General features: G+C 49.4%; 4 protein-coding genes across 9 annotated transcripts in view; 3 read left to right on the top strand and 1 right to left on the bottom strand.

Annotated features, from left to right (window-relative positions):
- Nucleotides 1-22780: 22780 nt before the first annotated feature.
- LOC142017519 (C->U-editing enzyme APOBEC-1-like) lies at nucleotides 22781-31155 on the top strand. 5 transcript variants are annotated; one of them, XM_075002492.1, is made up of 6 exons: nucleotides 22781-22817; nucleotides 22929-23020; nucleotides 25146-25173; nucleotides 25468-25868; nucleotides 27400-27521; nucleotides 30392-31155. In XM_075002492.1, exons 2-6 carry the CDS (start codon nucleotides 22999-23001, stop codon nucleotides 30497-30499), a joined length of 681 nt encoding a protein of 226 aa, XP_074858593.1. In that variant the 5' UTR covers nucleotides 22781-22817; nucleotides 22929-22998; the 3' UTR covers nucleotides 30500-31155. The 5 variants fall into 5 exon arrangements, with proteins under 5 accessions (XP_074858593.1, XP_074858584.1, XP_074858557.1 ...); XM_075002483.1 differs by having other exon boundaries at nucleotides 22799-22817; nucleotides 25146-25264; XM_075002456.1 differs by lacking the exon at nucleotides 22781-22817 and having other exon boundaries at nucleotides 22824-23020.
- Nucleotides 31156-34215: 3060 nt separating this feature from the next.
- On the top strand, nucleotides 34216-45851 carry LOC142014340 (C->U-editing enzyme APOBEC-1-like). Its single transcript, XM_074996811.1, has 7 exons — nucleotides 34216-34219; nucleotides 35072-35367; nucleotides 39873-39966; nucleotides 40628-40655; nucleotides 40934-41334; nucleotides 42341-42462; nucleotides 45372-45851. Exons 1-7 carry the CDS (start codon nucleotides 34216-34218, stop codon nucleotides 45480-45482), a joined length of 1056 nt encoding a protein of 351 aa, XP_074852912.1. The 3' UTR covers nucleotides 45483-45851.
- A 224-nt stretch (nucleotides 45852-46075) lies between these two features.
- On the bottom strand, nucleotides 46076-48948 carry LOC142017511 (uncharacterized). Its single transcript, XM_075002443.1, has 2 exons — nucleotides 47636-48948; nucleotides 46076-47267 (listed from the first exon to the last, which is right to left on the bottom strand). The coding sequence occupies exon 1, from the start codon at nucleotides 48925-48927 to the stop codon at nucleotides 47728-47730; it is 1200 nt and encodes a 399-aa protein (XP_074858544.1). The 5' UTR covers nucleotides 48928-48948; the 3' UTR covers nucleotides 46076-47267; nucleotides 47636-47727.
- An 11026-nt stretch (nucleotides 48949-59974) lies between these two features.
- LOC142017540 (C->U-editing enzyme APOBEC-1-like) overlaps nucleotides 59975-66912 on the top strand; it is a 9980-nt gene continuing 3042 nt past the window's right edge. The window contains exons 1-4 of one of the 2 annotated variants that reach the window (XM_075002515.1): nucleotides 59975-60044; nucleotides 61724-61751; nucleotides 62252-62652; nucleotides 63835-63956. In XM_075002515.1, coding sequence (XP_074858616.1) covers nucleotides 60023-60044; nucleotides 61724-61751; nucleotides 62252-62652; nucleotides 63835-63956 — 573 coding nt within the window. In that variant the 5' untranslated portion in view covers nucleotides 59975-60022. Of the gene's footprint in view, nucleotides 60045-61610; nucleotides 61752-62251; nucleotides 62653-63834; nucleotides 63957-66912 lie in introns of those variants that run through there. The other variant, XM_075002506.1, reaches the window with a different exon arrangement.

The following is a 66912-nucleotide window of genomic DNA, read 5'->3' as shown; positions in this document are numbered from 1 at the left end:
GGGCAGAGCGGCTTCTCCCCAGCTGTGGGAGCTGGGGGCTGGAGCAGGGAGCTGTGCTCCTTTCGATTTTCACTTACCGTGCATTAATGAGACTTAAGTGCAAATCAAAATCGTGCTTATTACTGTATTATAATTCTGTCCAAGTCAGAGGCCTGAGCTATGGTTAGAGACTGTGTAAATGAGACCTAACCCTGCCCAGGTTTCCATATGCCTTGAGTCTGTGTCCTGGCTTTAGCTCAGTCAGCTTGTCTACATGAGGAAGTGGAAGTCCCCCTCCTCTATGGCTACATCTACACTTTTGTCCACAAACAAAATGCCTTTTGTCAATGAGGCAGAATGCTTTTGTCCACAGACACTGTCAATGAAAAACAAGTGGGGATGCCCAGGGGGTGGGGGCGGGGGTGGGGTGAGGAGGGTTTTTTGTCTATGGAACGGCCCTCCATGGCACCGGCCGGCTGGCCGGGGGGACACGCTGTCTACAGCACTCACAGCTCTATGCTTTCTGCCTCCAGCTGCCCTGAGAGCTGAAGGGAGCTCTGGAAGCCCCGTGGCAGGAAGCTGAGAGCATGCACGTAGCAGTGCGCTGCCTGGCTGCCCAGCACACCTCAGACTCACCAACAAGGACCCATGGCCAATAGCCAGAGACCCTGAGACTCCCTCCCGCAGGGCCATCAAGAGAACAGCCCGAGGGGGTCCCAGGACCCACCCTGGAGCACCAAATGCAGGGCCCCATCATGGACTGGCCTGGAGCTGGAAGACCTGCTCAGCCTATGGGCCGAGGAGGCCAACCTTTTAGACCCCAGCCCCAAGAAGAGCAACGAAACAGGTGCGGGCAAAGGTCAAGGAGCTGCAGCAGGGGTACATGTGGGCCCACGATGCACGATGCAGGTCAGGGGCAAGGACGGCCCACTGCCTCTACTACTCCCAACTGCACTAGCTCCTGGGGAGTGAGGTCGGTGCCCCCAGCACAGTGACCGAGGACACCCGTGGAGGAGGTCCCCCCACCGCCACCAGAGCAGCTAGGGATACCGCCAGGGGCACAGCCTGAGCCAGACGTGGACCCTCGAGTCCAGTGAGGGGACCCTCATCATCACCCTGGACTCAGGTCCCTCCAGCAAGGTAATGCTCAGGGCATCTCTGGACCTCTTCAGGGGACCGTCTGGTGAGCACACCACGGGTCGCACAACCCAGGGCATGGGGGTATGGGTGTGGCTGGGGTGTGCCACATGCCTCCTCAGGCCGGCTCAGGCAAGACCGCACCCATCACCAATGGAGGGACCCTTCTGTGGCCCACCTCCACAGGCCCCCCCGGGCCGCTAGCCAATTGGGCTGGGTGGTTGGAGGGGTGCAGTGGTCAGTCTGGTCCCTGAGACACCATGGGGTCCCTGTGCGGCAGGGCCTGCTGGGCAGAGGGCACAGGCATGCCCTCCTGGGCAGCCCCAACCCATGGCCCAGGTGTGGAGGCTGCTGTTCATGGTGGGGGGCACGGGGCCTTGGGGGCTGTGCTGTGGGCAGGACTCACCATCTCTCCCCTTCTTCTTACAGCTGCACAGTCCAAGGGTGGGGCCAGCCCCACCATGCTGCCAGGGCCAGCCTACCCCGTCCTGGGTCTGGAGCCAGCCAGCCAGCCAGGGAGCAGTGCACAAGAGGGCCAGCACCCCGCCACTGCCAGGGCAGGACTGTGGCTGGAGGGACCATACAGGGTAAAGGACGATGCCCTGTGGGCATACATGGCTGCATTTCACTGGCCGATGGACCTCCTGGAGTGGCGGCTGTGGGAGGACCAGGGGCCGGGGGCAAAGACTGGGCATGGTGGGTACAGTCGTGGGCATGGGATCAATTGATGTCCTGCATGGATACCACCACTGGTGTTTGGCAGGACCAGGTGGCCCAGCCACCTGCGCCTGCTCTACCTGCCACCACTGCTCCCCCTGCCCCTGCCCCAGTCCCCCTGGCTTCGCTGACCTGCCCCTGCCAGGCATCCCCCCCGAGTGGTCCTGAACCTGGCACAATGGCTGCTGGCCAGAGCTGGCCCCCGGGTCCCCAGGCTCCCCCTACTCCCACCACTGATCCTAACCCTGCCACTGCGCCCACACCCCATCATACCTCCCTGTGCTCCTGGCCACATCCCAGCCCCAGTGGGACCTCAAACCCACAGCGGGAGGGGAGCCCATGGCTGGCGACACTCAGGGTGCCTCTCCCCGCCTGGAGTCACACCTCCCCACCCCAGCCCTAGAATGAGGACCCCCACCCCCTGTCCCTAGTCCCCTTCAAATTCAGATGTCCCCATCCTGTCCCAAGCCCCTCCCATGTATACATGTTGAAAGTTTCATGATGTAAATAGTTTCCTTTAACAACTTTTATTTTGCACAAGATTTTCCAGTTTTGTAGTAAACCGTTTTGTTTTTCACCACCCCTGTGTCCCTTGTTGCTGGGGAGGGGTCAGGGAGGGAGGAGTTGGGCTGCAGGACTGAGGCTCCTGTCAGGAATGCCCCAGGAAGGGTCATTGGGGGGCCATGGGAGAAGCTGTCCCTCAGGGCTTCCTGGATCTTCAGCCTGTCCCTGTGGGCTTAGCGGTTGGGAGCTGTGCCCAGCTGTTCATAGCCATGGTTGGTGTCAGTCCCCCACTCAGGGAGAAGGGCCTCCCCCTTCCCCTCCGAAAGGCTGTGGAGGTCACAGCAGGTGGCCACCACTTGAGGAACATTGTGCTCCCCCAGGTACAGCTGGGTCAGGAGGCACCTAAGCTGTGCCTTCAGATGGCCAAAGGCACTCAACCTGATTCTGTGCTCTGTTGAGGTGGATGTCGAATAGGTCCTGGGTGGGGTGCACGATGCAGAGTGGCATGTTCACATCCCCGACCACCAGGTCATGGGGGATGGGAGGAAGAGTGCCTCCATCCTCTGGCACAGGCCAGAGTTGTGGAACAGCTGCATGTCATGTGCCCTGCCCAACCACCCAATGTACACATCCAGGAACTGTCCCCGTTGGTCAACCAGGCCCTGCAGCATGACGGTGTAGAACCCCTTGTGGTTGATGTACTGGGCTGCACTGTGGTCCAGGGCACAGATGAGGATATGGGTCCCGTTGATGGTGCCAAAACAGTTGGAGAATCCCAGGGCAGTGAAGCTGGCCATGGCCACATCCAGATCTAGGCAATGAGCCTCCGGAGCAGGATGGTGTTGATGGCCATCACTGCCTGCATGGGGAGGAGACCAAGTGTACATGTGAGGGCATGTCCTTGGGCCCCAGTGGGCTCCCCTGCCCCGTCCACTTCCCCTCCCCCACTGTGTTCTCGGCTCACCCTCGCTGGGTGGCCATCCCTATAGCAGTAGGTCTGTGTGGAGGGTGGGATGGCATGGTCCCCTGGGGAGAGGACTTCCCCGTCCCCAACCTGACCCCTCTTACCCCGACCCCATTCCCCAAGGGTTCCTCTTGGTCAAGATCCCCCTCCCCCCTCCTCTCTCCCCCACCCCATGCAGGGCCTGCAGCTCTAGAGTCCCTTACTTGCATGAGGACAGTCATGATGGTGGACCTCCCCATGCTGAACTGGTGCCCGATGGAGTGGAAGCTGTCAGGGGTGGCGAGCTTCCAGAGTGCGATGACACCTCTCTTCTCCGGGGGATGGCAGGCTGCATCCAGATGTCTTGTCTCCAGAGGCTGGGGGTGAGCCAGGCACAGAGCTCCATGAAGGTGTCCTTCCTTATGCAGAAGTTCTGGGGCCACTGCTGGTCATCCCACTGCCCTATAACCAGGCAGTCCCACCAATCGGCACTGGTGGTGTACCCCACACCCACCTGGTCACCTGGGAGGGGTGGGGCTGGGACCTGGGACCCCAAGGGCATGCTCCTTGAGCCCGGTAGCAGGTCTGTCCCACCAGCGGAGGAGGAGGAAGATGGCCGCAATCCTAAAACCAAATAGGAAGAAGAGGCTTTCGAAGTCCAGGGGGTCCTTTCAAAAGGCCCCCATCTACACGGGCAGCGCACAATTCGAAAGCGACACTTCTGAATCGCGTGTAGCCGCTATCATGCTAAGGAGGCACTGCATAGTCATGGCAGCACCTCATTAGCATTTTCCCAACTCACTCATTACCATGCCCCGTCCGAAAGGAAGGGGCTAGCGCAGACGTAGCCAGTGCGTGCTGGCGCTGCACAGCAGCGGTTGCTCGCTGGGCCTGCTGCTGTGCCTGGCAGGGGAGAGTGCGAAGCGGAGACCCTTCCCCCGGGAATGCCTGCAGGACATGCACGCAGAGCATCACTGTCAGCGCATAAGGCAATGCATGCGGTGTTGTCTTGTTTTATAGAACAGTGCATCTCAATGACCAGTCGATGGACCGATATCGATCTCTGACACAATTTAAGAAGGCAGCAAGCCAGTCCCTCGTGTCAAAAGGGCTGAGAGAGGAGAACAGGCCATATGGTTATGCAGCCATAACCCTGCCACCAAACGGCTCTTAATGATTTGAAACAGCTCCAGGAAAGAAGTTCTGCTGGCTAACTGCATCGTTTACTGTTTGGGAAACCCTCTTTGCTACCTCTCATTACTCGAGGAGTACGCATGGCTATAGACACAGTTATGTGTACAGCCCTAATTCTACAAATGTCTTTAAAACATGGTTTCTCAAGCTGGGGGGAGTGCGTCCCTGGGGGAGCGTGAAGAAATTCCAGGGGGGCTCAAGGCAACCCAGCGCCCCCGTCATTCCCTCCACCCAAAGAAAAAGCCGGCCTTTGCTTCTGGCTCTCAGCCCCTGCCATTATACGTGGGTAATCCAGTGCAGCTGCTATAAAAAGCAGGCAGCTGGCAAAGACCCATATGGAGCTGGCTGCCTCCTGCAAAGGGAAGTGATTGTGGGTTGGGACGGGAGGAGCAGGAGGAGGTTGGGGTTAGATGGGGGCTGGGAGATGGAGCTAATGCGGGGCTGGGGGTGCCTGGGTTTGGGGGAAGGGACGGGAGGTGCTTGGGCAGGGGGACTTGTGGGGTTCAGGCGGACGGCCTGTGGGGCTCGTGGGGCTTGGGTGGCTGGCCTCAGCATTGCAGGGCTTGGGCAGTTCAGGCTGGCGGGTGGACAGTTGGCCCTGGCAGTGCAAGGCTCGGCCAGCTTGGATGAGCAGCTCTGGCAGCACAGAGCTCAGGCAGGCAGGCAGCTGGCAGGGGCAGCTCTGGCAGTTGGCATAGGGCTCAGGAAGCTGGGACTGCACCAGGCTTGTGCAAGGGACCAAGAAAAACTATTTGAACTTATTTTTAAATTCCAGTAACATTTTTATATCAAGTTTTTGTGTTTAAATTACAAATTGAATGTTTTGTTAAAGCAGGGTTGGATGTGGTAAAGAAGAGGGGAGGGGGTGTGAGGGTTTCTCAAAAATCAAAAAGGAGGCATAATGCTGAAAAGTTTGGGCATCACTGTTTAAAAAGAATGTGGAGTAGATGGGACCTAGTTCCTCTTTGCAACTATTCCAGTGTCATTCGGAAAGACTTTCTCCTAAAATGAGTGTAAAACTTTGACCCTATTTATTAAGGACCATATCCTATTTACATGCATTGCGGCTCTTGAAGTATTGATTTTGTAACAAATTTGAAAAAAATGACTCTTCTTGCTATTTTGGTTGCAGAGCCTGAGCTACGAGCTGCTACTATTGCTGTTGGTCCTTGGACTTTGCCTAGCCAGAAGCTGAAAATGGCTGAATAAGGAGTGTCTCACATGCCCCCTTCCCCAACACTGGTTCATGCATGTGCTGATTGTGCACCAGGGCAAGCATAAAAAATTAATTGGGGCTCAAAAGGTTGTCACATTAAACACACATGGGCTACGTCTACACGTGTAGCAACATCGAAATAGGCTATTTCGATGAGTAACGTCTACACGTCCTCTAGGGCTGGCAACGTCGATGTTCAACTTCGACGTTGCGCGGCACCACATCGAAATAGGTGCTGCGAGGGAACGTCTACATGCCAAAGTAGCACACATCGAAATAAGGGTGCCAGGCACAGCTGCAGACAGGGTCACAGGGCGGACTCAACAGCAAGCCGCTCCCTTAAAGGGCCCCTCCCAGACACAGTTGCACTAAACAACACAAGATACACAGAGCCTACAACTGGTTGCAGACCTTGTGCCTGCAGCATGGATCCCCAGCTGCCGCAGCAGCAGCCAGAAGCCCTGGGCTAAGGGCTGCTGCCCACGGTGACCATAGAGCCCCGCAGGGGCTGGAGAGAGAGCATCTCTCAACCCCTCAGCTGATGGCCACCATGGCGGACCCCGCTATTTCGGACCCCTCATGGGGTTAGCAACTTCGACGTCTCGCCGCCTAACGTTGAAGTTAACTTCGAAATAGCGCCTGGCGCGTGTAGCCGTGACGGGCGCTATTTCGAAGTTAGTGCCGCTACTTCGAAGTAGCGTGCATGTGTAGACACGGCTATGGAAAGAAAAAAACAAAGCATCTAATCTGCTGTGGAGAACAAAAAAAAATCAATCAATAAAGGTTTAACCTTCTTAAATTTTAAAAAATCTCAGTCCTACTCTGCAGCATGACCTCGCTACTAGTCCAGTCCTAAGCTCCTGACACAGCTCTGCCAGTGCCCCTCAGCCTTGCCCTGCAGCCCCTCTGCTATTCCAGCCCTGGGCTCCCCTCACAGCTCTGCCAGTGCCCCTCAGTCCTGCCCCACAGCCTCCTGGTATTCCAACCCTGGGCTCCCCAAACAACTGTATTCAGTGCTAACCCAAGACTCCCCACTGTCAGGGTGAATTTAGAAAGGCTCTAGAACTCAACTAGGCCACTTAGCCAAAGGCTTTATATGTACGAGATAGGCTGCAGGCTTCAGAAACCCACGTAAGAAGCTAGGCTGCAGGCAAACAGGAAGCATGCTAAACCACATATGTAACTGCAAGCTACGGAAGTTATATTGTGTTAAGATTTTATTGGTTAAGCTAATGCTCTTATATTTGTCATGTTGTAGTTTTACAGAATATGCATCCAGTTTCGGAATAATTATCTCGTATTATGTAATAAGTTAAGCAAATAAGCAGAGGCCAGCAAATAGGAATCAGGCCGCCTGATCGGGTGATCATGCCAACCTTTAAACTACCAACTGGCAACTGCCATTATAGCCAAAATCGCATAATGAGGGAAAAAACAGAACATAATTATAAGCCTCGGGTATAAAAGGCCTCATTGGCCAGGCACTCGTTGTGAGCTTGAGGATAAGGTACCTTAAGGGTGTTAAGCTTGCCATTCGGGAACGCTTGATAGGACAGCCGAGCACTGCTGTTGCCAGTCCAAACAACAAGATACGGGGACCGTCCACAACGTCCGTAACTGGATTGCCTAAGTGCCTCTACACTCCGTGAGGACTTGGCTTAGGTAAGACCTCGCCTGGCTAAGGGGAGCAGCCCCATAAGTCATTAGTAACGGGTCTAAGGAGCAGTAAAATAGGCCTAAAATAAGTGTAACCTGGAACCAAGATTATCCTCGGGAACAAAGGAAATAGGACAAAGGAACAAAGGAAATAGGGGACCCTCTTACATGGCTGGGATTGCCCAACGTAAAAGCTTGTAACGATCACCAAGTGGTGGGCCTCGTTAGTCAACCTTGGTTCTGGAAACTGCATCATTAACAGTAATGTTAGCTGTAGCATGGTTAGAAAAGAATAAATCTTCAATGTAGCCAGGGATGACCTGGAACTCATTCTCTCTGCTTGTATTGTAAACACCTGTATGTCTTTAACGGCTCTTATTCTGTTTTTATCTTTAATATTAATAAATTTTGTGAAAAATAAATAAAAGGTCTTAAGGTGTTAATAGTGATCACAATAATTACTAATTAATAAATATTGATTCATAAATATTGATGATAAATAATACTAATAAAATAGGTAAAGTCCACCCTTGGCCACATTGCCAATAAGACCCCTGACTTCACCTCTCACACCCACCATTCCAGTGTTTGACTCCCCTTAATCCACCTCCCACTGTCTGGCTAGAACATACCAATATTGTGGATGGAAGGCATTTTTGAAAGAATAACAGAAATTAGCCTGTCATTCATATTATAATCTCATTTTTCTTTCTCTGGACTCCTTGGGGAAGCAGGTCAGAGAAAGGACAAAGCTCTCCCGTCCCATTAACATCTCAGGCTGCTGATCACCTGAGAATTACAGGATAATTGTAGCCCTTTGTTAAAAGTCTCAGGCCAAAGCAGTCACTGGCAGATACTGCTTCCCTGGACATAAGAGTGGAGTGTGAAAATATGCAGGCAGGAAGGCTAATGGACGAACCCTCAAGGTCAAGAGTTTGAGGGGTCTGTGGTTTCATTACCACCCACTCTGACACAGGCTTATAATTCCACATGTTTATTTCAGGAACCATTTTCTACTGAAAACAACAAGCAGTCCTGTGGCACCTTATAGACTAACAGATATTTTGGAGCATGAGCTTTTGTAGGGAAAGACCCGCTTCGTCAAAGCTCATGCTCCAAAATATCCCTTAGTCTATGAGGTGCCACAGGACTCCTTGTTGTTTTTGAAGATACAGACTAACTCGGCTATCCCTCTGATATCTAACAACACCATGTCCCTTACCTTTTCCCTAGCACCCATGCAGCTTCATCAGACTTCCAACAGTGGGACCAGGTCTCAAGCCCAGTACTAGGGCTAGCCTGTGAGGACATCAAGTTGACCTAGTCATCGGCTCAGCCTAGGTCAGTACTTGGATGAGAGCTGGAGCGAAAATTTGGGTTCTTCAGTGTGGATGACTCTTTAGGGAACAGGTTCCCACCGGAACACCAAGCTCCGCTTCAGGGAGCGTGAGGGCTACTCAGCAGGGGGCACGCTGCCTCTCAGTAGCCACTAGCCCAAATTTTCCCTCCATCTCTCATCTAAGCACTGACCTAGGCTAAGCGAATTTAGGCTCTAGTGCCTGATGCAGATCAGAAAAGCACTAATGAGGAGTACGTGCTCAGTGAATGGGTCGGGCTGCTGTTGCAGTAAGCATAAACGGGCACGGAGTCTGCAGGTAATGGTGCACCTCCGTCTGTGCACAGAACAGAGCCAAACCCATGCACTTAGCATAAGCTTTTCGGGTGAGTCACTTTGTCCCTCCTGTGCCACTCTGGTATTGGAAACTCCAACAGACACATACATCCCCCTGCTGGCTTTTCTGAGCTGATCCCTGGTGAGGTAGTTGTCTGATTCTGGGGGGGCGCTTTTCTCAGCTGGAGCAGAGCTCCCCCTATATCCCAGCCCTCAGCCTCACACTGCCTTCCCTTGGGGCTGGCTCCCAGCCCGGCATTTATGGGTGATTAGCAAGTGCTAGAGCCTGGGGCTTCTTGGTTCTCACCTGCTCTCCATCTGAATGGAGACTGGGAGGATGGTAAAGCCCAGGGGCTGTGGAGTGGAATCAGCAGGTGGATGTCTGGGACTGAAGGAAGAAGGAGATTTACCTGCCTTTGTTTACCATGTTTAGATGGTTGACTGGGGAGAGACAGAAGAATGAGGGGAAAGGAAAAAAAACCCAAAAAAACAGAGCAAGAGCAAGGATGGAGTTTGGTACTTGATGTACCTAGTAGAGGTCAGCTCCAGACATTGGTATAATATTGACCTTGACCAGCGACATCAAATTAACAGCTATGTGGGCCTTGTTTCCGCTAGGAATTTATAGTCTTAGAGGGGTAGCCATGTCAGTCTGTAGCTTCACAAATAACAAGCAGTCCTGGGGCACCTTAAAAATGAACAAATTATTAGGCCCTGAGCTTTTGTGGGTAAAACCCTATGCTAAGTCCTGTGTAAACACAGAACAAAAGATGGTCACTGTCCCAAAGGTTAACAATCTTGCAACCTTGACAGCCAGAGCAAGAGAGATTAGACATGACTGCAAAGATCAAGATTAGAATGTTGTCAAACGTGCCTTTTCCTTGGCTGTACAGATGGAACTTCTACAAAATGGCTCAGTTAAGGCACTAGAAACCCCAAGGATGGATGCAGTTATACCAGCGTAGAAGTGCTTACACCAGGGTTGATTAGTGCAGGAAGAAAAAATCTCATTCTGCCCTAAAGCACCTTTATACTGGTATAACCTTCCACAGGAGTGACTCTACCAGGCTGGCTCTTTCAATAAAAACCACCAGCACTAATGAACATAATAATTATCAAAACAAAATCTGCATGGAGACCAGGCTCCAGGGAGTCATCTTCATTCCATTTGCAACTAGTGGTGCTACCATGGTTCTTTGACATGATTGCAACCGATCCACAGAGGTAAAACAATGTTTTGGGCACAAATGTGTGTAACTAGCATTATTTATGTAGCATAGACAGGATCAGAGAGAATGAGAAACAGGCATGACAAGATTCTCCTGTCAGCATCAGCAGTGTAAATCCAGAATAACTCTACTGACCGCAATGAGGTTACTTCAGATTCACAGCAGCATGTTTATGTTTACACTCTCCTTAAATTTCCCTCTGTTCCCCAGTCACCACTGTAGCGCCACCTGCAGTAGCAAAGATGGCAGCAGTATTGTAGATCATGGGTACTTTGTTCACTGTGATGTTTAACCCTGATTAGAGGAGATCTACATGACTCAGGCCACATCTACACTAGAGAAAGTCAGCCTAAGATATGAACCTCTGCTACGAGAATAACATAGCTGGAGTTGATGGACCTTAGGTCAAATTTCTCCATCATCCCCACAGCGGGATCTTGATGGGAGAAACTCTCCTGTTGACTTCCCTCACTTTTCGTGGCTGTGACGAGTACGGGGTCGATGGGGGTGCCCTCAGCATTTCCTTTCCAAACACACTAAATGAAACTCTGGAAGATCGACCACTGGTGCTTCAAGCCAGTGGCAAGTGAAGACAAGCCCTCAGTGGTTAAAAACCCAAGTGGTTGGCAGCCTGTCTATACTAGCGTCTCCACTGTTGCTACTATAGCAGAATAAGTCAAAGGTGGGAGAGTTGAAAAATGCTGGTGTAAACAAACCTGCAAAATCATGTATAAAATACAACTCCTATTTGAAAATCCTATCAGAGGCCCAAATTAATCCCTATGGAAACATCCCTGAAACTAATGGAGTTACACCAAAGATGAATTTGCATCATTCCTGGGTATAAATTGGGAGGTGCGCCTCAGTGGAAATAAGGCCAAGTTGTAGATAAAGCGAGTTTTCCATCATCTTCAGTGATATCCGTATTTGGGCTTTGTGCTCACAGTGGTATGACTGAGTGCACCATCTGCCCTCAGATATTTGATGCGCAGGTTGAACCTCTCTAGTCTGGCACCCTAGGGACCTGGCTGGAGCAGAATGCGAGAATTTGCAAAACCATGGGAGGTCCAATATTGTCTAGCAGCATTACTTACACTTCCACTGCTTATTGGGCTCTTAGCAGACATTTAGGTGTAACTTCCAACTAAATAACAGCACAGAACACTGAGAGCCAGGACTGGTGGCTGTTAACAAACTTTATGGGACCATGCAAAACTTGGCCACAATAAGTGGACATCTAGCTAACTAAAATGATGCCAGACCACAGATGTTGCCAGACAAGAGAGTATCAGACTAGAGAGGTTCAACCTGTATCCAAGCATTGCTAAAATGAACATCCAGGCACACAGTCACTCAGAGAATGATAGAGGCCCGGAAAAGTAAACCCTGCCATACAGAAGGAAAAGGAGAGGATGAAAGATACAGAAAGAGTAAAGACTTCTATTTTAAAGTTCTTAAACCAGCTTCATCATCATAGTAGGTAATTGTGGGATGTTTGCTTGAAACATATCAGAGGAAATGGGCATGCCAGGAGAGATGAGATGGACTGCCATGAGAAGCGTGGTGATAAAATTTGATGAAGTGGGTTTTACCCATGAAAGATCTTTACCTAAAAAATAAACATGTTAGTGTTTAAAGTGCTACAGGACTGCTTGTTTTTTGTGAAGCTGCACACTAACACGGCTACCCCTCTGAGTCTCAGTTGTGTTAATCTGTATCTGCAAAAAAGAATGATTCCTGTGGCACCTTCAAAACTAAGATTTATTTGGGCATCAGCTTCCCTGGACAAAAACCACTTTGTCAGAGGCATGGAGTGGAACTCACAGATAGGGATATATATGTATCTGTTATAACGTGCAAAGAAGGGAGTTACTTATTGAGCGTAAGACCGGTGTGAATGAGGCCACATGACTAATATCTGCCATGAATCATTCCTTCCTTGTCATCCTCTCTGCAGGAAAAGAGCAACAAGAAGTCTTGTGGCACCTTATAGACTAACAGATATTTTGGAGTATGAGCTTTCGTGGGCAAAGACCCGCTTCATCAGATGCATGAGTTGGGGGGGTGGTTTCAGAGGGGTATGAAACCACCCCCCCACTCATGCATCTGACGAAGCGGGTCTTTGCCCAAGGACGCTCATGCTCCAAAATATCTGTTAGTCTATAAGGTGCCACAAGACTTCTTGTTGTTCTCAAAGCTACAGACTAACACGGCCACCTCTCTGATACTCGGCAGGAAGAGAACTGTGCGTCTTGTGGAATGTTCCGTTTCGGTAGGGTTTGGGATTCAGTTTCTATTGGAGAACACAGGTTGTAGTAGTGTTTGTGGCACTTGGAGCGGAAGGAATGGCGGGGCGGAGGGGTGGGGGGAGCAAATCAGAGGGAGATGAGCATCTGCAGTACAGAGATGCAAATCCCACTCCTGGACACTACTCCTAGAACCCTGTACGGAAACAAAATTTCTATCTGCATGAGCAGGTATCTATGGATATAAAACTATCTGCAGAGCTGCAGGACTACCAGGAGCTGCAGCGGCAGCTCTTCCAGCATGTACTGTCCTCCAAGCCTGCCCACTGAGGCAAATACCAGGCTCATCTGCAGCCATCCCTGGCAGTGTTCCCTGTAAGCTGAGCACCCAAGCAGCCACCCAGGAGAGATTCAAGTGCTACCCAGCTGATGACCAGAGCAACCACACACAGTCTGCAGTGGGTGTTTCTACTGGAGGTGCACATCCATACATATTTCGGTGCACATAAAATATTAGAGAGAACATTGGTCCCTGGTCATGCTAGTGTGTGCAAGAAGCTCAGATGCTCCCTGACAGATAACTTACAGTAACCAGGGAGAGCACCGGCTAGCCCACATCCCTCTCTCTTTAGTTATAAGACAGGTTCCATAGACTACAAAAACTACAAGAAATCCTGTGGCACCGCATAGACTAACAGAAATTTTGAAGCATAAGCTTTCCAGGGCAAAGACCCGCATTTGACGAAGTGGGTCTTTGCCCACGAAAGCTTATGCTCCAAAATTTCTGTTAGTCTATACGGTGCCACGGGACTTCTTGTTATTTCTGAAGATGCAGACTAACACGGCTACTTCTCTGATCCATACACTACCTATCTCCCAATAAAACCAGGCATTTGTGTTCAGCTGTGACAGTATGAGTACATTTCCCAGACCTGAAGAAGAGCTTTATGTACCTCAAAACTTCTCTTTCTCACCTGGTCCACCTTTTCTCTCCTATAACATTGTTCACACAGCCTTCCAGACCAGATGGGCAAAAATCAACATCACATCACACCTTTCCTTTAAACCACACATGTAGACAAGCCGTAAATCTTGGCCGGTATCTTGAACTGAACACACGTGGCTCCACATCGGGAGAGGCTTGTCCTTCTGACCGTACAATTCCACATGATTTTATTATTTGGCAGAGATCACTGACCTCAAATTCTTTATCTGCTGGACACTAAGGAGTCAGCACCTGCTGGGTACATAACTTCAGAAATAGCAGAGTTTGGAGTCACAGTCCTGAAGATAGCCACAAAGGGGCAGCAGACAGCAGGTAATGTAGGAAGAGGGTGGGATGAGAGGGAAAGAAGAATTGCAAGAAAAAGGTAAAATACCTCTCCTGCTTCTATCCTTCCTCCTTCACTCCCTCACTGATTGGCTACATCTACACTCACCATGGAAGATCGACTGCTCATGTTCGATCTTCCAGGGTACAGCACGTTCCAGGGTTAACATCAACCCCAGAACTCTTTGTGAGCCGTGAGGACTAAAGGAAGGTCAACAGGAGGAGTGCTCCCATAGACAGGCACAAAAGTCGATGGCTGAAAAGTTGATTTCAGGTATGCTACTGGTATACCTTAAATTGTGTATGAGTTGTCTACCTTTCAGTGTTCCTCATTCTCCTTCACCTCTTCCTCTCTTGCTTCCATCCCCTTCTTCTCCTTGTCCCTCTTCAAGACAGACGTAGAGAGGATATTTCAGCTTTTCTGAGAGGTGTGTGGTGAGTGACAAAGTGCCGTTTGGGACCAGACATAAGGAATTTTACAAGTGGGCACAAAATCTAGGTGAGACCATATGGGCCTACATAGCCACCAGGAAAGCCTCCTGAGCAAGGTGGATTGCAGGCATCCGGGAGGAATTCTGGGTGCAGATATGATCCAGAGAGAGCAGTTAGTGCTGGGCTTCTGGATGATTCCTTCCGCTATGACATGAAAAACTCGTTTAAAGAAGAGCCTGATAAGAAGTTCCATGAATAAAAGCTGCCATTACACGGTCTGATGATGAAAAAGTTCCTGTGGAAGATGACCAAGCCCAACACCATACACGAGTGAGGGCCTAGTGAGTGCAACTGCTGGGGAAAAGGCTTTGCCACAACTACAATTAATATTGGAAGGTGTGAAAAGTTGTCCAGAAACCGACAGTCTAATGGAGAGAGACTGAAGGGGATTCCCAAGGTGATGCAAGGTAAAATCTCACCTACTACACCAAAGCATCCAAGGTGTCTGGTATCGCAAAGATACCTGCAAAAGGATGACCAAGGAAGGGATATTTGCTTCACTTGTGAGGAAATACTAGCTGAGAATGTCCACTGAGAAGGAGACCAGAAGCCTAGGCACTCAAAACCAAAAGGGCGCTGGGAGTGAGTGGCCTTTCTAGAGCAGAGGGCCAAGCAATGGCAGAAGGATTCCTAGGTCTGTCCTTGGTAGAAAAATCACTCTGTGCCTGCATATCTAGTGACTTCTGTGAATGAGCATATGGAGCCTGTCTAACTACAGAAACACATGAGGCGGGGTAAAGACTAGCTGTTTGGCTCAGAAGTCACCGCCATTACTGAACTGTATTTTCAGCAGTATTTGAAGGACAAGGGGCTGACCAGGCACAGCACATGGTTTGAACATCTAGCAGCAGTTAATGTATTTCAGGTGTGGGGGAGGAGAGGTCCCTTAAAGCAGACCTAGAGTACCTGGGCCAGACACTGCCACAAAAATGCACTTGTACGCTGAAAGAAAGACTCTGAAGGGAGTCATGTGAGAAGGAGCCCCAGGGATTCTAAAAATGAACATCATTTGTGAGCTAAAGGAACTACTATTGCTTGGTGAAGGAACCCAGAGGATGAACAGTCATAGAAACTCTAAAAAGAATGCTATGCTGAGTAGAGTATTGGCTGGACTGAAGAGGCAGAGTCATTCTGTGGCCCCAGTGGGGCAGATTGGAAAAGCGGGCAGAAGACGGGAGACAGTTATTCCTCCCCAGAGCATGAAGATCCTCAAAGAATGTTATGAGTTACCAGGAAATACTCATGGATATCAAGTGCTTATAGAGCCTACATCTGGAGCCAGCCTAGCTAATGGTTTCTGACTAGCCAATGAACTGACTAATGTCATCCAAGGAATGAGTTTTATAAACTCAAGTGGGAAGGCTCAGGAGTTGCATTCTTAAATCAGAGTTGTAAAAATACATTGGCCAGAGGAGGAGGTCCATCAGGTGAAGGTGACATTTGAAGAAAGTGGAGATGAACTGAGGGTGGCAAAGAGGCAGAACAAGTTATATTTTCTTGAGGAAGACATGATGGGAAATTGCCAGTTCCAGTGGGGCTCCAAGGTGGGTGGTATCTTGATGCCAGGGAAGCATAAGGAAGGTATTTTCTAATGATAAGATGACCAATTTGGATGACAGGGTCAAAGAACAGCATGACCAACTGTGACGTTGCCCTCAATACAATTAAAGAGACAGCTCAAAGTAGAAAAAGGACTTATGATCACAAGTTCTGTGTGGCTCTCATCAGGCCTGGTTGCTATGTACTTGTTCATAACCATAGACACAAAAGAGATAATAAAATACAGGACAAATAGGGTCAAAACTCCATCTTGTAGTCATTTATAACAATCCCATGCTGCCGGTTTACACTATCCAGCCTGAAGGAGGACATGAGAGAGTAATACACAGAGACAAGCTATCGTGTTGCACTGCGTGATAAGGGACCATAGGAGGCATAGAGTGGTATGTTCTGAGGACACTAAATCCAATTGGGGTGTGGTTCTAGTCCGGGGGAGGAGGGAGGCAAAATATGGTCTGCAGGTTGGTTCTGTCCCACAAAGCCACCAGATCCGGCCTGCAGCCCAGCAGGAGCCTCAGGCAAGCTCCCTGCCTGCTCCACACTCACATACCACTCACAGGAGCTGGCTGGGGGGGCACATGCTTTGGTTAGTGCTACGCTCCCCTGGGAGGGGTGGGGCTTTCATGTGCTGCCGCTTCCTCTGCACAATCTTGCAGGGGTTGTGCAGTGAGTACATGGATCCCAAAGCTGGGTGCTTTGAGTGGCATGTGTGTGGGGGGGTGGCAGGCAGGGAGCTTGACCAATGCTCCTGCTTGGCTATGGGCTGGGAGCTGCCTAGGCAGGTGTCTACTGGACAGAGCCTGGACCTGGCGTCTCAGCCCCACTCTCCCCAACTCTCTGCACTCGCTCCTGCATCCCCTGCCCCAGGTCATAACCCTCTCCCAGACCCTGCACCCCCTCCTACACATCTCCTGCAGCTCAGAATCTGCTCCTGCGCCCAAACCCACCCCTGAATCCTACAACCCAAATCTCCAGCTGCAGGTCACAACCCCTCCCTAAACCCATATTCCCTCTTGAACCCCAGTCTTCTCACACAAGCTCCCTTTTGCACATCAGTCTCTCTATTGAGAAACGGATCTTGTGTCACTGACACACCAATTTCCTGGTGTAGGCACCCTTAACTAGAGGGGATCTGAACTTAATTGGGACAGTTCTGTGGAAACCATCTTGTATAAGAAGCCATTTCACATCCCTTACTTCTGCATGCACACAAGAGCCTGTACTTTCCCTGACCTGTCTGGGAACAGCAGGGAGGATGAGCTCTATGGAATGCGTTAATGGGCTGTTTGGAGTTAAGGCTCCAGCTCCCCGGTACCTGTTTCTCTTTGCTGATAACGGTTTCTCTTGGAGAAGTGATTTACAATTCTCTAACTAATTGCCTCTGACACTGGGCTTTGTTTGTGTAAGGGTATAAAATACTAGAGTTAGCTGCATCAAGCAGCCTTGCTGGACCTGGTTTTACTAGCGTCCAGTTTGGCTCATCTGTTGCCTTATTGAATTCAATAAAGCTGAATGTTAGCCGCCTAAACACAGAGAAGTCTTGTGCTTCAAGAGTTCCATTTGGGAAACTCCTGAGCACAGCAATCCAGTTTTGGAGACACCTGCCCTATGCCTTGGGGAAGAGAGAGAGGCTCCCACTTTAAGGAATGCAGAGAGGGCATAGGATGGGCTCCAGCTTGGAAAGGAGCTGAGATTGCTTGATGGATCTCCAGCCAAACCAGAAGCCGCCTTTAGAAAGCCAGAAGCTGCTGAGGGCCTGATGAAGCAGGAAGCCTCAGAGGCTTCTGTAGGATTCACTGGAGCCTGGGCAGAGACTGTTGCTTTGCCCAGGACTGGCTAAGGTGGGCCTATAGTGAAGGTGTGTCATTTAGGAAGGTGCCTGCAAGGGGAGAGGTACAGCAAAGAGACATATAGGGGTTGTCCTGAGAATAGGTGGAGTGGTGTTGTCATCTAACCAGAATCCCGAGTAAAACAACAGAATCAAACAACTCCCATCTTTAGAGGAGTGGTGCAGCCTGGAATGGTGCCATATTAGAATTGTTCTGCCCCTTGTTGCCTGGGCTGGTCAGATTTAGTGGACAAGCAGAGTGCTGTCTTCAGCTACATGATTTTCAAGCGTGCTCATGCAAGAAAGCATTAATTCTGAAATCCAGAGGAGTGAGCATTCTGGAATTGGGTAAATGATGGCTGTGTAAATGCAAAGTGGAGAAGTCTGATTTACTACTGGAAACTGTATTTGTTAATGATTTATTGAACTGCCCCTACTGATTTAATTTAATTGTGATGTTTAATCTCTATCAGTTGACCGGAATTAGGAATTTGGGTAGGACTATTGTTTTGGATATCGGCTAGTCTATCTGACCAAAGAATCTTTGGGTTCGACCTGCACCCCCACACCACAGCTATAAGAGCTCTTATCTGGAGCTGGGTGGCAGGACCTGCAGCAATCGCATGAACGCTGCAAACAATGTAATAGCAGCTGAGTACTTATTTCACTCAATAATGGGGTTTACAATTAAACATCTGAGGTGGTGATTACATACAGATGACTTCATCTTGGTTAGGTACATAAAACCAGAATACAATTACAAATATACCTGGAACACCACCATACTCGCTGTCCCTCCTGACAAGACTCAAGGAGTTGAAGGACCAGCCTCACTCCATTGGTGATGAGAGGTGAGACAGTGTTGTAGCAGAGGAAACTTTAAAGATATAGAGAAGGACTAGTACGAGCAGAAAGAAGAAAGAACATACAGAGGCCTTAGAAGAACAGAACAGACCAACCCTGACCCACTGTCGGCCGTGGGGTGCAACCTTTGAGACCCAAAACTAGACTTCCACACCCTAAGGTTTTGAGGGTATACACACCTGATTAGGGAATGGAAATAACACCCCCCCTTTGCACGTGCATAAGGTATCACACTGCAGCCTCATTAACAACCTCCAGAAATAGGCATTTGTGGGCAAGATACCAAAAGATACGACCTAACGCCTTCTTGACCTTGGCTTTCTCTTTGCAATAAATGGGATGGTTGATCTGATGGGGCCATTACATCTTGTTATACTCAGGCACCACACAAGACAAAAATGCTGCCTACAAGCTAAACTAAAGTGTGGAAGCATAGATGCACTCCCCCTTATCTATCTCTGTCTGGAACTGTCCAGATGCCCACACCTACCTAGCTAAAGCTAATGTCTTACAGAGTATGACCCCTGTAGCCTTCTGCATTACTGCTAAAATGGAATGAAACAGCAAAAGGTTGAAGGAAATAGCAAATATAGGCTACAAGATATAGAATCAGAGGGGTAGCTGAGTTAGCCTGTATCTTTAAAAACAATAAGTTCTGTGGCACCTTAGACACAGATATTTTGGAGCATAAGTTTTCATAGGTCTGTTAGTCTCTAAGGTGCCGCAGGACTTCTTGTTGTTTTTGAAGATATAGAATATAGGCTAACATATCCTTATAGGCTACAGTCTGTTATACTAGGTGGTTTTAAACTGTCAAGTAAAGGGGTATGAACTCTGCATATTGGAGGCATACCGCTCATAATTGGTATTTTTCAGTTAGATCCAATGCACAGAGTAGCTCAGGTTTCTTGCTGGAGGCTCCCAACGCACACCAATGCATGCGAAGGGCCCCGTCAGGTGAAGGCACGACCAATTTTAGTTGCCTTTACATGAAAAAGGACTGCAGCAGAGGGGTAGCCGGAGGACTCCCACCAGGTGAAAGTGATTTTTATGGACACTATAGAAAAAATTATGGACAACCAAACATTTTTAGGGGCACATTCTTACACAATATAAAGATGGCTCAAAAGGACAAAAGTAGGGCAACCATCTGTCCTGTACTGGGCGGCACAGCCCCGTATTTCGGGTGCCAGAAAGGTGTCCAGACTTATTTTTTAAAAGGAGCTAATTACCCCGTACTTGGCCCCGCACTGGCTGATATTTTCCCTTAGCAGTGTGCCCAGAGGGCACATGGAGAGCTTACCCGCTCTCAGGCTGCAGGAAGAGGGAGCCAGCAGGGGGCCCTCCAAAGATAAGGTAAGTTGATGCTCTGTTTTCCTGAACTTTTGGGAAGCTGGGGGAGCAGGAGCGGCTGCCGCCAGCTTCATGATTCCCTGAGGCTTGGCCAAGCCGGGGGAGCACTGGTGTCTGCCGCCAGTTTCATGGTTCCCTGAGGCTCGGTGAAGCCGGGGGAGCACTGATGGCCACTGCCCCCTTCCCAGCTCCTGGAGGCTCGGTGGAGCTGGGATAGCACCAGTGGCTGCTTCCCCCTTCTGGGCTCCCAGAGGATCAGAGAGTGGGGAGGAGCATGGGTGACTGCCACCCGCTTGCTGACTCCCCGTGGATTAGTGGAGCTGGGAGGAGGCGCCCCTTTCCCCCATATCTCCCTGTCCCATATTTGGGACAGGGAAATATGGTTGGCTTAGGCAAAGAGAACAATATTTGATGTTTTATTCATACACCACAACAAGGATGTTATTATGCTAGTGTAACCTACTTACTGGCTACAGCATCCTCCTCCAACTTCTCCAGTTTGTGATCCTCCATTGCAGCAGCCACACTGTCAACCATTGCTTAGCAGTTGTGCCACTTCCATTTTTGATGGTCACTAATCAGACTCCCTCTAACATTTTTTCTACCAATGGGCAGAATAAATTTTATGTGCCCAGTAGTTGGCTGGACTTCCTGGAGGAGTTCCTCTGCCTCCAGGTCAGTGGACTGCCACTCTGCACCAATACTGCAGGTGCTAAAACAAACCCTAAAGTTGCTAGTCCAATAACCCCTGTCTTGCTATTGGTAGGCAAGAGACAATAGTTCAGAAGCCCAGCCTTGCTTCAGGCAGGCGAGAGGGGAATAACCCCAGGTCTGGGATCCTAGCCCAAGGTCGGGGAAGACAGCAAACAAATCATTAGTTCAGGTGCCTGGCCCTCAAGCAAGGCAGGGCAGCAAACAGGCAGATTTCTCACCGTTCCGAATGCACAGGCCCTGATTCCAGGCAGGCAGCACACACAGTTACTATCCTTCAGAGTTTCTGGGCCTTGGCTCAAGCGAGGCCACAACCGCACAGATAGGGCCCAGGCCCTGATTCAGGATATAACACAGTTTAGCAGCTCAGAGAGCCCAGGCCCTGATTCAGGATGGGGCAGCAGATGAACACTGCCAGGTATAACACGGTGACCCAGCAAACAGTCTGTCTCCTTGTTCAAGAGAGGTGCAGGCAGTTTACCTGCATTGGCAGATGTGGGGAGACTGCCATCCCATAGGTGGATGGCCGGGGGAGGATGAAGGCCCAGCCACTCTACTGCATCCCAGCCCAGGGCCCTGTCAGTAGCAGAGCAGTCTGCCTCATGGCTCAGCAGGGATCCACATGACAACATGCTGCCCTAACGTCCTTTAACAGTCCTCACTATTCCCTGGGCCACTCCCATTCAACACCACAGCGCACACGAGGGTATCAGTTAAGTCTCTTGGGGGTTCTAGGAGTCCGGGACCAGCTGGGATCCAGGCCAGTCTGCAGCTGCTTGCCGGTTTCACAGCTCCAGCTGGACTTGGGGTGCCAGCTGGGGCTGGGGTTGAGGCCACGCCTTTGGGTCAGGCAAGTCGCTTGGGAGTTCCAGGTAAACCAGGACCACCTAGAGTCCAGGGGGTCCAGGCTAGTCTGCAGCCACCTGCAGGTCCAGCAGTCCCAGCTGCTCTTCAACCTCCCAGGCAGGGAGCACCAGGCAGACCTCTGGCTCAGCTGGAGACAGAGTGAGCTCTCAGGCTGGGCTTTTATAGTCCTACCCCTGTTCCTGGATTTTGGTCAGGTGACTGGGAGGGGTTAAGTTTGGGCCAAAATGCCTCCAGGAGTTAGCGAGCAGCCATGCTGCCCTGCTACAGGATTCTCTGCTTGGTGTCCCCCTCCGGTTCCCTCGTTTGACACCTGCAACCCTCACCTCTCGTCCCTACTTTTGTCTAATTTGTCCCAGAGCCCCACTGAGGCTGGGTCCAGTGGTCCCTCCCACTAGGCTGGCGGAAGAGCCTTAGTGGGGGAGGGGCAGGCCTAGGCCCGCCCACTACTACCAGCGCTCAAATAGTGCCCCGCTACACACCAAGGCATCTGTGGATGTGCACGACCAATAGAAAGACACGATGCACACTGTGGGTGGCTGTGGGCACTCTGCTAATCAACCTGGAGGCCCTTCTCTCTTGCCCAAGTGCTCAGCTGACAGGGACACTGTCAGTAACCTTCCTTCCAGCACAGGAGGGGGCAGGTTATTTGCTATGTTTAAGTGACCATCCCATGCCTAGCAGAGGGGGGTGCGGCACGCATGCCCACCTACAGATGCTGCTGTGTTGACTCTAGTGACATTGAAGAAGAGTTCAAAGGGGGAGGGGGCACAGAAGAGCAGCCCCTGCCACAGCCAGCAGCAGGCAGGAGGAAGCCCCTGCCAGGAGAATCCCCTTCTCCAGCCTCACCACAGGAACTCTAGACTCCCTAGATCTGCCCTGTAGGGTGGAGCTCACCCTGGGGCTAAGGGGGAGGGACTTCTCAGCTCCACTGCAAAACTCGGTGGGTTTTTTTTAGTGATACCTAAATGTCTGGGTTCTTAAATGGGCTATGAATTTACTGATGTTTTGCAAGACTGCCCCCCACCTGTGCAACATCACCTTTGGGGTACTCCTTTGCTGTCGACACTATCAGACACCCAGGCACACAAGAAAGTGTTGTCTGTTTCCAATTAACCCAGGGACGAAACGGGGGTGGGGTGGTGTTGACACAAACAGTGCAGTTTATATCCGCTCTACTTCTGGTTCTGTTGCTGCCGTGGCAGTGCAGATGGGGCGGGGCTGGCTGGGTCCAGTGGCCAATCACAAGTCAGGGAGTAGTTCTGAAAGTGCTGCGGGGCTGGGTGGAGGCACAGAGCTGGGACAGTGTTTCGTGAAGATAGGTACTGGGCAGGGGAGGAATGGAGCCGGGACAGGATGCTCCCTGAAATTAACTTGAAAACGTGGGTCAGCATTCTGGCGGGTTTTCTAATCTCTAATGCTTCCGTTCTCAGGAATAGAAATAGAAAGGGAAACAACACCCACCAGGAAAACAACACAGTCCAGGAGGGTATCGTGAAAACCATGGCCACTGGCTGGAGCGGAGGTAAAGATGCTGTGTGTGTGTGTGTGCGTGTGCGCGTGCGCACTCTCCTCTGTGTTATATATGCCATGTGAATTTATGGGCATATATATGTCTATATGCAGAAGTGGAAAAAGTACCCAAAGTTACTTGAGTAAAAAGTGCAGCTGCTTTCACTTCTGGACACTTGTGTACAATTTACATGTGATGTGTGTGTGTGTGTGCTTTTACTTAAGTTGTTTTTTCAGAGTGATACTGGTAACTTTTACTTAAGTGCATTCCCCCAAAGAAGCTGCATTTTTACTCAAGTAACTGTATGGGTGCTTTTCCCAACTCTGTCGTGTAGCTGTTGTGAATCTATGTATTATAGTAAACACCTACAAACTCTTTATTTCTGTGAGTTTATTTATACCCAGATGGTATTTTTAGTTACTAATTTTTAATAAAGCTAAAGTCACTGACAATAAAGTTAATTTTCTTGCTTAAATACCAAGCGAGTGCCTCTTACAAAAACAAAGGTGAGAGCCGAGGCAATCTAGGTTACCAATTACAAGAGGTACACGCATAAAAGTTGAATAGTAACAGAGAGTAAGCCGTGCTCGTCTATACACTATCAAAACAAAAAGCAGTCAAGTAGCACTTTAAAGACTAGCAAAATAGTTTATTAGGTGAGCTTTTGTGGGACAGACCCACTTCTTCAGACAATAGCCAAACCAGAACAGACTCAATATTTAAGGCACAGGGAACCAAAAACAGTAAGCAAGGGGGACAAATCAGAAAAAGATAATCAAGGTGAGCAAATCAGAGAGTGGAGGGGTTGGGAGGGGGAGGTCAAGAATTAGATTGAGCCAAGTAAGCAGACGAGCCCCTATAGTGACTCAGAAAGTTCCCATCACGATTTATTTATTTATAAATTTTTATTTATTTATTTATAAATAAATATGTTTATTTATTTATTTATAAATAATTTATAAATAAATTTATTTATAAAGTTACAAAATTTGTACATCCCATTGGACCCATCTTCCTTCAAACAGGTCAGCTTCTCATGTGTCTGTATCTTTGTGTCTGTCTGTATGGGCTCACTTATATTAGAAAACTTGCACCGGTATAACCGAATAGTCAACACTGGTGCACATTTCTTTAGAAGCATAGGCATGTGTTCTTTCTGGGCCTGATCCAAAGTCCACGGAAGTCAAGGGGAGTCCTTTCATTACTTTCAGCGGGGGTTGGATCAAGCCCTTGCTGAGCATGTGTCTGGGCATGTCTGGGCATGCAGGCTGTCGGCTCTGTGTTGAAAATGGTAGCACGATTAAAATGGCAGACAAGAAAGTGCTGATAAAGGATTTTCAAAGCTACAGGATGATTTGTTAACACTAACGCCGGGTGCTGAGGAGGATTAGAAGTTTAAAAGTGTCCTGTGCCATTTGCTTGCTGGGTTTCCAGGGCATGTCAATCCTATTTTGTCTCTGAGGTTCTCAAGACAAATAATAAGGGATGGTATTTTATTCCAAACCAGAAACAACCCTGAGTTTATCACCTGAGAAATCTGCATTTATAAACACCATTATTAATGTCATTTTTCAGACATATTGCTGGCAGAGTCCCTATTTTAAACGGAAGGAGACAGTGTGAGAGGCATCAGACCCCAATGGGTGCTGAGCCCATGGTTTATGATGATGATGATGATCCACATTTTAAATCAAAATAAAGGTTTAAGAAAAGAAAGGAACAACTATTCCCTGGGCATTGGTGGGATCTTACAGTTGCATATGACAATTTGAGGGACTGAGTCCCACTGATTTCAATGAACTTTGTACCATGTCCTAGATAAGTTTTTTTTTAATTTACTATTAATTATGCTTTTTGCATGGCAAGTAATGGGTGTTCTCTGTCACTCACTCATGATTAATCTAATGGTCATATTGTGGGCCAGAATGATCCCTTATTCACCTCCACGATGTCTGGGACATTACATGTTAGCAGGCAGGGAGTAACTTTCCCCTGGAGTACTGAATAGGAATTGTCCATTCAGAATAAACAATTGAAGGCCACATGATCTGAGGTAGGGAGGATGCATTGGGAAGCCTTGCTTTGTCTGATTTCCTCTGTCACTGTGCACCAGGTGACTTTATTCTCTTTCCCACAGCTCATGAATCCAGAAGCATCACACAGGGGTGAGAATGAATGCACCATATCCACATACTCTGCAAGATGTACTGACAAAGTGGGAGCTGGGAGGATTCCGATCTCACTCCCCTCTCATCAGTATGAAAGCAGATTTAACTCTCCTTCCCTGCCTCACTCTTTTTTCACCCATTGCTCTCTCTGTGTCTCCTTCTATCCTTCTGTGAGTTCCCCTTTCCATCTGTCTGTTCCTCCTCCTTTCACTCTCAGTTTTAACTTGCTGTGAGTGGCAAGCTCTTAGTGATTGCAGTCAGTGACTCCTTGGGATGTCCTTCATGTTTCAGGTGGAAGATATCAGTGGAGAAATTTGTGAAGAATTATGACCCAAGTGTCCTTCCTCGTGTGACATGCCTGCTCTATGAAATCAAGTGGAACTCTACCAATAGGACCTGGCAAAGATGGATATGTAGTGCTAATAATACTCATGCTGAAATTTACTTCCTGCATGATATCTCAACAAAGCTAAGACGAAATCGTTTTGTCCACTGCTCCATCACATGTTACATGTCCTGGAGTCCCTGTGGGGACTGCTGCAGGGAAATCATGGATTTCCTGGAAGAAATGCCTAATGTGAATCTAGTCATTTACGTAGCACGGCTCTACTGGCACGAAGACGAAAATAATCGTCAGGGTCTGCGGGAGCTGGAGAGTAGCGGCGTGACCATCCAAATCATGGACCTCCCAGGTAATGACTAAACCTCCCAACCTCATGAGTTACAGGATTGGGATAGTGCAGAGGGCATTAAGGATGGGACTGGAGGCACTTTGACCCTAGTTCACATGTTTCAATTCATTCCTGGTCAGTGACCTTGGCTGGTTCATCTGCAGTTGTAATATGGATTGTGCAACTTCTCACTTCTGGATTCACAATTTCAGTCTGTTCCCTAGTCTTGGGGAGTGTCATGGGACAAACTCACTGCCATTGCGCCTCCTGCTGATGGGTCAGGGAATTAGTTCAATCTCCAACATGGTGCCTTCCTCAGGCCAGTATGTCCTCTCTCCACACAATCTATATCCCAGATCTGCACCGCTCCACAGATCACAGCATCCCCTGCAGGACACTGCCCTCTAGCACTGCCAGCTACAGCCTCTCACCCCCTTCCGGGAGACTGAACAGTCCTGGTTCAGGGCACCCACCACTGTAGACCATGGCAGTCTCAGCCTAGCCCTTCATGTGAGAGGCAAGCTGCAGTCCCTATTGGCCAATCCTTAGTGTGGCTAGATGCGATAAAAGGGGGAAGGGAAAGGACTCAGACCCATCCCCTTCTCTGAGTCCCTGCCCAGGGACCCTCTGGTGGCAGCCTTTTCCTGCCCTCAGTCCCCTGTGACCTCCTTGCACCTTTCTAACCACTCTGTCAGGGCCAGCAGTCTGGCAGGCAGTAGGCGGGACCCTTTGCCAAGGTCCCACTAGCCTGCCCCAGCAATGTGCTAGGTAAGGTGCTAGAAAGTACTGAGTTCTGATTCTGCACCTTCCCTGGCAGGACCTAACTGCTCTAGCTCTGCTGGACCAGCTGCTTATATGCAGGGATGCCCCAGCAACCTTCCCTCTGACTGGCTGGTTCTAAGCCTTTCTCTAATTGGAGGAGGGTGCTGTGCAGGTTCCCTCTAGCCTACATTAACCCCTTCCTTGCAGCTGCCCCACTATGGGAGGAGTACGTATGAGCAATATGATTCTAAATTTTGCCTCTTTAGGTTATGACTGAAAAACACTATCCGACAGACATTTTTTGGCTTATGTAAAATGAGCTGGTGGTTGCAGAAAGTCCTAGCAGTGTAGATGACAGTCACTAAAATCTCCATCCCTGCTGGCACATACTGATTCCCTTGTCCCAGTAGGGGCACTTCCTTGAAGCTGCCTTTTAATCCACCCCAGTGTAAAATTAACTCACACACTGATAGTGTGCTGTTAATGCTAATTTTAAAGAAGTAGAGGATATTTTACTCTCCCCTCAATACACAAATGACCTGTCTCACGTGACTAAGTGAAGGAGATATTGCAAGGCAGATTTAATTAGACACCTCCCGGACAGCAAGATGGAAAAGGCCAGGACAAGACAGTTGCAAATGCTGTGGTATCCTTGCAGTATCTTCTGGTCCTTCCTGAGAGTATTGTATCTCCCTGGCAGAAACCCAATGCATGGCCTACCTCTCTTGAGCCTGACTTGCGTCCACTTACATCTCCCTCAGCTCATAACTGACTGGTTCCATTTCCCCAGTTTATAGCTACTGTTGGAAAACATTTGTCCGGGATGAGGAGAAGGATGAAGATGATTATTGGCCCAGTCATCTTGCTCCATGGATGACGCTATATTCTCTCGAACTCCAGTTCATCCTTCAGGTCAGTAGCACTTTAGGGAACAGGAAAGTGTGTTCAGAAATGATCCATAACCACAGGCAGAACACACTGTTTGAACTGGTCGTTTCTCTGAATTACCCCATTGACAAGAGAGTCAAAGGGGAAATTGCCCAGGGGCCCAGGTGATTTAAAAGGGCCCCATTGCTGTTGGCAGAAGAGTGGAGCTCAGGCGGACTTCCTGCGCACCTTTGCTCTGTGCTGCTCCCCGAAGTGGCTAGCACCATCCCTGCAGCCACCGGAACTCCACAGCTTCTATTGGCTGGGAGCTGTGGCCAGTGGGAAAGGAAGGGACGGTGCCCGTAGGTAGTGATGCATGGAAAACCCTTGTGCCCTGCCCACTCCACTTAGGAACCACTGCCAGAGAGGTGTGCTGGGTCACTTTCAAGAGTCACCTTTTGACTTCCTTCTGCACTCCAACACCCAGCCCAGAGCCAGCATCCTGCACGCAAAACTTCCTCCCAGAGCCTGCACCCTTCACCCACTCCTTCACCCAACTCCTTGCCAGAGACTGCACCTGACACCCTCTCCAGGACCCAAGCCACCTGCCCAAGCGTGGTGCAGTGGGGGGAAGTGAGTGACTGTTATGGCTTTTTTCCCACTCTAGCAAGATAGATGCAGAAGTGGGGGCCAGCAAAAGTACCTCCAAAACCTGATCTACCAGGTTTTGGTATAAACTTCCCCCCCAAAAAATCCTAAAAACATTAAGATTTTGGGGATAAAATTCGCTGCCACCACCCAAGTAATAATAAGGAAACCAGGGAGAGACCACTTGGGAAATCTCAGCCCCAAAAGTAAAAACCAGGACACAAACATTAACCAATACCAGGTTAATAAAAGAAAAAGAGAGAACTTTTATTATTACAACAGTATCGGTGTTGCAAGCCTCATGACTAGATGGAAGAGTCACAAAGTAAAACACATGGGGAGTCTCCACCAAGGGCCTAGAACTTAATTCCAAGGAGAGTAAAAGAACATTTCTAAAAAGTGCACAGACATTAGATCCCACTTTCCAAACCATAAAACAATAAAACTGAATGGGTCTATCTAAACTTTACCCTACTTACAGAAGATTGGAGGGGCTGTTCTTGAAGGGAGATATTTTGTGTCTCTCTTTCTTATGGCTGGAAAGAAAAAGCAAGAACAGAGAACAGAAGAAGGGGGAGCCAAAATTCAATTCTTACCTACATTCCTATAGGCCAACCCCACCTGGCGAAGGAGGTTAACCCTTTTACTCCCAGGCTTTTGGCTAACCCTCATGATTATGGCAGTGACAGAGGGAAAGGGGATGGAGTGAGCCAGGGGCAGGGCCTTGAAAAAGGGACAGGGCAGGGCCATAGTCTGAGGGAAAGGGTGAGGTCAGGCATCGAAAGCCTTGTATTTGGCTTTGGGCAGTTAGACAGTTGGCAGCTGTACTGGGTGGACATGTGGAAACCCTGGCTGCGCAGGAAGAGTGTGTGCAGCAGTGCAGCTGGCAGTGATGGGCACCAGCCAGTGCAAGTATAGTATGGCCCAAATGTCAGGCAGACACAGACAGGTGCAGTTGGTGCATGTTTGGGGGCCCACTGACTGTTCTCTGGAGCCAGGAATTGCTGTTGGTGGGATGGTCCTTAAACCCCTTTCTTTGCCAGTGTCTGGACAGCGTTTACATATTTTCTCCAGATTACCAGTGTCGGTGCTTGGTGTGTAATCTAGAATCCGTGCATGAGGAGAAGAGCTAGTCAAAAATGGAATTTGTATTCTGTGAGAAATTCCAAGATTTCTTATCATTCTACATTTGAACAAACCAAGACCTTTTGGTTTAACTGGCCTCCTGCTGGCCTTTAAACCAATTAAATTGGGTTCTACTCCAGTCTCTCAACTTTTTTTATAAAGTTCCCCATTTTTAAAAAAAAATGTAAGTACCCCCAGTACCCACAATTTTCAGACATGCAAAATCCCCAATCTCCCCATTCTCCAGAGCCAGGCAGACCCAGCCCTCTGCTTTAACCCAATCCCCCATTCCCTCCCACAGAGCCAAGCACCCCAGATCCGCACTTTAACTCAATCCCCCTTCCCTCCCCCAGAACCAAGCCCCCACAGTTCCCCCACTTTAACCTAATCCTCCCTCCTTCAAAGCCAGATACCCCAAGCTCCCTGTTTTAACCCAATTCCCCTTCCCACACGCCCAGAGCCAGGCACCCCCAGCTCCCCACCACTTTAACCCAATCCCCACACATCTTCTCCATAGCCATGCACCCCCAGACCCCCTCTTTAACCGAATCCCCCCTTCCCCCAGAGCTAGGCAACCCCAGTCCCCCTGCTTTAACCCAATCTCCCCTCCCGTCCTCCAGAGCCATCCCCCCCACCATAATGTAATCCCAGCTACTCATTGGAGCCGCTGCTGCCACTGCTACTATTGCCACTGCCATGTACTTCTCCCCCCAAGTGCTGGGGAGGAACGCGTGCTCAGAGCAGCATACAGTGCTCTGTGGCTTTGAACTTTTTATTGCTGAAAGAGCCGCACGTGGCTGCAGCACACGTCCCTGCTGTCGTGCTGCCCGGGAGCCAGAAGGAAGAATCAGGCGGCAGAAGTGGGAGCCACAAATGGCTCCTTAAAAATCCCCATGCAGCTCAGAACCATCCATCTGCCTTTCCAAAATGGTGCCACTGTTGGCTCTGCAGGCTGGATAAAAAGGCTTCACAGACTGGATTCTGGCTTGAAGGCCACGTGTTGGATACCCCTGGGGTAGGTGCTTGCATTTACAAGGAGTTCCTCTCATGCCCATTAAATGTCTGAGTGAGTCTCAAGTCCAAATGTTAAGCTGCCGACCTCCAGAAAAAAAATTAACATCAGCTCCTGCTTTTTTCACCAGAGCATACCCTCTTCCTTAAATATTTCAATGGATGAGAACCAGAGTCCAATTTTCAGCCTATGTGTGGATGAGGAACTGAAAAGAGCTCTCATGTCAGCCAATCCCTAGCCTCCAGTAACCTGGCCTGGCCAGCCAACCAGTCGCTGGAAGCCGTGAACCAGGCCATCAGCTCAGCAACGCAAACCAACTGACAGGAAGCATCGCCTGCATTTAGACTGCAGAGCTGTGGGAGGCGGAGAGGATGTAGCCAGAGTGGGTACAACTGAGTGTCCCAGTGCCACTGCTCTGCCAGCACAGCCTGGTTTCACAGTTGGTGAGTCGCTCTTGCAGGAGCTGAAAGACCATTAGAACGCGTAAGCATTTCAGTTTGGTTTAGTAACCCATAGCCATTTCCTGCCTGTTACCTTAGCTTGCATCCTGCTGAAAGTGAATCACGTTTCAATGTTTAACACAGTGCTGAGACCGGTCCTGTTACCATCTGTGACCCACTGTACAGTTTTACTCTATCCCATTTAAAACAAGCTTACCTTCCTTATTCTGCACCCAGTGTTGTTTCACCAAATGAACATAGCCCTATATGGTTTGCTTTGTGGAAGCAGTTTATAAGGAGCTAACCCATTGTTTGTTTACATGTTTAGAGACCATTGAGAGGATTTATTCTCTGGGATTATTTCTTTGAATTACATTTCTCTTGGTTGAGTTTTCTAAATTTAAATTTGTATCATTTGTGAGCATAAAATTTGAATAAAAAAATCTGCAAGGAAGCACTGGTTTTTTTTGGTTTTTTTTTTTTTTTTACATTTTCAAAGTGTAGTTCATATGATACTCATTACTAATCTCTGGTTAGTCAATATAAGAATGGCCAAATATGTGACACGACAAATTGTTCTAAGAATTGATTACATGATGGGGCAGTTCTTAAAATGAACTGACATTCCAGAAGTTAGGCTATGTCTACACAACAGCCTTATTTTAAAATAAGCCAGTAGTTCTTTTGTGCTGGTATTAGCCGGTACTGAGTACTGGTGCCTCTGCAGCCCCAGCTACAGGGTTGGCTGGTGCGGGGGTGGGGAGAATGGAGAACTGGCTGAAATAATCTATTCCAGAGGAGCTTATTTTGAAATAATTCTGCGACAAACAAAATGCATTTCGAAATAGCACTTTGCTTGTTTGAAATACAGTGTCTGCACACACAGCCTATTTCAAAACAGAGCCATAAAGAAAGAAATCAAAGATTATAGAACTGGAAGGGACATCCAGAGGTCACTGTGTCCAGTCCCCTGCACTTGGAGCAGGACCTATCACCATCCTGAACATCTTTACCCCTTCCAGACCGAACTTGCCAGTGACCTGGGGAAGTTTGGGGCCCTCCCTGTGTGATAGAGCGTCAGCTGTGATATTGTTGTTCCCCTTGACAAGGACCACGTCCATGTCCGAATCCTGCAGGAGCAGGCTCCACCTCAGAAGCTTGATGCTGGCCCCTTTCATATGATGCAGCTAGGTCAGGGGTGAGTGATCACCCCTGTGAAGCGCTGTCCAAATACGGCTGTAGCTTCCCAAGGGCCCACACCATGGGCAGATATTCTTTCTCTATGGCTGCGTAGTTCTGCTCCTGGGGCAGCAGCTTCTTGCTCAGGTACACAATAGGGTGTTTCTCCCCCTTTTCCTTCACCTCCATTAGCACGGCGCCCAGCCCAGTGTCTGAGGCGTCGGTGAACACCTTGAAGGGCTTGTCAAAGTCTAGGTTTACCAGCACTGGGGCACAGGGCCTCCTTCAGTTCACTGAGTGCCCCCTGGCAGTACTCAGTCCAGACCACTTTGTCTGGCTTCCCCTTCTTACACAGCTCCGTGAGCCCGGCTGCAATGGAGCTAAAGTGTGGCACAAACCTCTGGTAGTACCCAGCCACCCCAATGAAGGCCTGGACCTGTTTCTTAGTCTGGGGCAGTGGCCAGTCTCTGATGGCCTCCACTTTAGCTGGCTCTGGCTTTAAGCAGCCACTGCCCACCTTGTGGCCCAGATAGGTCACCTTGGCCATCCCCACCTTGCACTTCCCTGCTTTAATAGTCAGCCCAGCCTGCTGAAGTTGGACTTGCACCTGGCTGACCTGGGACACATGGTCCTCCCATGTTTGGCTAAAGACACAAATGTCATCAATGTAAGCAGAGGAAAGCTTTCCATCCCCCACAGCAGCTGGTCACCTGGCACGGGGGTTGGCAGGTGCTCTCTTGTGGCTGAAAGGCAGGACCAGGAACTCATAGAGCCCCACAAGGGTGATGAATGCTGATTTAAGCCCGGTGTCTTGGTCCAATGGTACTTGCCAGTACCCTTTGGTGAGGTCTTTGGTGGTGAGGTAGTGGGCCCCCCCAAGCTTGTCCAGAAGATCATCGGGCATGGGGTAGGCATCCGACACAGTGATGGCATTGAGCTTGCGACAGTCCACACAAAAATGGATTGACCCATCCTTTTTGAGGACTAGCACCATGGGAGAGGCCCAGGGGCTGGAGGATGGCTGGATCACGCCCAAGGCCAGCATGTCATGGATCTCCTGTTCTAGGTCCTGGGATGTTTTCCCCGTGGCTCTAACGGTGTGCACTTTGCAGGGGCCCGGATGCCCATCTCTGTTTGGGCCAGTCAGAGAACAGCTGTTGGTGTGAATGCAGCACCTCCCCGATCTCCTTCTGCTGGGCAGGGGTCAGTTGGTCAGCAATGGGAATGGAGTCCAGCAAGGAGCCAGCTCCAGTCCCAGTGAGCAGATCCACCAACAGGTCATCCCCCTGCCCCTCCCAGTGCCTGCACATGGCCAACACCAAATTCTCCCTGTCCCAGTATGGTTTCGTCATGTTGAGACCATGAGCCTGGTTTGACAGTTTTACCACATAGTTCACCTCATTTAGCTGTTTGATGACCTGGAAGGGGCTATTCCAGGCAGCTTGCAGCTTGTTCCGCCACACTGGTGTGAGAACCATCACTTGGTCCCCAGTGGCATAGGCTTGGGTGTTGCAGTCATACCAGAATTTTTGCTTCCTGTGGGCCCTGGACAGGTTCTCTCTGATCAGGCCCATGAGCTCCCTGAGCTTTTCTCAGAAAGCCAATATGTACTCCACCACCAACTCCCTTCAGGAGAGGCCTTCCCCTCCCACTCGTCTTTTAGCAAGTCCAGGAGTCCCCACACCCTCCTGTCATATAGCAGCTCAAACGGGGAGAACTCTGTGGATTCCTGGGGAACCTCCCTGTATGCGAACAGAAGGTGGGGTAAGTACTTGTTCCAGTCTTGGTGGGTGCTCGTTCATAAACGTTCTCAGCATCTGCTTTAGGTCCCATTGAACCTCTCATCAGCCCATTGGTCTGAGGGTGGTAGGCTGTGGTCCAGATGTGCTGTACTCCACACTTCTCCCAGGAGCTTTGCAGCAGAGCTGACATGAAGTTGGACCCTTGGTCAGTAAGGACTTCCTTAGGGAACCCCCACCCTGCTGAAAATGGTCGGTAGAGCATCCGCCACAGCGTCAGCCTTGATAGAAGTCAGAGCCACTGCTTCTAGATAGTGAGTGCCAAAGTCTACCACCACCAGGATGTACATCTTCCCAGAACAGGTCACCTTACTGAAGGGCCCCACTATGTCCCTGGCCACTTTCTGCAAAGGCTCCCCTATTATGGGCAGTGGCCTCAAGGTGGCTTTCCCTTTTCCTGGGCCTTCCCCACCCTCTGGCAGGGGCTGCAGGGCTGGCAATACCAATGGACAGCAGCAAAGACACCCAGCCAGCCTAAGTTCTGTAAGCCTATTCCTGGTGTATGGGATTCCCTGGTGTCCTGCGAGCAGGACATCATGGGTGAGGTACAGCAGCCTGCAGCGGTGCTTTTGGGGATCCACCAGGTGCCTTTGGACCCCCCACAGCTCCACTTTGTTTGTAGGACCCCATTCCTTGTATAGAAACCCCTTCTCCCACAGGAATCTCTCCCTTCAGCCCTCCCCCAGGGGTGGGGTTGAACTGAGGTTGGCCAATTCCCTCAGCTTCTCCAAGGAGGGATCTTTCTGCAACTTGGCCTGGAACTCCGGGGCTGGGGAAGGGATGGGAACCACTTCTCTCTTCCTGCCTGGCTCAAGGACAACCAGCCTGTGAGATCCCAATCTTGGGGGCCCCGTCTCCCAAGGTAGGCCCCTATGGCTCTGGCTGGATAAACTCCCCCAGAACCAAGGAGAACACCCCTCACTTCCTTTGGCTGTGAGTCAAAACCAGGGCCCGAGGATGTTTACCCGGCCAGTGTTCCAGATCAACCCCCATTAGTACATCAGTGGGCAAATAATGTTGCATGCCCACCTCCTTGGTGTCCGCCTTATCCCCGCCATTTCAGGTGCACCTCTGTAGCGAGGTGCAGTGGCCTTCCCCTGACTCAAAGGCTGAGGAGGCCTCCCAGAGACCTTGGCCCAGAATATCTACACCCCGCCCCCCAGAGAGCAGCACCTGGGGCCGGAAGTACCAAGTGCGGGGCCTGAGGCTCATTAAAAGGCTGGCCTCTGAGTGGAGCAGAGGCCTCTGACTGGGATCCTTTGAGCTGGAGCTGGAGGGCCTGGGCCAGACCACCAAGCCAGTGACAGCTACTGACCAGCCACCCTGACCAACCGGGAAGGCCGCAGCCAAGCCTGCCTTTGGCCAGGTACCTGGACTTTCCCAACCTACCAGGGCCCTCAGGCCTGCAGCGAGCCCCATGTCCCAAGGGCCCACCAGAGCCAGGGAGCCTGCCCGTTACCAGCTACTCTGGGGACCCAGACGGGCACAAGCCTGTAGTCCGGCCTGCCACTAGCAACCGTGAGGCCTTGGACCTGCTGGAGCCCCAGTACCTGCTCCCTATCCACTACCTGAACGACATGGACATACCCGACTGGCTGGACCTGCCAGCTGCTACTTACCTGGAGGAGACCTGCCGTCCTGAGTTCACCGAGTACCCCAAGTTGAACCAGGCACTGATGGAGGTGGAGGTAGGAAGTGGCCCAGGGAATGCTCCACCTGAGCCCATGGTAGCGTGTTGCAGTCTGGGTCTCCTCTACCTGGCTCATGGTCAGAGCTGTTGCTAGGGCCACCAGCCAGGACACAGTGGAGTAGGAAGCCTGCATCCTCCTACCCCATCCCTGGAGAGGCACCCCCCTCGTCTCTCCCAACCCACACCACTTTTGGTGGGTGTTTGTTTGCCACCCTGCCTTGCACTAGGGCCTGGGCAACCTGCTCTGCTAATTGTTTATTTGCTGCCCTGCCCTGAGCTCGTGCCTGGGCCTGTCGCAGGCCTTGAACTAATTTTCCCAATTGGGACTGTTTACTGCCTGCCCTGAACCAGGGCTGGGCCTCTCCTGAGACTGGGCATTTGCTGCCCCGTCGCGTGCTAGGGCCTGGGCGCATATATTGCGCGCCAGCAGCCCCATTAAAGTCAAATTTATTAAAATCAATTTTATTTCGTAGTGTAGGTGTAGCCCTTGTGCGAGCTTGAAACTGACACTTTGCTCTTGGAAAATAGAAGGGTTAAAAGAAGAGGTTTCTGGCTCAGCTTTTGTGGTCAGGCACTTTGCATGGCACTTCCCCCTGAGAGATAAGAATAGCTTCACACCCCCTTAAGGAGGGGTAGACATCCCTTCCCCTTCCATTGCCTGTGTCTTACTGAGAGAAAGCACGGATTTCCTAGGCGTTTCTGTAACTAGTAGGATGACCATCCATCCTGTATTGGGTGGGGCCGTCCCATATTTGGGATGCCAAAACCTACTTATTTTTTAAAAGGGACTCATTGTCCTGTATTTGCCCCCCACCCCTGCTCCAGCCTTGGGAAAGCAGGGGGAGCCTGGGCAGCTGTCACTTCCTCTGGGATCCCAGGGATTGCTGGGGGCTACCACCTCCTTTCCAGCTCCCTGGGCCTTGGAGGAGCTGCCCCTCGCCACCATATCTCCCTGTCCCGTATTCGGTCATCCTAGTAATTAGCCTAATAACTGTTTTTGCATTAGTTTATAATTGTTTTTGCATCAGTATTGAGGTGCAGTTTCTACAGTACTGTAAGCCTAACCTCACTGGGTACAACTGGCTTCCACACTGCCCCCATCCATCAGCATGTCAGGGGCTGCATCTACGCTCTGAGCTAAAACCAAATGTATTAAAATTGATTTCTTAACACTCGATTTCATCCATTTGATATTGAGCATCTTCACCTTCCCACGCGCTCCCCACAAAATTGACATTGCTGCCACTCACAAATAGCTTAAATCAAGCTTAAATTGAGTGCTGCAGCGGTGTACTGTGGGAACCTATCTCACAGTTCCTGGATCCCTGTAGCATTTTGGATATTTTCACTGGTGCAGCATGGGAAAAAAGTGCCCCTCAAGTAGATGTGGATAGCTGACAACATCTTCCCATATTTCATTGCCCTCCTTCCCCTGCTGTGTTAACCAAATGTCCCTTTTTCTAGGAGCAGTGTGGTTCGCCTTTGTAAGAGATGTGCTTTTTATAATTGAGGGGAGTTGAGGGGTAGCAAACCCGTCCCAACCAACAGGATTTCAAAACGGGATGTAAAAGCACTGGATCTTCGCAGCCCTGGATCTGGATTTAGACCTCCTGGCAAAGAAGACACTTACAAGAAGAATATGTTTAAGTAGACACAGGTGCTACACTGAAACTTGAATGAATCATAGAAACAGTAGCAGCTCAGGGTGGCTAAAAGACAGTGGACATTTGAAAGCCCAAAACCTGTGACTGGTCAGGGAGACCCACCACCTGCCCCTATTAGCAGCATGCCTAGGCTTTGATTAATTTTGGGCCTGGATATGGATTTAGGCCTGGAAAAAAAGACCCTAAGTAGACACAGGTGCTACACTAAAACTCAAATGAATCAGTAATGGCTCGGGGCGGCTAAAAGACAGCAGACATTTGATAGCCCCGAAAATGACGACTGCCCAGGGAAACCCTTTGATTGTGTTTGAACCTAAATCTGGATATAGGCCTCCTGACAAAAAATACCCTTAGACAAAGAATATGTTTAAGTATCCTCGGTTGCTATTCTGAAACTCGAACAAATCATTGAAACAGTTATGTCTCAGGGCGGCTAAAAGACCCCTGAATAAAGCCAACCCCTTTGGCCCCTGGATAAAGCCCATACAAAATCTTGGTCTGAGAGAACAGCCACGCTAGTGACAAAGTATTTTCTTCTATTGATGGAAAATCGTGTCCACCAAGGGAGGGATCCTCTGGGCGGCTAAAAGACCCTCGACTATAGCCAGCCCCAAAAATCATGACCATCAAGAGAGACGTTCCCTGGGTGGCTAAAAGACCCCTGGGATACAGCCACCCACCAAAAATCGTGACTTCCAAGGGAGACATCCCTCAGGCAGCTAAAAACCCCCTGGCTACAGCCAGCACCCAAAAATCGTGACCCTAACTCCAAGCAAGCTGCCTGGCCCCTTGTGCAGCATGTCCTTTTATTGGGTCGGGGTCAAGCCATATAATGCAGCTGGGTGCAGGAAAGTTCCAGACTGTGTAGCACCTCTGGGGGGAGGGAACAGAGGGGATGTGGGGGTCAGGAAAAAAATGTAAGCAGCTGAGAAGAAGTTTTTCATCCAAGCAGGCAAGGGAAAGTTCCAGAATGGGTGGCGCCTCTTGGGGAGGGAAGGAAGGGGATGTGGGGAATCAGGAGAAAATGTAAATGGCTGAAAAGAAGTTTCTCGTCCTATCAGACTTGCATGACCCCCCATCCCACAGCCTAGCTACCACATGGTATGGAGGGGCAGCAGCTGGTGCCAGACAGTGCAGGAAAAAAAAAAAAAGGGCAGTTAGCAGGGGTATACACAGAACCACAAACCCCACAGCTGCGTTAATAGCAAAGAAAGAAAGAAGATTTTTCAACCTCTCATGACACTACAGCGATGGGCTTCCAGGTGCCAAATTAGAATGGTCTTCCTGTTGCTTAATTCCTACACACCGGAGATCAGTGGAGATGGAAGAGGCCAGAGCAGAGAACTGAGGGGCACTGTGGGGACATATGGGACATCTCTGGAGGCTAATGAATTCGATTTTAGTGCCCCATAAATCAATCTAATGGAATTTACAGTGAGGACAGGACTTGGAAAAACTGGGCTAAATAACTGAAAATCAATATTATTTCATGGTATAGACATAGCCAGGGAGTGTCCCTGTTTACAAAGAGCTTTTATGTTTCTGTTCTGAGAAATCGAAACTGAAAGAAAGAAAATGCACCAATAAAACAAACAGCCTCAGAGACTGTCCTCAGAGAAAACCATGGCTGCGTATTGGGGCACAGGTAAAACTGCAGCGTGTGTGTGTGTGTGTGTGTGTGTGTGTGTGTGTGTGTGCGCGTTTGCAAGTATACACATAAATACATATATATGTGTTTGTGTGTCTGAATGCAGTATTTTAGTGAATTTGTGTGTGTTAATGTCTATATCAATTTAGAGTTGAATGTATGCTAATGCACCCGCTTGGGCATACATAGGTATGGCTATCTGTACGAGTACTGTAGCTCAACAGACATAAGATGTGCTTACCTGGTATACGTTGGAGCTGTTCTCTCTGTGTTTTACATCTAAAATGTGTTTTTATTTTCTAACTTAGCAAAGATACAGTCACAGACAGTAAAATGATTTTCTTACTGAATTGTTAAAAGAATACGTCTGACATAGACAAATGGGCAGCCAATAGCAGCACTAAAGCTGTGGTGGATTGTAATACGTTGCAATAGATCTGTAAACTGGTTTTATCAAAGTTATAGCAATGATCTGTTTTTATTAGAACTTCCTATTGGCCCCCTCTTTCTTCAGACAGTTCCAATTTTTCTGTCTATGCATATGTGTTTGTGAGTGTTTGTATGGGCTTGACGATATTTGAAACCTTGCCCCAGTGTGACTAAATAGTATATGTTTGTGTACAATGTGTGCATATTTGTGCATTATGGGACCGAACCAGTCCATGATTTGTACCCAGGCTTAGCCCTGGCACTTCTGGCCAGCCACTGCTCCTCTCTGGGCTATGATTACGTGACACTGTGTGCTCAAAATAGGCTGTTTCAGCATGCAGCACTGTCTAAATGGCACCATATGCCGAAATAGACTGCTGTTCCAAGGCATCCCTGTACTCTGCTTGCGAAGAGTTTTACACAGATGCTGGAGTAGCACACTCGTTATATCAAAAACTGTTTTGAGACAACAGGAGCATTGCCTAGGTGGGGACAGCTATTTCAGAATACCTTCACATCACAAAGTAGTGCCAGCTGTGTAGACTTGGCCGGTTTGCCCAACCTGTGCTTAATATGTGGGTGTGAGCCCCACCACCTCATGCATTAAAAATTGAAAACTAGCCTTAACCACATTCCATGGAACTCAAGGAGAGTTTTTTCATGGATTTCAATTGACTTTGGCCCAGACTCTGGCTGAGCATGTGTTTGTGCATGTCTTGGCATGTTTTGAAACTCCCTGCATGCCACTCTGTTGGGTTGCAGGTAGAGCTGAAAATGATTGTGGCAGAAAAAAAACACCAAGATGGGAATTTCACAGACATGGGGATTTTTGTTATGAAGTCCTGGTGTTTAGGTTGTAATGAAATTTGAATTGCATCTTACATTTTTAGAAGGTTATTCACAACCTTCCAGAGCCATCTTTATGTAGTTTTGTTTTCTGAGGTTCTGAAAGAAAATAATAAGGAACTGTTATTTTCTTCCAAAACAGAAATAAAGTAAATATATCTCTTGAAAAATATCAACTTTAACAATTAAATTAATAATGGCCATTGGATTTATTTAAAACTTTGACAGGAAAATTCACATTTAAAGCAAACAAATAAAAAATGAAAGAACAGTTGTTTGGACATTGGTATTGGTAAAGTTGTATATAGCAAGTAAGACTGAGACTGATGGATTTTCAGTGAACTTTGGATCATATCTTAGATTTTTTTGATGATGCTGATTTATTGATTTCACTATTACTTAACATGTAAGGGGCATTCTCCCTCATGGGCACATGGTAAAATTAATGGCCGTATTTGAGATCAGGATGATCCCTTATCACCTCTTTTATCCTCAGGACACTGCACATTAGCAAGGAGCTTCAATAATCTCAGTACTGAATAGGAACTGTACAATGAGAACAAACAATTCCATGGACACGGGGTTCCAGGGAGGATGCATTGGGAGGCCTATTTTTTTCCAGCTTCCCCTATGTCTCCGTGTACCAGGTGACTCTGTTCTCTTTCCCACAGATCATGTATCCAGAGGCATCACACAGAGGTGAGAAAGCAAGCACAACATTTACAGACAAAGTGGGAGCTGGGAAGATTCAGATCTTGCGTCCCTCTCATCAGTGTGATACCAGACTTAACTCTGCTTCCTGGCTTCGTTTTCTTGTCCCTCGTTGCTCTCTCATAATCTCTGTTCCTCTGTGAGTTCCCCTTTCCATCTGTCTGTGCCTCCTCTCCACTCTCTCACTTTTTAACTTGCTGAAGCCAGCAAGCTCTTAGCAGTAAAGCTGCAATCGGTGACTCCTTGAGATGTCCTTTATGTTTCAGGGGGAAGATACTTCAGGAGACATTTATAGACAGTTATAACCCGAGTGTCCTTCGAAGGGTGCATTACTTGCTCTATGAAATTAAGTGGAGCAGTAGCAGAAGGTCCTGGCAGGGATGTTGCCATAGCACGCGCACAGAGCATGCTGAAGGGTATTTCCTGCAAGATGTCTTTAGAGACCAAAGATGTGATCCATCTGACCACTGCTCCATCACCTTGTACATGTCCTGGAGTCCCTGTGGGGACTGCTGCAGGGAAATCAGGGATTTCCTGAGGGAAAAATCAAATGTGAATCTAGTCATCTACATAGCACGAATTTACTGGCACAAAGACGAAAACAATCGTCAAGGTCTACGGAGCCTGGTGAACATCGGAGTAACCATCCGAATCATGGATCTCCCAGGTAATGACTCATGGAACTATAGATACTAGATGCAATAGGAGATGGACCATGGGGCATTTTTCCTCTGGGTCTCTGGTTCCAAATCAGCCCTGGTCGCATTGAGGTTGTAGAATGGATTGTGGACCCTTTTCACTTGTAGGTCAGTGGTTCCAATCTGGCCCCAAGTCTTTGGGCATAGTGCAATGGGATTCAGAGCCTTTCCCCTTTGGTCTCCCTCCCCTGAGTGTCAGTGGGCAAAATCTAGTAGCTAATAGCCATTTATGACCTGTGCAAAATTTGCTGGTGTTTGAAGTCCAGTTCCTAGCAGTAGAGATACAAATTCCTAAGGTCTCCATCACCGCTGTCACTTACTGATCACCTTGTCTCGGCAGAGGGGCTGAGGCACAAATGAACCATGCGTAGACAAGGCCCCTTTGACTTTGGGAGTGCTGACTGGTGGGAAGACAGAGGGTGGCACACTAGTGACCCATGTGTACTGAGTGAAGATGGCCTGGTTCTGCCACCGTCTCTCGTGTTCCATTCAGGACATAAACAGAACCTGTTTCCTGGGTTGGCTCATCTGCCATCTTTCAGTTTTCATTTGGGAACATAGTATTTTACTTAACTGCAAAGATCGCCCTTATATTTTTCTTTTAATCTGGCCCCAAAGTAAAATCAGCTCAGCCACTGATCACCTGCTGCTGCTGATCATGAAGAAGCAGACAATAATTTATTCTTCACTCAATACGTAAATACATAATTTACTCTTCCCCTAGCAAATACGTGATCTATCCCAGATGAATAAGGGGAGGGGGGAATTTTTCCAGTCTGGTTTAATGAGATCTTGACAAAAAGTAGGAAAAGGCCAGGGGGACACGAGAGCCAAATCCTGGAGTGTCCTGAGCTGGTCCTGGCCCAGGGTGACCCCGCAGAAGCGTTATACGTGGCTCAAATTAGCCTTGCTCCTTTGAGACTGATGTTTGAGATCACTGTCTCCTTCAGCACACGACTGGTTCCTTTTCCCCAGTTTATAGCTACTGTTGGAGAACGTTCGTCTGTGACGAGGACAAGGATGAAGATGATTATTGGCCCAGGCACCTTGCTCCATGGATCATGCTGTATTCTCTCGAACTCCAGTCCATCCTTCAGGTCAGCAGCACTTCAGGAGGGGAAATTTGCAGGAAGAAATGATCTACAATTGGGTGCAGAACCACGGGCAGGTTCAGATTTATGCAGTCCCTGGGCACAAAGAAGGTTTGGACCCCCATCCTTGCCTTAGGGTCCCACCTCCTGCTCCTCCATTTCCCCACTGCCCTGGCCCCTGGGCTGGTCAGAAGCTGGCCATGGTAAGGGCTGCCCAGAAAGGCCAAACTGCTGTGTGGGGTTCCAGACCTTCCATTGGTCTTGGGTGGTGCACACTGTGAGATCAGGGACACAGGATAGGGGTTGTGTCTGGGCACCTCCACCCACCATCCCAGAATGGGTGGAGGCCTGGGGCTCCCCACAGCTGCCCAGACCCCCTGAGTGGTTATTACCACAGCCTGGGACCATTGTTCCAAAGCTGTGGGTGCACCAACCTAGGGGGTATAGCGGAATTGTCAAGGGGAAACAGGGAGGCCTGGATCAGCCCTGCTGGGGAGCGGGTAGGAAACACCATCTGGGTCTCCTGTGCCCTCTGGTCTGCCATGGCCCTGGCCAAACCTCCAGCCTCATATCCAGTTGTGACCCTTCATCCTACTAGGTCTCCCAGCTCCTGCTTCCTTCTCTGCCCCTCTCCTGGCCACAACTCCCAAAAAGGCAGAGCCTGGGTAAGGTGGGGTATGATTAAAGTGTGAAGAGTCCTGACCTAGGATGTCCCTGGCCAAAAGGAGAAGTAGGATCATGCTGGTCTTTTTTGCAAAACTGGACATTTTTCCTGTTTGCTCTTGCTGGTGCTCAGTTGACAAGAGCAAATGGGAGAAATACCCAGTTTTGCCAAAGGGCTTGAGTTGGGGTGGGCCGGGAGCAGGGAGGGAGTTGAGGGTCAGGGCTCAGGCCAGCCCTGCCTGGAAGAGAGAGGATGGGTTGAGTGGCTTGGGACAACAACGTAAGCAATTGGAGACAGGGAGGCTGGAAGGAAAGGAGGGGAGAGTTTAGGGGAGCCGTTCACCTACCACCATATGAGGGAAGGGGAGGGGAATACATTCTCCCTACCACATCTTCATCTTCTGGTTTGGCTGGAGGCAGGGTCTCTGGGATGAGAGGAGGAGTAGGGATCAGGAATGAGGTCGAGAAACGGTCTATAGCTAGAGTTCCAATGCTCCAGGGCTGGGGCCTCTGTGCATGGGCCCCATTGGCCTCTGCAGTAATCCACCACTGCACAAAACCTAAAATTGAAGTAGAACATTTCCTTGACTTCCATGGAAATCTCAGTGGTTCTGAAAATGCCTCTCCTGCAGCTCAGCTGTAACATGTGGTAGCTCCCAAAACAGCTCATAGAGACACTGTGGCTATGGTTACACTGACCTGCCAGCAGCAGTATGCAAATAGGAGGTCTCAAAAAAGCAAATATCCACTCATTTGCATATTCACACATTGGCAGAGGCTGCTTCCAGCAGAAAGAAGAAAACACAACGTAAATGTGGTTCTGCCATTATAAGCCCCACTTCACTGGCAGCCTCTTATGCCTGGAAAAATTTCCTCCCCCCGCCTCCCCAGAGTATCTACGTGGCTTTTTTGTTGCCAGTTTGTTGACAAAACACATTTTGTGTGTAGACGCTCCACAAGTTTTGTCTGCGTTTCGTCTACAAAGCTCTCTAGTGTAGACGTAGCCAAAGTGTTTTTCTCCTTTTATAAGGCCAGATCAGAGTTTTTTCTCAGCCACAGTACAAGCTGGGGTCTAGGGCATGGCTAGAGAAGTCCACAGAGAGAAACGCTTTTGTTCTTTTATTTCCTTAGATCCCACCCTCCGTCTAGACACCTGCCTTCCCGCCCATCGCTTGCAGACACGGCTTCCAAATCTGCACAGCACATGCTTATCTCCAGGCCCATCCACACTAGCAAAATTGTTGTCAGACCTCCTCTCCCCCAAATAGCGCTGGGTAATCCCTTCCTTTTCTAGTGTCCAGTGAAGATTTCTATTTCCTTCTAGGATTGGGACCACTGACTTTCACTGAAGTCCCCTGAAATCTCCCCACTTTCCAAATCACCTGTGTGCAGTGCAAGGCGTGAAAGGAAGAGATGGCCAATGTGCGTGTGTCCATCCCATGGGAAATTCCAAGATGTGTTTTGATTTTGCACTGGGATAAACCCGAGAGAGATCATCTCAGATTTTGTGGGAAAGCCACCAGGAGAAGGAAGGGGGGGAGCACGAGCAGTAGGGCAACCACCCACTCCTCTGGGGAGCACAGGCTAGGTGTGCGCTGCCAGTGATGCAGTGGCACAAAGGCAGCACTGCAGACGCACTGCTATAGCTCAGTAGTGTAGATGCTACCGTGACTGAAGGGGGTTTCCAGTGCTGCCCCTCCAGAGGAATTGATTATGTTTAATCCACTAGGCTGCAACCACAGTAGGCTGCACTAAGTACACTACACATGGTATTACATTTTTCACAGTTTAAGGTGCAGTCTAGGTCCTAGGTGCAAGTCCCTGTTGTGAATGAGATATAGGAGGGACTTGGACCTGGGAAAAGTCAAATCCAGGCTGTTGGCTGCTTGGGTTTGGGGTCTCTTTCCCTCTCCCTCTTTTTCCCCACTTAACCTCAGAAGTTCCCAACAAAAGCATCACACAACATTTTTGATGTGACAGGTTAGCGTGTTCCGATGGGAAAACGCATTTAGTTGGACTATTTCCCTCCAGATCTGTTGACGAATCCTTGTAATAATTGAGTGTGTCTGGGAACCCCTTTGTGGTTTGCCCTGGTTCTGAATGGGCTTTGAAGTGATTGGTGTCACAGGTGGTTGCAGTTACAGTGAGTTCTTGCCATGTCTGTGAAATCCCCGAGTGAGTCTAGAGTGCAAATGTTAAGCTGCCAACCTCCAGAAAAAGAAACTAACACCAGCCCCTGCTTCTCTCACCAGAACATTCCCTCTTGCTTGGAGATTTCAGTGGGTGAGAACCAGGCTCCAATTTTCAGCCTATGTGTGGAAGAGGATCTACAGAAAAGAGCTCTCGCATCAGCCAGTCCCTAACGGCCATGAGTAACCTGGCTGGCCTGCCCAGCTAGCCAGCTAATGTCTATGTTGTGCACTGAACCAAGCCACAGCGGTGGAGGAATGTTGATAGAACACTGCAACATTTAATGATTTTCATTTAATCATTCATCGCCATTTCCTTCCCATTGCTTCAGCCTTCTGAAAAGTGAGTTATGCTCAAATGTTTTACGCTGCATGGTGATTAGACCTGTTAAGACCTGTGCCCCAGTCTACAGGTTTATTCTATCCCATTTAACACAAGAGCATCTTTCCTCTTCAGCACTGAGTGCTGTTTCACCAAATGAACATAGGTTTTGCTTTCTGTGTCATTTATGAACATAACATTTGAATAAAATATCTACACTGCTTTTGTCTGTTCATTTTCAAAATGCAATTCATGGGGTACTGCTGAAGATGCCCTCACCAATACTGACAGAAGAATGGTCAAGCATATGACATGGCACATTCGTTGTGGGGAGGGTGAAGGAAGTGTTTGATGATCCCTCTTGAAATGTAGAAACTTTCCAAACATTAGCTGGATGCTAATTAGACTAGATTAGCATTAAATGCTAGTGCATCTGTCCCAGCTGATCCTGAAACTGCTCCTGAGGCAGTGCTGTTGGAAACACTCTGCTTCTTGAGATGTCCTCTCTAGATATCCTGGTCTCACACCATAGAAAAGGGTGGGGGTGACATCTGTCTTGTTAACCAAGGTATGGTGCCTGCTTGCAGATCCCTGTCACCAAAGACTCATTTGAGTATCTGTAGCCAACCAGGCTCGGGTTCCCCAGAGACGAGGCTGCACCCAGAAGGCGAGTGCTATATTTGGTTTATTGAAAGCGCGTGACACCCACGGCGGGAGCCCCGGAGACGCCGCAGTCACCCGTGGGGGAAAACCCAACGTGCCAGAGCTTCGCTCGGGGAGAGGCTCTGTAACAGGCCTCCTAACACTAGCTGATAAGCTGAGCCCATTAACATAAGATTGCCTAAAATTGCCTATGCATTCCTTATCACTATCTCTAGTGGCCTACTGCCAGCGTAGCCTTGGAGTTTTGGCAGGCGCAGCTTGTTTCGCAGGTGATGTGAGTTGTTTTGCAGCTTTCACCTTGCACAGACCAGTTCTGGTATCTCTTGTTTGTTGGCAGCATGCTTCTGTATATGATTCCTCTAAGAGTTCACAGTGGGGTCGGACTGCTCTCATGAGACTGTTACAAAGTCTTCTCGCACCCTACACTCCTCCCCGCGACCCCTTTGTGAACGCTGAGGCTAGTAGTAGGACTCGAGGGAGGTGGTGGAGGCCCCCCTGGCAAAGCGTCTGGTCACACAGCGTGCACCTGCAGAACAGACTTCAAACTCATCACATGTGTGTCCATGTCGCAAAAGGAGATAGTCTATAGCCATGCGGTTCTGTATCACTCATTTGCGCACCTCCCCGAGTTCCTGATTGAGGGCCGCAATGAGAATGGAGGTGAGATTTAATAGCTTTAGCAAGGGCACACGCAAGCTGAGTTATAGCATAATAGTCATGGCCCAAGAGGCCAGAAAGACCTCCAAAAACAAAGAGTAGGGCTGCTGCTTCTTTTTCGGCGGCCAAAGTCACCCTCGGATCGCAAGTGGGTGGCAGAGGCAGGGTTGGTAGGTCACGTGCCGAACGGCGTCGGGCCTTGCGTGGCGATGGGTAAGGGCTGATAAGGGGCACAGGCCTGCCAATGGTACAAGGGCCGCCTGAGCTATTCGCAGGTACATAGGTGCGGGCTACACGGCCACATAACAGGAACCACCCTGTTGGTAGCAAAAGGGGGTTGCGGGCGTACGAAATAAGCTCGGTTCTGAGCACACTGTAACTCGGTGTTATTCAGATCTACGCGGGGCCCTGATGCACTAACAAACAACATGCACTGTGTGGCTCGTGTTATGCTGGCTATGCGAAACGCATATGTGCGGCTGTCTGGGGCTGCTAACACAGTCCCCATATCATACAGATTGGCAAAGGTGGCAGTGAAAGCAAAGTTACGCAGAAGGGTATGGTTTTGCAAGACAGCAGGAGAAGCACTGACACCGATGAAACAGGTGTCCATGAGCTGTCCCACGGCCATGCTGTGGGGCAGACAAAAGGCAGACGCGTTGATGGCAGTCTGTGCCAATGTTACCCAGACGTTGGAGTGGTCACTGATACGTGGGCCCCACTCCGAGGCCAGTGCTACAGCAGTCCAGAGGTACCAGCGCCACAGCCAGGCCATGGTTACAAGGTCCGTAGCGTCAGCCTGCGGGAAGAAACACATTGCGGAGAGTCTTCACCTTCAGGGAGGACCACGGCCGTGCCCGAGCCTTCTGCTAAGATCGTAACTGCTTGTATAGCCCCTGAAGGCGCACCACGGCACCAGGAGCTGATCAAAGGTGCACTGGTTGCTGGTGCAGGGGTACACTCTATGTGTGCCGTTGTGGGCGTCACAGGGACCGGCTCAGCTAGGGGTTGCCCTACTTCCCAGACAACTGGCTGGTCGGTGTGATTGTAACACCGTAATTCAGCCAGTGGTGGGCCAGGAACTGACCAGTAAGTTGGAACCCAACTCAACCCAGATACTCGGGTATTAACAGCAAACAGGATCTCAGGGGTACACTCAAGCACGTCTGCCCCCGCCCAGGGTTCAGCAGTGGTCAGGGGTGCTACCGTTTCTGGAGTCCCAGCAAGGAGCACCACCCGGTGTCCTTCCACTTGCACCTGGGCTGGGAGGGAGGCCTGCCTGACACGGATTACAACTCCTTGCTCCGGGGCAAGGCGCAGGCGCTCATAGGGCGTAGTGGATCCAACCGCCCGGTTGTTAAGAAAGAAAACAGCACGGTGCACCACCTCCCCCCACCCTTTCAGGGTGTTTGTGGGCGTTAGTTTGCGGATTTGCTCTTTCAGGAGTCCATTCATCCGCTCAATTAGCCCACTCGCAGTGGGGGTATAGGGCATGTGGAATGTCCAGGTTACCCGTAGGTCAGCCGCCCAGTCACGAACGCGTTGGGCGGTGAAATGTGTGCCCTGATCACTCTGAATTGCTAGTGGGACACCATACCGTTCGCTGAGCTGAGTGAGTGCTGTCATTGTAGCAGCAGCGTCTGCATGCTTGCAGGGATGTACAAACAGCAGGCCCATATAGGTGTCCACAGCGGCCAGCGCATAGAGCCACGAGCGCGATGGAGGTAGCAGTCCGATGTAATCAATTTGCCACTCACTACAGGGCAGGTGCCCGCGGCGTACACTTCCTGTGGCTAGCGCTAGCGCCACTGGGGCCAATTTGGTGCAGACGGTGCATTTCAGTCGGGCTGCCCGATACGCCACCAGGGGGAGGTTCTCACCCTTGGTTAAGCCGTATTGGTGGGCTGCGTGAGCACCTTGGTGCCCTGACTCCACATGGAGGGCCATGGCGTGCTCTGTGATTGTGTGTCCTGCCATCTGATCCACGGCTGTGTTGAATTGCGCCTCCAAAGTCATCTGTTTGGCATGGGCATCAACGTGCCGCACCGCCAGGGGCTTCTGCCGAGCAAAAGCTAAGAGTTGTTGCCATAAGTCGGCGCCCCAGAGGGGGCGATCCGCTATTTTCCACTCCTTGGCTTCCCACGTTGTTACCGAGGTGCGCAGACCCTTGTAGACTACCCAGCTGTCAGTATAGATAAAGGTGTCCGCTTGTCCAGTTTCCACTGCCAGTGTCGCTGCCCGCAATTCCGCCCATTGGCTCGAGTTACCTGTTCCCCAGGCAAAGGCGAGTTCATCCCTGTAGGGGGCGTATGCGACCGCTCGCTACTGTCTCTGTCCTGCTGCGGTGTATGTAGCAGACCCGTCTGTTACCCAGATGCTTCCTCTCCTCTCCTCAGGCACAGTATCCAACGGAGGTGCCTCCGCCACCGGCGAGGGGGCTACTGGTGGGTCGACGGCGGGTAGCTCATCCGCTAGGTGGGGATCATGCTGAAAAGTAATGGTTCCCAGCAGCAGGGCGTGTGGAGCAGTGAGTGTGGGGGCTCCCGAGCGCATGCGCTGCTGTAGGTAGTGTTCCACTTGAAGTGGGCAGCTGCTTGGGCTATGCCTGTATGTGCACGCTCAGAGGTATCCGTGACCCACCCCATTAAGGGGATCAGGGTCCGCACGGTAACAGGGGCGATGCCCGTGACCCACTCAGTGTCCTGCAGAGCCCACACCCCTGCGAGGATCTGCTTTTCCGGGGGGGTGTACCCACCTTTGGCTCCGCGGAGGGTTCGTGACCAGAAACCGATAGGTTCTTTTCGCTGGGTTCCTACCTGCTGCCACAGACCCCAGGACGCCACGTCGCCGACGGTTGTTACCTCCAGTTCAAACGGTTGGCCCTTCAGCGATGCAGTGAGGCAGGCGTGTGCTACCACCACCTCTTTGCAGAGGTCAAAGGCGCGTTGGTGCTTCTCTGTCCAGTGCCACTGGGTGGCTTTGCACACAAGCTCCTGTAAGGGACGCATAAGGAAAGCAAGGTGTGGAATAAAAGCACGCCAGAAACCGAGGAGGCCCAGAAAGGTTTGCAGCTGCTGCTTAGACGAGGGTGTGGGGAACGCCTGGATGGTACGCCGCACTTTCGGCGGAATGCATTTGTCTGTACCCATCCACAGCACACCCAAGTAGACCACACTGGTGGCTGGACCCTGCACTTTCTTGGGGTTAATAGCCCACCCCTGTTCTTGCAAACCTGTTACAATGGTGTCTAAGGCAGCTTGAACAGTCGGTTCATCTGGTCCCAAGATCATAATGTCGTCGATGTAGTGATAGCAGGCCGTCTGGTCAGGGAGGTCCAGACGCTCCAGATCGGCCTGCACTAGCTGATGGCAGATCGTCGGGGAGTGCTTAAAGCCCTGTGGTAACACGGTAAACGTGTACTGCTTTGTTAGCCACATGAAGGCAAACTGCTCCTGACTCTCGGGATGAACGTCAACAGAGAAAAACGCATTAGCCAGGTCTATGACAGCGTGCCACGGCAAGGCCGCCACGGTGATCCACTCCAGAATGGTAACCATGTCCGGAACTACGGCCGTTAGCTCTGGGGTTACCTTATTGAGTTCTCGATAGTCCACTGTCATGCGCCATGAGCCATCCGGCTTCTTCACTGGCCAGATGGGGCTGTTGAAGGCGCTCAGCGTGGGGCGAATAATCTCCGCCTGTAGCAATGCAGCAATAGTGTCACTGATCTCCTGCTGTCTACCGGGAATGCGGTACTGCTTGACTGACACCGGGGTCTGGGGGACCGGCAGGCGTACAGGCTCCCATTTGGGATGTCCCCGAAGTAGGGGCTCCACAGTTCTGATTGCCCGGATGTATCGGGGGTGCCCAAAGGCAAACAGCCCATACTGTGTGTCCACACACCGGCCACGCAAAACATCCATGCCAATGATGTATTCACCTAACGGCGCAGCCAGCACAGTCGCCCGAAAGGGAGGGCTTTCCCCAGCATGAGGGTGACCTCCACCGAATAAGAGGTGGTCTCCACTCCTCCGAGGCCCTGCACAACCACCACGTGACCCGCAGTCTGGGTAGAATGCAGAATGGTCACTTCAGCTCCAGTGTCTAACAGAGCAAGCACATGCTGCTCCCCTCCCCGGGGCCACTTGATGGTTAATGGGACGAATGGGCGCCGGTCCCCTGCTACCTGTTGCACAGCCACAGCCCGTACCACAGGGGACCCGCCTCCCCATCACTTCCTAGGGGGAAGGGTCCAGTCGACAGGGGCACTGGGCTCGGTCCTACCCCTAGCTCCTGTACGTTTCTGTGGTGCCTGAGTCTCGCCCACCCTCTTGGAGGCACCCACATCCTCGCTCCGCTGGGTAGGCGGCAATTGTAACCAATGCTTGTACAAGTCTGGTGTTGGCACACCATTGATCTCCTCACGGGGCACTCCTGCCTTCAGTAAATCCGTCCACATAGTTCTCCGAGTCACCTTAACGTGCCCTTTTTCCTGTCCAGAGGCTCCCACCCGACCACCTTTTCCTTTTGTGGCACGGACCGCTTTTGCGCCGCCTATGACAGCCTCTAACTGCATCAATGTTCCCACCAAGTCACCTACAGTCCCTCCCACTGCCATGACCACGGCCATAAGGGAGGCCTTCAGCTCGAGAGGGGCAAGGCGTAACAGAGTGGCCTTGATGGATTTCTGGACCGCTACATCGTCCGGTCCCATGCCGAGGGCCACAGCCCATGCCATGCCCAGCTGCCTCAGTGCACTCACCCCTTCTGGGATCGTACGCCAGGGCCTCACCTGTGCTTCCAGCTCCCCCGGGCAGGGGTAGATCTGGTCCACCGCCGCAGCCAACCAGCGGTACAGGGACGGCGCTTCCACAGCATTCCCCTGTCCATCGCTCAGACCTTGCATAGTCTGCACTCCCTGCCTGACTTGTGAATCCTGGGACAACACACCCATCTGGTGGAGCTCCGCAGGCAGCAGCAACACAGAATTGCCCGCGTTGTCCCACACGCACCAGCCAGGCCAAAAGGCCTTCCCCCGGCTCCTGCTTAAAACTCTTCACCAACTCCTGCAACTCACTCGTCTTAAACGTTCGCCAGACATCGGAGCGCAGGTGCCCCCCTTCCGACCTCATCTCCCAAACGGGACGCGCCTGTCTCGGGTCGGTAGGCACAGCCTCCCCGATCACCACCTCCTCCTCCTCCTCAGACGAGGAAGAGCTCCAAATGTTACCATCCCAGGTCTCAGGGTCCCAAGAGGCTAGCGCTAGGACCGCGCGCACTTGGGCCTTCGACACCGGTGCTTTCCCTACTTTCGCGCGCCGCCGATTTGCAACTCTCACTGCCAACACCTCACAACGATGGGTTGACTCTTGCATCCTTTCAGACTGCAAGGTAACCACCTCCTGCGCTATTGCCCGCGCATCTGCCAAAGCACAACATTCCTGCTCCTTCCCCGCCAGCGCCTTCTGCAGGCGGAGAAGCTTATCACCCAGGGCCCGGAGGGCGGTTAGGAAAAGCCATGCTACCTCTCCCGCTACCCTTTCTTCCGTCCCCGGCCGGCGGCTCAGCCACAGCTGACGCAACGCCCCTTCTACCTGTACCGGCGTCACGCCTGCCGCCTCCTGCAACTCTGGCCAGTCTGCCGGGGCTGCCCAACAGGCCTCCATCCGCGCTACCGGCCCCCATTGCTCCGTCGAGGGCCATCCTGGTATGCGCTGCAGGGCCAGCGCTGCCTTCCCTGTCTCCCCCGCTTTCGACCAAAAGGGCATCGTACCTGGAGAACCCTGCTCGCTGCGCCAATTGTTGCCAACCAGGCTCGGGTTCCCCAGAGACGAGGCTGCACCCAGAAGGCGAGTGCTATATTTGGTTTATTGAAAGCGCGTGACACCCGCGGCGGGAGCCCCGGAGACGCTGCAGTCACCCGTGGGGGAAACCCGACGCGCCAGAGCTTCGCTCGGGGAGAGGCTCTGTAACAGGCCTCCTAACACTAGCTGATAAGCTGAGCCCATTAACATAAGATTGCCTAAAATTGCCTATGCATTCCTTATCACTATCTCTAGTGGCCGACTGCCAACGTAGCCTTGGAGTTTTGGCAGGCGCAGCTTGTTTTGCAGGTGATGTGAGTTGTTTTGCAGCTTTCACCTTGCACAGACCAGTTCTGGTATCTCTTGTTTGCTGGCAGCATGCTTCTGTATGTGATTCCTCTAAGAGTTCACAGAGGCGTCGGACTGCTGTCATGAGACCGTTACAAAGTCTTCTCGCACCCTACAGTATCCTTCCAAAGAATTTGCTGGAACAGTGGGTCCTGTATTCAATTTCTGTGCACTGCTCACTGTTTGGGAGAAGTGTCGGCCAAGATATGGAAAATGGTCCACATTTTCCAGGTGTTCTCCACAGCTGGTGATTTGTGCAGTATGAAGAGTAGTTTGTGCAGCTGAGGACTGGTAGAGTACTTTGGTTTTACTAGTGTTGAAAGAGACATTCAGGCTGGGATGGGCATCTGCAAGAAGATTTAGGGTGCTTTGCAGGCTGGCCTCTGTGTTTGCAAGTCTTTTGCAATGAGTCACCTCAGTTCTCATGATCTTAGATTTTGTTAAGAGATGTTGGAGATTGAGGAGTGGGTCATCCAGAAAATGCCCAGTCTCAGTTCCATCAAGAAGGTGGTCACAGATTAGAATCAGGATCACAGCAAGGTAACTGGTGTAAATTGTTGGAATAGTGACGCAACGCTGCTGGACACCAGTGCAAATGGTGCTCAGTGTCTGAGGTGTTGCACAGAATAGTAGCAGTCATCCCATCATAGAGTAGTCTGATGATGGAATGAATTTCTGTTGGCAGTCAAACCAACACAGCACCTTCCACAGGGCATCATGATTGATAGAGTAAAATCCTAGGTTAGACTGATGGATGATTTTAACAGTTCCTGCTATTGCTCTCTCCACGTCTTCTGAGTTTGGGATGCCATAAACATCATCTCAGTTGTGTCTCAGGATGGCCTGATGCCACACTGTGATTCAGGGAGGAGTTCCTCGGCAAGAGGAAAAAAGCAGTTTAGGAGGATCCAGGCAAGGATCTTCCCTGCAGTGGAGCAGATCTGGGGTTCCTGCACCAAAATTTATCCCCTTTTTTGAACATTGCAAAAAAGCTGGAATTTTTAAAGTCAAGTGGAATTTCTTCTTGGGTCCAGACAGTGTTGAGGAATCGGCAAAGTTTGTGCATGAACATTGGGTCAACAGCTTTAGAAACCTTATTTGGGCTTGAGATGCCATCTAGACCTGTGACTTGTGATTTTTTTGTATGGGTGATGACATACTGGACTTCCTGAGAAGTCTGGAGATCAGCAAGATGTTCCATGGCTGAGTGATGTGGAATAAACTCAATGGTGTCTTGGAAGACTGTGGATTTGTAGGCTGTCCAACTGCTCCTTCCAGCATTGATTAGTGTCTGCATTGACCTTTAGGTGTATGGAGCCATCTGGGAAGAGGTTGGGCCTTTGGAGCTTGGCCTTTATATAGCTTTTGTTGCTTGAAAAAAGCTTCTTATGTCATGCTGGTCTATGAAAACCTGGATCTCAGAGTCTTTCTCTTGCCAAAACACAGCCTCCTTTGGACTTCAGCTCTGAGCAGATAACAAACTTTGTTTTCATTGGTTAATTTTGTCCAGTTACAGAATGCAGTTCCTTTCTGTTGAATTAATGCTAAGGTATCCTGGTTGTTATCAAGCTAGTCTTGGTGCCAACGACTGGAGTGTCCTGTAGTTTCAGCACATGAAGTGTAAATAATAGTATTACACACACACACACACACACCCCTGCCTCGAGACTTTTGAGAGGCCCTCTCATCCCTCACTAGAGATCATTAAAACTTCATGAAGTTTTTGGACCAGTTGACCAGTGTCATATGTGCATTCAAGGTGCATTAGCACCCTTGTAATCTGATACATTTCTCATTTCTCCTCCCTCACATCCCAGATAACACAATGGGCAGAAAGGAGGCACTGCCCTTTGAGCCCTGACATTTCAGTTTCCAGGAATAGGAACTAAAAACAACATTTAATAAAGTGTCCAAGAGAGCCAAAGGAATTCATGGCTTCTGACACAAACACAGTCAACAATGCGCTCGTGTGTGAGAAGAAGAGATTGCATGTATGTTACTATGTTGCTGCGCCTCTATGAGTGTCCCTAGTCCCTGAAGTGCTCTTTCAAGGGTTTCCTATTGCCTTCTAACCAGCTTTCTTCATTGGCCCTGACCTCTGTTGAGGATTGGCTGCTTCTGCCTCTTTGGGCTGTATTTCTAGAGACCCCCTGAAGCTGGGGTCTTACCCCTTTGGTGTCTCAGAGCCTTCTGCCTCACTTTCTCTCTGCGCTCTCTACTTTTATAGCAGGCCTTGTTTCTCCTGTTGGCTGCAGCTCTGGGTTCTTGCCTCCATGACTGGAGCTTGTGGCGGCTGTGTAGGGTGTGTGGCCAAAGGTTTTGTCTGTAGGCAGGAGAAGTTCCCCTCCCTCTTCTCTCTCTGCTCTACAGGGCGTTTGTAAACCCCATTAGAGCATGTTCATATACCATATTGTTTATGCTTATCTATGTCTTTGAGTTTGCTGCATAGGGTTATAGCTTATGTCTGCATAGCTGTGTGCACCTCTGTGTATTTGGGTATGGAGTATAAATATGTGTAGTATGTACACATATGGGTGGGAATAACATCATTGCAATCCATAGATATACACTTATGTAAAACAGGAATAAGTGAGAGGACAATGTGAATGGGGTCTTAGGGTGAAACACTCCCTTAAGAGTCAGTCAGACTTTTTTGTGACTACACATGGGAAAGCATTTGCAGCACTTTTATTGACTATGTTAGGATTAATCTGTATGACTTAATTTTCTAGGGTGACATTGAACAGTGAGTTGATATTCCGATATCGCCTCCAGATGAGATTTTTCATACTGTTTCACATATTTATAACATTCTTTAATAGCGGTTTCTGTACGTAGGGAATAATTCATTGTTTATTAAATAGTAGAACTATCTGAATTTATTCCTGGTCATAACGATGGGAGCAGAGATAAGTGTAGCGAGGTAAAATATAAAACTAACACACAAAAATTCATTGCTAGTGCTTTGTAAGCACACTAAAACACACACTACAGGCTGAACCTCTAAAATCTGTGACTCTCTGGTCCGGCAACATCTGTTGTTCGGCACAACCCTGGACATTGCTGGATCAGAGCAATACTACTGTTGTTGGTAAATAAAGTACTCTGCATACATTTTTGTTTGTTTCTTCATATCTAATCTTGTTTTTCCTTAGTGTTAGACTGCTGGTTGAGGCCAGTGGAGAAGACTGTGAGCGAGATAATGGACAGGGTGATCCTGGAGGAGCAGCTATTGTAGGCTACGCCAGAATATATATGTGTGTCAACCTGACACCACCAGCTTCAGACAGCGGAGGCAATGCCACCACTGGAGGGCTGGTGGATGAGTACATGGAGGCAGATATCCCCCAGAGGCTGAGCCAAACCTGGAAAGACAGAGACTCAGGGGAAGCAGGAGAAACCCTTTCCAAGGAAAGGTCTGGGAGGAAGGAGTTACCCTGAGGGGGCCCTAGATGGGACTGGCCCAGTGAGCTGTTGGAGTGAGGGAGGCTGGGGCATAGAAAGTATGACTGCCCGGACTACATGGAGGAAGCCTCTGTGCTGGCTAATGGACTCGGCCTCTGCCCACACCCTGGTGCAGAGGGGATTAGCAAGGCAAAGCACTGGGTGGTCCCAGAGATGCAGGTGATGTTGGAATGTGTACATGGAGACAAGGGATCCTACCCAGAAGCCCAAGTGCCACTGGAAGTGAGGGGTCACTTCCAAAAGAAGTTAGTGGGATAATAGCAGGATTACCATATCCAGTGGTGGTAGGCCAGGGTTGGGGCCTTCTCCCCCACCCCCAGCGGGGAAGTAGGGGAACCTCAAGAACAAGCAAGAGGTCTCAGGAATGGAGACAGCCGCATAGCTGCCAGTGCTATGGGTCTGGGGAACTAGGCCACATAGCGGTGCAGTGCCCCAACACTGGGGGAGCAGTTGTGCTGGAAGCCTGTCTATGGGAGGCTGATCCCCAAGCCCCACTGAACAGGGGTGGGACTACCAGGCCTACCCATGGATCCACCCCCAGGGGAACAGACAGGGCCCCTGCTGGGAGATGTAGGGGAAAGGCCCAAACCACATCCCAGGAGGAGGGGGCTGATATAGACGTCCTGCCCTAAGACAAGTGATCCTAGGGGAGGAGACCTGCGAGGGATGTGGCTGGTGTGAGGGCTGACCTTTATGGATTGGGCCCCCTTGGCTGTATCTTTTGCTGGGACGGTGCTAAGGAACCTCCCAAAAAAGCCCTGAGGGAGCGTCCCAAAGGAATCCCCTTAGTAAGGACCAGAGAGGCCCAGGGAGTGTGGAATCCCCAAACGGGGTGCTGGGGATTGCCCAGCCTGGAGTGAGGGGCTGCACCAGAAGAATCCCACAGCTATGGGTTGGAGGGGCCAAGTGGTGGAGATAGCCCCAGGAAAGGGTACTAGTGTTTGTCCTAAGAAGGGCAAGGGACCACCCTGGAGCAACCACAAGGCTAAGAGCCAGAGTGGCCAAGGCCAAATTTGGTAGGTTCTTGAAGGGGTGGATGTGACAGACTAGTGGCCAGAGACCCTGACCCAGAGCTCTGTCATGGCAGTCCTGCCTCAAGAGTTATAGGAGCCAGGTGAGTAAACACAGACCTGATGGCAGGGAGCCGCACGCCCTGGAGAGAAGGGGTTATATAAAGCAGCTGAGTGTGCAGGACAAGGAAGAGACAGAGGGGAGAAGAGGAGCCAGGGTGTTGAAGGCTCTGCTCCCCTGTAGCTGAGTAACCAGAGGGGTTTCTGTGGTTGACTGTATATAGCAGGCGATAGGAACTTCACATGTAACAAAAGCATGAGTGCCTGGAACTGGATTGGTCTCCACTGAGTTTGCAGACTGAGCAGGGACCTGGGGCCCAGCAGCGTGAGACCCCATTCCAGTGCCTAGAAAAATCACAGGAGCACACTGATTCATAAAACCTGAGTTATGTGCCTAGGTTCCTTGTTCAGAGAAGGGGAGAGACAGGCACTTTCGTCTGATTTCTAAACTAGCCGTGTTAGAGAGAGATGCCTAAGCTAGGCAAAGGGCTGTTTCAAGTCAGTGAGCAACAAGTAAATGTATTTCCAAAATTACTAAATGGTATAGTCTAGAGAAACAAGAAATGAAGGGACCACATCTTAGTAACTGTCTCTCTTGATGCCCCTTTAGGGACATTGTCATGAATGAATATCTGTAAAGGCTTAACAGGGCTCCCAGCGGGGCACAGTCTGGTTAAGCCACTGGAAGGAAGAGAAACTCTTTTGAACTAGGACAATTGCCGTTTGAGGGGACTTTGCCTGTGTGGCTGATGCAGAGGGGACAGAGAGAAATGATTGCTGCTAAGCAGTTGGAACAAATCCATTCTATATCCTGGCCATCTCATATGAGCCACAGATACGTAAGCAGAAGAAAAATGTGTAGTTAGATGTGGTCAGGTTATGGTTATTTTGAAATTGGTGTGGACTTCTTCAGTTGCTCTGGTTAAGTATTTGATTCTTTCCCCTGTACTCTGTAACTTCTAAACTGAATCCCAGGGAAGTAATTCTCTGTGCTATAACGAGTATGTTTGAGTTATTTTTTTCTTGTTTCATGAACAAATTACTTTTTCTTTAGGCACTGTTTTGATCCCTGTGTCCTAAGAAAAGTCTGTGTCCATTCATGCCTTAGACTGAAAGCTCAGCTATCAATTCCAGCTCTTTGTATCTAAGTTCTTAGGAGCTTGGGGTTTTCCCACAGGAGACATCCCAAGTGTGTCTTCCCGTCTTAAAGGTTTTTTTTTTTCCCACTTCGATGGTGGCAGCTATCTCATCAGGGTCAGGGAATCTGTGACCCGGGAGTTTTTTAAGCAGAACCTTTATAGGCACGGTATTTTTAAGGTTTGGCAGCCCCCCACTTTCTTCACTTGGCACGTCAGAGTGGGGAGGCAGCCCTCACAGGTGAGTCCCTCTGTTTTGTACATGTGGATTCTTAGGCCAAGTCTGCACTACTGGAGAAAATCAACCCAAGAAAAGAGCAAGAAACTCTTCTGTTGACTTCCCTTATTCCTTGTGACCAATGTTCCACATAAGCTGAGTACTTGGGTGGCTGCCTAGGAGGAATTAAGGTGCTGCCCAGCTGATTAGCAGAGTGTCCTCAGCCCGCCCAGCCAGCAATATGTGTTTCTATTGGTGGTGCACATAGGCACTTGTCTTGGTGCAACAATTTATTCTGCCCAGGGATGTTAAAAAATAGAGGGAACCTGCTCATGACCCAGTAGAGTATCGGGGTCAACGGGGGGGGGGCCATCAGTAGTTCATTTAGTGAGTCCTTATGAGACGCACAGAATAGCTCCTGAGAGTATTGCTCTCCTGGTAAGTGAAGACAAGATTTCGAAGCGTTTAAACCATGGAGTCAGTATTTGATAAGGACTCTGCTGGAATTTCTTATGTGAGCTTAAAAGTGGCATTCTTCTCTAGAAAGAGAGAAGGGATAGAAAAGGCTCCTAGCTCCACACGGAAAAAGAATTTCTTCAACAAGGGGAAGATGTCACTTTCCTGCTTTTCATACCCATGTCTTATTGGGAGAAAGCAGGAATTCCATAGGGGTTTCCTTTAATTTGCCCGAATGCTTCATTTAATAAAACAAGCAATTGAAAATCTCAATGAAGAAAACTAGCTTTTTTTCCAAGTCCTATATATATATGTAAGTAATTAGAAGTTGCTCTTCAAATCCAGTAAAGGGGCAGCCAAGTTTGTAACAACCACCTAATACCATCAAAATACATTGTTTTATTAAATACAGTTTTGCATTGGTGCTGAGGTCCCTCCTCCAGATGACTCAGAGAGCCTGATCTCCCAATCACAGGCTCCTTTCAGCTGAATCATCTAAGTTTCTGTTCTCAGGAATAGAAACTCAAAACAGCAACAGTAACACAGTATAGTCTTAGAGGCTATGCTGAGAAAGCCATGGCTGCTGGCTGGACGGGAGGTAAAGATACAGAAATAGTGCATACATTTGTGTACATGTTTACATTACTGTGCATTTGTCTTTCTATGTCTGTACAGCATATGTGTGCATTTGTGTTCATCCGTATGAACTTAGAGCATATATATGTGTGCATCTGTATGGATGTTGTATATGTTGTATATTTGAGAGATACCACTGGTTTATTTAGTTCTCTGAGTTTATTTATAAAAAGAGTATATTTAACTGCTAACCTGCCAGTAAAGACAGACAAAATTACTAACAGCAAAATGTTTTTCTTACATCAGTACTAAGCAGGTACTTCTTACAAAAAAAGGCAAGAGAACAAAGCAGAGTGGAGACAGTCTGTTATAGACGATAGCCACTGTTTTTTGTACATCCCATGAGGCCCATCTTTCCTCAAACAGTTCTGATTTTTGTGTCTATGCTTAGGTGTTTGTGTCTGTACATATACAGTGCGCCAGTATAACTAAATCGTTACATTCGGGCAAAAAAAATCCACTTTGTTCATTTGTGTACCTTATGGCAAATATTCAAAGCCCACTGAAATCAAGGGGAGTCTTTTCACAGTTTTAATGGGCTTTGAATCAGGTCTTACCTGAGCAGGTTTTGGAATTTCTGAATGGCCTTGGGTTGGCGCTTAGCTTTAACTTGAAAAGGTAAACTATCATGAAAACTACACAAAAACTCCTAGCCAAGAAATTATAATCACATGATTTTTTCCCCCTAAAAGTTTCCTCCTGATGAAGAGGAAATAAACATCTTCAATGTGTCCTACATTTTAAAATGTTCCCAATGTTCCTGTGCCATGTTCATCTACTTTTTTTTTCTGGGTCTTAGTACAGCTAACAAAGGACTCAAGCTATGTTTACACTGCAGAGCTTTTTTGGGATACGGAGGTACCCTGAAATAGCTGCTCCCTTTCTACAAAAATGTGCCCGGTATTTCAAAATATTGTTTGAAATACCAGCTGTGCTCTTTTGGCATCCCTCTACCCCTCATTGCAGGAGTAAAGGATACTTCAAAATAGTGCAGTATTTTGAGGTCTACACAGTGCCAAATGTTGAAATAGCCTATTTCGAAATGAACTCAAACTAGGAAACATAATTTGCATAGTACATTGCAGATCTTATATCGAGTTAAGGGCACAGGGTAAACGTTGCCCTATTGCCTTCCAAAATACAAGTTACTGAAATATATGTCCTGAAAAATATCTCACATATGGAAAATCTAATGATTAATTTAGATGAAAATAACGTGACAAGCCTCATTTAAAATAAAAAGGAAGTAACCATTCCTTCGATGTTGGTAGGCTCTTACCTTACATATGGAATCAGGGGCCTTGAGTCTAATTAATATAATAAGCTATGCACATGCACTAGGTATTTATTTATTTAACTGTTCCTGAACATGTAATGACCATTCTCCTTCTCACACAAACACACGGTTAAATTAATGGCCATATTTGAGGCCACGGTGAGGCTTACTCACCCTCATTCTCCCCAACTCACTGCACCATAACAGGGAGATTTTCACAAGCAGTCTTGAATTGGAATTGTCTACTGAGAATGAACAATTCCATGAACGCGTGGCGCCAGGGAGGATGCATTTGGGAGGACTGTCTTTTTCTGATTTCCTCTGTGTCTTTGCACACCAGGTGACTCTATTCTCTTTCCCCACAGATCATGCATCCACAGGCATCACGCAAGGGTGAGAATGAAAGCACCGTATCCACGTACTCCAAAACTTACAGACAAAGAGGGAGTTGAGAAGATCCAGATCTCACTCACTTCTCATCACTGTGATACCTGATTTAACTCACCTTCTTCCCCTGCCTTGCTCTTTCTCCCCACGGCTGTCTTGAGTTTCTCTCTTGCATGGTAACAAGTATGACTGAGGTAGCCGTGTTAGTCTGTGTCTTCAAGAACAACAAGAAGTCCTGTGGCACCTTATAGATTAACAGATATTTTGGAGCATAAGCTTTCATGAGCAAAGACCCACTTCATCTCCAAAATATCTGTTAGACTATAAGGTGCCATTGGACTTCTTGTTGTTCTTGAGTTTCTCTATATCCTTCTGCATGTGTTCCCCTTTTGGTCTAGCTGTCTCTCTATTCTATCGGTCTGATTTCTTACTTGCTGTGACTGGCAAGCTGTTAGTGATAAAGCTGCATCAGTCAGTGACTCGTTGGGATGTCCTTCATGTTTCAGGGGGAAGATATTCCATGAGGCATTTATGGAGAATTATGACCCAAGTCTGCTTCCAAGGGAGACTTACCTGCTCTATGAAATCAAGTGGAGCAATAGCAAAAGGCTTGTTCAGAGATGTTGCCATAGTACCCACATAGAGCATGCTGAAATCTACTTCCTGAAAGATATCTTTTATAAACAAAGATATGATCCTTCTGTCCACTGCTCCATCACTTGGTACCTGTCCTGGAGTCCCTGTGGGGATTGTTGCAAGGCTATCCGGGATTTCTTGAAGGACCAGTCAAATATAAATCTCGTCATTTATGTAGCACGGCTCTACCATCACGAAATAGAAAACAATCGTCAAGGTCTACGGAGCCTGGTGAACATTGGAGTGACCATCCGACTTATGGACCTCCCAGGTAACAACTCATGCAGTTACAGGAACTGTGTGGGATGGAGACGGGGCATAGGGCATTGTTCCTCTAGGTCTTTGGTTGTCGCTCAGCCCTGGTCACACATGGCTCCACTGAGGTTGTAGAATGGATTATGGACTCTTCTAGGCCAGTGGTTTGCCCAAAGTCCTGGGGCATAGTGCAATAGGATTTGGAGCTTCCTCTTAGGCCTTAGGTATCCCCTGAGCGTCAGTGGCCAAAACCTAGTAGCTGTCAGCTATTTTTTTTTTTTGATCTATATGAAATGTGCTGGTGTTTTCAGCCCGGATCCTAGCAGTAGAAATAAGGATCCCTAAGATCTCCATCACTGCTGGCATTTAGCGATCACCTTGTCTCAGCTAGAGGCTGAAGCCAGGGGCTTCTAGCTGTTGCTGCAACTGTGGTTGTAGCAGTAGCTGGAGCCCTCACACCTTAAATTGCTGCTGGAGCCCTGCGTGATGCACTCTGGGCACTGCTAAAGACTGTCTGGTAGGGGAGTGGAAGCCCTGCTCCATCCACCTGCGCCTCCTCTCCCTGCTGAGGACATGGACCTGGGCCCACCTGGCCTTTCTTTCCACTGGCTCAGGCACAAATGAGCCAAAAGGAGACAAGGCCCCTTTGTTGGAGGTGGTGGGAAGACAGAGAGAGGCACACTGGTGAACCGGATATGGGCATGAAGCTGACCTGGCTCTGCCACTGTCTCTAGTGTTCCATCCAGGGCATAAATGGAGAATACCAGCTGGCATCCGGGGTCATCTCATCTGCTGTTTCAGTGTCACTTGCAAACATATTATTGTACATACCTGCAAAGACTGCCCCCACATTTTTCCCTCAATCTAGCCCCAAAGTAAAACCAGCTCAGCCATTGATCACCTGCTGCTGATCATGAAGAAATAGATAATTTACTCTTCCCCTAACAAACACATGACATGTCCCAGATGAATAAGGGTGTGGGGGTGGAGTTTTCAAGTCTGGTTTAGTGAGTCCTTGACAGAAAATAGGAAAAGGCCAGGAGGACACGAGAGCCAAATCCTGGAGTGTCCTGAGCTGGTTCTGGCCCAGGGTGACCCCGCAGAAGCGTTATACGTGGCTCAAATTAGCCTTGCTCCTTTGAGACTGATGTTTGAGATCACTGTCTCCTTCAGCACACGACTGGTTCCTTTTCCCCAGTTTATAGCTACTGTTGGAGAACATTCGTCTGTGACGAGAACAAGGATGAAGATGATTATTGGCCTAGGCACCTTGCTCCATGGATCATGCTGTATTCTCTCGAACTCCAGTCCATCCTACAGGTCAGCAGCACTTCAGGGGGGGAAATTTGCAGGAAGAAATGATCTACAATTGGGTGCAGAACCACGGGCAGGTTCAGATTTATGCAGTCCCTGGGCACAAAGAAGGTTTGGACCCCCATCCTTGCCTTAGGGTCCCACCTCCTGCTCCTCCATTTCCCCACTGCCCTGGCCCCTGGGCTGGTCAGAAGCTGGCCATGGTAAGGGCTGCCCAGAAAGGCCAAACTGCTGTGTGGGGTTCCAGACCTTCCGCTGGTCTTGGGTGGTGCACCCTGTGGGATCAGGGACACAGGATAGGGGTTGTGTCTGGGCACCTCCACCCACCATCCCAGAATGGGTGGAGGCCTGGGGCTCTCCATAGCTGCTCAGGATCCCTGAGGAGTTCTTACCACAGCCTGGGGCCCTGGTTCCAAATCTGTGGGTGCACCAACCTAGGGGGTATGGAGGAATCTGAGGAGCAAATAAGCTGTGCTCCAAGTCCGAAATAAGGGTGGAGGTGAGCGGAGTGCTGAACTGAGAAAAAAGGAGGGCTGCTTCTCGGTGATGACCCGCACCACTGAGATTGATTCTGCTATTACGAAACTGGTGTAGTTATAGCTGTGGCTTACACCACACTGCTAACAGGAGGACTAGGATTATGCCCAACAGAAAGAGAAGCAGTCCCTGGGGTTTTTCTAACTCCCAGTAGTTATCTAAAACAGCCCGCGCATTGATGGAGTTCATTGGCTGTTATCTATCCCAATTTCTAAGAGCTGTTATATAGCCCCAATAAGTGTGAGTTTCGAGTTTCAGGGGATGGGACTACTTATGGGTTAATAGGAGGGTATGACATAGAGACACAAACGACACTCTGTCCTGTAGAACACAGAGGCTCAGCGGCTCACGCTTCCCAGCTGAGGCAGATTTGCGTTCAGAACTTCCCTCTCATTGGGTCAAAGCCCTTTCGGGGGTTCTGGGGCATCTTTGCCTCAGCCTTACACGTGACCCTCACAGGTTCATGAAACTAAAACATAAACACACCACCATGTAGACAGACTTGCCACGGGACAGGATACAAACAGACAGAATACAAATAGAGTTAATGAGAGCATTTACTGAGAGCATATACTTGCATAGTTAAGCAGATACAGGACTAAGACACACCGTTGCATTGTGTTACTTCAGCTAGCTATACTACTAATACATAAGAACATAAGAACGGCCATACTGGGTCAGACCAAAGGTCCATCTAGCCCAGTATCCTGTCTGCCGACAGTAGCCAATGCCTGGTGCCCCAGAGGAGGTGAACTGAAGACAATGATCAAGTGATTTGTCTCCTGCCATCCATCTCCTGCCTTCGACAAAAGGCTAGGGCACCATACCTTACCCCTTGCTCATAGCCATCTATGGACCTAGCCTCCAAATATTTATCGAGCTCTTTTTTAAACTCTGTTAGAGTCCTGGCCTTCACAGTGTCCTCTGGTAAGGACTTCCACAGGTTGACTGTGTGCTGTGTGAAGAAAAACTTTCTTTTATTAGTTTTGAACCTGCTACCCATTAATTTCATTTGGTGTCCTCTAGTTCTTATATTATGGGAACAAGTAAATAACTTTCCTGTATTCACTTTCTCCACACCACTTATGATTTTATATACCTCTATCATATCGCCCCTCAGTCTCCTCTTTTCTAGACTGAAAAGTCCCAGTCTGTCTAGCCTCTCCTTATACGGGACCCATTACAAACCCTTAATCATTTTAGTTGCCCTTTTCTGAACCTTTTCTAATGCCAATATATCTTTTTTGAGGTGAGGAGACCACATCTGCCGGAGTACTCAAGATGTGGGCGTACCATAGTTTTATATAGGGGAAGTAAGATATTCTTCATCTTATTTTCTATCCCTTTTTTAATTATTCCTAACATCCTATTTGCTTTACTGACTGCCGCTACACACTGCATGGATGTTTTCAGAGAACTATCCCTATAATTCCAAGATCCCTTTCCTGATCTGTTGTAGCTTAATTTGCCCCCATCATATTATGTGTATAATTAGGGTTATTTTTCCCAATGTGCATTACCTTACACTTACCCACATTAAATTTAATTTGCCATTTTGCTGCCCAATCACTCAGTTTGCTGAGATCTTTTTGAAGTTCTTCACAGTCTGCTTTGGTTTTGACTATCCTAAACAGTTTGGTGTCATCTGCAAACTTTGTCACCGCACTGCTTACCCCTTTCTCTAGATCATTGACGAATAATTTGAACAAGATTGGTCCCAGGACTGACCCTTGGGGAACGCCACTAGTTACCCCCTTCCATTGTGAAAATTTACCATTTATTCCTACCCTTTGTTTCCTGTCTTTTAACCAGTTCCCAATCCATGAAAGGATCTTTCCTCCTATCCCATGACCACCTAATTTACATAAGAGCCTTTGGTGAGGGACCATGTCAAAGGCTTTCTGGAAATCTAAGTACACTATGTCTACTGGATCCCCCCGTCCACATGCTTGTTAACCCCTTCAAAGAACTCTAATAGATTAGTAAGACACGACTTCCCTTTACAGAAACCATGTTGACTTTTGCTCAACAAATCATGTTCCTCTACGTGTCTGATTTTTGTGGTATTGTTAGGTATTCACACCCTACTCTATCTAACTCATGAGTAGGCAGGAGGAGCGGTGAAGGGTGATCAGGCCTTGTCGCAGACAGCGTCTGGTCTCTCCAGGATTTGGGAGTTCCTCCTCCTCCTTACGTTGTAGCCCCCCTTTATAATCCTGCCTTCTGCTGGCTCCATCCGAGGCCTGACACATCACAGCCTGGTTGCTTCTGCTTCTCTTTGCTTGCAGCCCCAGTCTCCATTTTACACAACTATATATATCATATTTACTTTTTTCCTTGTTAAAGTACGCAGCTGGCTCCTCTGGGCTGATGGGTCAGAGGCCATGGTCTTTCCTGTTTTTCAATTTAGGCAGAGAGGATGTGG

The sequence above is a fragment of the Carettochelys insculpta genome, chromosome 1, assembly GCF_033958435.1.
Source record: "Carettochelys insculpta isolate YL-2023 chromosome 1, ASM3395843v1, whole genome shotgun sequence".
In the NCBI taxonomy this organism is placed as follows: Eukaryota; Metazoa; Chordata; order Testudines; family Carettochelyidae; genus Carettochelys; species Carettochelys insculpta.
This window is presented reverse-complemented; position numbering and strand designations above follow the sequence as displayed.

Coding starts and splice junctions, on each gene's coding strand:
- LOC142017519 (XM_075002456.1), top strand. CDS start 22,852: ATGCTCCCTGAAATTAACTTGAAAACGTGGGTCAGCATTCTGGCGGGT. Junction 25,174..25,467: donor TCCAGAAGCATCACACAGGG/GTGAGAATGAAT, acceptor TTCATGTTTCAG/GTGGAAGATATCAGTGGAGA. Junction 27,522..30,391: donor AACTCCAGTTCATCCTTCAG/GTCAGTAGCACT, acceptor TTTTTTCACCAG/AGCATACCCTCTTCCTTAAA.
- LOC142014340 (XM_074996811.1), top strand. Junction 35,368..39,872: donor AGGCACTGATGGAGGTGGAG/GTAGGAAGTGGC, acceptor GTTGGGTTGCAG/GTAGAGCTGAAAATGATTGT. Junction 40,656..40,933: donor TCCAGAGGCATCACACAGAG/GTGAGAAAGCAA, acceptor TTTATGTTTCAG/GGGGAAGATACTTCAGGAGA.
- LOC142017511 (XM_075002443.1), bottom strand. CDS start 48,927: ATGGCAGGACACACAATCACAGAGCACGCCATGGCCCTCCATGTGGAG.